The following is a 66839-nucleotide window of genomic DNA, read 5'->3' as shown; positions in this document are numbered from 1 at the left end:
TCTCGTGTTTCTGCTGCTCTTCTCACCATTAAATGACCAGCACTATGGCATGCAAGTGTTTAAATCCACGTACTTTGCTTTTGTTTAGTCCATTCGTTTGTCAAGTCTGACGTCATGTAGCAGCGCTTACGTGTCCAAATGCTCTATCAGTTACCACAAGAAAACAACAAAAGGTGCTAATAAAATCTCACAATGTGATAGAATACTAGCGAAAAGTTATAATCTTAACCTTTAACTCCATCCAAAGTCCCAGATAGCCAGACAATGAAAATATTAATATTAAAAAAATATATAAAAATTATTTGTGTTTGGGATACTGTGAGCACGGAGACTGTAGTGTATATCGTAAGTTTGAAAGCGTTTAGCTTAAATTATCAATATAACAGTGCTCATAAACGGCTGCTGAGGTCGTATTCTCAAGTGAAGCGAGTTGAGGCCTGGACCCGGAAACAGCGCTTCTTCCGTCATCTCTTAACAATTGAATACTTTCACCACCATTAAAAGGCAGCAGGTACATAAATACACTTTTGTTTACTCCATGTAGTTCTGAGAGCTGAGGTATACATTTAGATTTTCTGAAATACATCAAGGAAAGTGCACAAAGGTCTCTATCACACTCTCTCTCTCTCTCTCTCTCTCTCTCTCTTTCTCACACACACATACACACACAATATAACATGCTGTTATACTCCATATAGCTTCATATACAAGTCAGAAACTAAGCTTTTTTTGCACAGGCCTATCTAAAAGGTTAATGGTCCAACCTAGTGATCAACTATAGAAATAACAAATGTTACCTCTTCCCAACAGGAAAACCACCAACAATCAAGAATACATGATTATATGGTGTCATGGCTTTGCAATCAAAAAATGTCATGATAAAGGAAGTCAATAGGGCAAAAAACAGCCACCAACAACAAATTAGGGAGGAAAAAAATTTAATCTAATGCTGCACAAAAACTAAAAATGCATCAAAGCCAATGTTGCTACTAATCTTTGACATGCCCAAGACTGTTATAAAAAGTAAAAAAATCCAGCCACAATTACTTTTATATTGAAAATAAGTCATTTTGTGTGTTTTTCCCCCAAATCAGTGACATCATTTATGAACTTGGCAATTAAAGAGTTAAAATCTTGGATTTTTTTTAAACATTTGGTAGTTTTGATCAGGACTGAAGTTGATTAACAGATTTATGCAAAAATAAATATATGAATCTGATACATTTTTACAGCAGTTTAATTGAGTGGATGTTTTCATCCCGAACATACCGAAAGGGTAGTGAATTTGAACAATCCACAAGGGTTATCTAAAATTCGTATGGCTTTTCCGTAAACAAGAACAACATTTTGCTAATGGTGTGATAAAAATAAAATTAACTTAATACTTATCTAAAAGAAAATCTTAATAGCTTATGCAGTTTTAAGTAAACTGAACTTATTTTCAGAATATTTAGATATTTCTATGTAACAAGTCTCATAATAAAGCACCTTCATAAGAAAACAATTTCTATTAAGCCACTGAATGAGTAGATCGAAAATCAGCAAGGCAGCTGCCTTTAGTTTGAGGTAAAGTCTTTCCACCTGGGGACATCTGAAGGACAAATGACTGGAGTCATTTGAAAAGAAAAATGAAAAGGTTTATAAAGTCTCTCAATGTCAGCGCAGTATTTGTCTATGAAAACCTGCCCAGCCTCCACCTTACCTTTCTAGGCAACTATGAAGAGCAGCAGGGCACTCCATCACAGAGCAATCATGCAAAGTCTCCTGATTCCACAGAAGAAGAGATCTAGAGTGTCGCTGTCAGCAGTGGGAGAGTGAAAGAGAGAAAAAGACATGTAAAAAGACTATGGCATACTGTATATGCATCAGTTCTGCTTCTCTTTGAGACAAGCACTTTATGGCACATCTCTTACCCTCACATAAAAGGGTCTATCCTGAACTATTTTTGTTTGTTCTTTCCATCTTCTCTCTAAGACCATGGTCAATTTTTCATGAAGATGCATCTAAGAGCAACTCTATTTACAGCCGCACATGAACACAATTTTTTTTCTTTCCTGGAAGACATGATGCTTTAGAGGTGTTTATACTCTTAACAAAACCTGTGCAAATAGGGCCTGATTAACTGTGCTAATAAGAAGGTATTTTCTGTTCTGAATTTTTACAGGTGTTTCTCACAGTATTTTCAATTACGTATTGTGTTGTATTGTGTTTTAAGTTTAAAAGAAATATCTGTACACTTAATGAAAAATGTCATTTCAGAATGACCAGGGGCCTCTTTTATAACCATTGCATACACACAAAAAATCTGAAAATCTGAAATTGCGCACCTGCACGCAAACTGACCCATGCTTACGGACTATTTTTCCTGGAGATAGGAAATTAATGATGGTACCAACGATTTTAAATGAAACGGTTTTCATTTCATCGTATACATTTACAAGAAATATTCCACTCTCAGTATTGGAGATAAGCAGTGCTTTAAGTGGGCCGGTACGCACCGTTACTCAGAACTGCCATTTACAAATATAGCTCTTTAGCGTACCGCCACCTCTACGTGCGGCCAGAACGCGCTGCCGCTTTTCAGAGCGCCTTTCACAATGCAAGTTTCCTAATTCGTCCCACCGAGAGCAGAGGCTACATTACCCATACACCCTTCAGTTTAGCAAGTGAAAAGCGCATGCGTCGCTTTTGTCGCTGTCAGTAACAACTCAACGTGGCCGGAGAGAGTGTGTGAAGCGCGCACACTCGGTTCAGTAAAAATTCAAATACAGTGAACAACACTTCATATGCTTTCCTGGCTTCAGACTCTGAGTACTAAAACAACACGATCAGAATCAGATGACTCGCTGGCTAACACCCCACCATGCCTGAATGATATCGCTGCAGGTCAGACGCAAGCTAATGAAGTAATGACCAGACGGGACAGTCCCAAAATCGAAACTGTTGTCCCGAATCACAAATCTGGCCCTAATTATCCCAAAAATTATACTAAAGCAAAATCCTAAGATTAGAGTTAGTGCACATGTGCATTATATATATAGAGTAAACTAAGCTATCAGGCTAATCAGGTATGCTATTTAATCTAGTGCTGAAGAGAGTAATTTGAGCCAAAAGGACTTCTTGGGGTGCTAATGGAGACCTGTTTTTGAGGGAAGGACTGACTTGTCAGCATATAAAACACAACATATACCATTGAGCATGACCAGTCTGCTCAGCAGAATGGCCACATATTTGGAAGGGCAACCTACATCTATTTCACAAACAAATGCCATAGCTTCAGCTTCCTCCCTCTGCCACCTCGGACAGCTTCTAGTGATTAGTAGTCCAGCTGCATTGCTGTTCAAGGACTAAGACAGGAAGAGCCCCAGTTATTTTAGAATGACATGCTTGGTAAATTACATCAGAGAAATGGAGGCACTTTCATTTCAAACACGCCGTAAATAACACTAAACCCCAGAAAACATCTCAACACACTTGGCTTTCAATACCTAGTGACCTTCAGAGGTCAATAATATTCAGTTAAACTATTTTAAATCGGAGTCAAATCAGATGTTTTCTTTTGATAAGACAAAAGAAGTGGAAAGAAGAGGAGAACGGAGGACAGACGAGAGAGAACAAGGGCAGAAACACGCCTGATTCAATAACCCAAACATCATTCTCCATTAACTCATTTGCTCGCTCGTTCTAGTGTAAGACTGTTTTGCTGCAGCTGTCCTCCGCAATGCACATCCTCTGCAGTGTTATACTAATGATAAATACAGCAGCACACAGGTCGAGACGAGAAAGTGGGCGAGTGTCTGTCTATTTAGTTAGCCTTGTACCGGCAGTCTCAATGAGTGTGATATTGATCTGTCAGACTACACTCCTAAAGTCAGCTGACGTCCTCCTTACTGGAATCTTCAGATTTCTACCCTTACAAAAAGTACTGAGGTGGTAGCATGGGACAGTGATGGTATCAGATGGTAATACACTGAAATCTACATACAGTATATTGAATGATTAAAATATTTATAGACTTTATACTATCTAAATTTACATTGAAAAGAACTGGAGGCCAAAAAATGAAGGTTTGCAAGAAGTTTTGATAGACCTGGTATTGCGTGACTCCTAGTTGAGGGTTCCCATTTGTTTTTTTTTATTTCCTGAAAGAAATTAAAAATAACATGACTTGGCTTGGAGATGTAAAATAACCTTAGTATTAGAAACGAATTGCTGGTTTACCTGGCTTCCAAAAGTAAATGCATCTGTCAGACTTCTAAAATAGACATCCTTCATCCTCACTGTGCCTGTTTAATTTGATTAAAAGTAGACTGCGCCCTTCCCCTGGAGGAGGGCACTGAAAGGGCATCACGATTTGTATTCACAAACATGCATGGCATTGAAATAATGGGCAAATACACACACACTTCTTACTAACAGGAACACATTGAGGAAAGTCGAAAGGTGAGTCTGGACACGTTTTTGTACAATCATATATTCCATGTCATTAAGTTTTAGATGCTTTTTTTTTTTTCAATAAATATGAGACATCCTGGAATATAATTAGGTTGGTTATATTAGATATGTCTCATTTCTCCTTGTCTAGATAATGACACTGCATATTTCAGCTTGGCACAAATCAATGGCATCGCTGACGTCAAATGTGGCATGACATATGTATCTGAATATGCAGAAGGGCAAATTAAGAGTTTTTGTCAATAATTGACAAAAATAAGGGAATATAACATCCAATATCAACTGTGTCCTCACTGATTAAAAATAAATATACATAATATAATCAGAAAACTTATAAGATAGTGATTTATGTGTGTTTCATTAATTTTTCTAACTGTATTTACAGTTTTTTAACTGTCTTTGATGGTATCACCCTATCCCAGTGTTCTCACCCTCCTGTATGATGCATAAAATTGAAGTGTTGTTTTGTTATTGTTTTTTTATTTGTTTTTGTTATTGGTTATTTATTTTAAATTAGTTTTTATTTTATTATTTTCAGTCCATTTTATTATTATTTATTTTGTCATTTTATTAGTTTTTATATATATATATATATATATATATATATATATATATATATATATATATATATGTTCATAAACAGCTTTTTGACAGATGTTTGTATTTGGACAGATTTTGGAGAAAGTCTGACCAAACAGTGAATTTCAAATTCAAATTAAATCTACAAATATTAACCACCAGCAATTTACACAGTGGCCTACATGAAAAGCCATCAATATAATTTATAACAGACAGCACGCATCTGACAAAACAAATGATGCAAATGATAATTGCACATAATAATAATAATGTGGCCCACAATCATGACAGTGATAATGGGTTGAAAATGACAGAGGTATTGTGCATTTGACATATTTGTGTTTGTGTGCTTTTAGCATGTAATCACTTTATTTATTAGACACAGAAAAATACAGAGTGATGGACAGACAGAGAGAGACAGAGCTTCAGCAAATGCATGGATAAAAGAAACAAACAAGCAGCTGTGTGTAACTAGGTGTCATGTTAATTGCCAATGTAATTGCAATGTAATTGTTGGCAATACTGCTTGTATACCATCATTCATATGCAAGACACACATATAAAGAGGTAGGTGGTGGAATAAAATCATTGTCAACTGTGTGCACTGAACAACAGAATGGAATTCCATTAAGAGTGATGAATCTCAGTATGTCAAATCCCACGATGCATAGCACCTATAACTCCCACGTGTGCCTCTGCTAATGCTGCATACTGTACCTGTGTGACATAATCATGTGGTGCATTAACACGCTAACAACACACATTTGTATTCCCAGCTAACATGGATCTTTGATACTGCATGAGAGCTAAACTAAACATATACTGTACCTTACTATTAATAAGCAGCAAATTAGGAGTCTATTGAGGCAAAAGTTGTAGTTAATTGCTACTTTATAGTAATAATTGTACCTTAAAATAAAATGGGTCCTCAAAACACAAAGTAAAAAATATATATATATTTATGTATTCTAGTAGGGTTCTTTGGCAAACAACTTTTTTCATTTAGTAAAGCTGACAATAGAAGCAAATATAAGTTGGAAAAGAAACAAACCATTATAATCAGTCCAGCTTTGATATTTCTTTGTTTCAGTAAACTTGCACTATTGAACTACGGCTGTAATTTAATGTGGTGTTTAAAAATGGAGCACAATCCAATCATCCCGGCTACAGATGCTGTTTCTATCGGCAGTTCTGAAATAATGATTTGATTGCAAGCGGTCCTCTTGCCTCAAATCCCCCGATCCACCAAATGCTAAGCCTGGATGAAGCTTCTTGCTGACTACCGAGATGAACAAACCCTAAATGCACATATATGCACATTTTCGGTCAATGCACACATGTATTTGTGCATGGGTGAACGTTTCGGTATGTTCCGCTGGACTAAAGATTTTATTTTAATTACAAAGGTCCAAAACATGGTGCATGGCTATGGTCAGGGATCAGGGGTTAAGGTTTCCCATCATGCCTTGCCCATATAGCCTCTGGCATTCACAGAAAGCGTGGCTTGTTTGCTGTAGTGGATAATCAAAGTCGCCAAATGTTGATTATATCCTCCAATCCCTCCATAATAATCTCATGATGGCAGATGTGCAGATATAGCTGGATATATTAGAATGCCTTAAAGGAAACAAGATTCAGATTCATGAAAATCCATGGGATCAACGAGCATTCATTCCTGGCTTACAGCGTACAATAAAGGATTTGTAAGGAATTTTTCTGTTGAATTGATGAGGAATTAAAAGATGGGGTTTTAAACTACATTTTTATATACAGTAAAAAAATATATATATATCCTAGGAAAACCTTGCAACCACAATACTTTTTCAAAAACCTTATAGTACTAATAAACAGCCAATATGCTAGTAATATTCATGCTAATAAGCAGCTAGCTCACAATGACAATTGGCCCCTAAACTAAAGTGTTACTCATTGTATTTAAATGTTTTTTCTAATATTTTTTTTTTGTTTGTTTTTAGGATTTGAAGTACTCTAAAAAGTGATGCCCGGGGAGCAGTGCCTTGCTCAAGGGCACCTCAGTCGTGATATTGCCGGCCCAAGACTCAACCCCACAACCTTAGGGTTAGGAGTCAAACTCTCTTACCACTAGGCCACAACTTCCCCAACTAATGCCAATTCAACACAATCAAGCACACTTATTATTTTTAACAAGGATTAGACCTGACATACTAACAACCCATGTGGTTTTATCTTATTCAGCCTACAAACAGACTGAACAGAGTTGAGTTGAGTAGGCAAAAAAATTCTGTTCTATTCCACTTTTTTATTGTCCACCAGGAAAAAATTCCGGTCCAAAGACTTATGAAACCAACAGCACATCCCGACCTCAACAAGCCAGACGATTTATCATTCATGTCCATAACACAAACAGCTTTGGTCAAGTTAATACAAATTTAATACTCAGAGTTTGTTCCATGATTGAGTTCATTATTGGGTCAGATCATGGTAAAATTTAAACCTCAAGTCTTCCATCACTTTTACGAACTATCGGTTTTCCCATTTCCAACCACTCCCCGTTGATCGTTTGCAGGCAGTACACATAATCCACCTCTGACCATAGGAATGGTCACTTTTTATTTCTACACTGGGTTCTGGTGAGTGCTGGCAAACAGAGATAGGTTTGTCCTCATAAACTGATGAGCTCTTCACCCCTCAATACCTTTTAAAAATGTTTCCGTCCAGCCCTCTATGAACCTGAGCCAAGCGCTAATGGATCTGAGACTTCTCCTTAATAAACCTCTCATGACCAATGACCTGACAAAGCTACAAATTAGGTGATTCAGCTAAGATGTAAAACAACTCTTAAAGCATTTAAAAGGCTTCCCCGCTGGAGCTTCTGACTGTTTATTTAATTGTGGGCCGAAACAAAGACAAGACGTCTTATTGAAGCCTCAGCCTGCCAACAGACCAACACCACAACAACTACGACAACAAAACTTCTAAAAGAAACTTAATTTGCTCTCTGAACTTTCCACACCATTCATCAATACAGAGACAGGGGATTAAATTGAGTTTGTCCGGGACCAGGGCAGCCAGACATGGGTCTTTTACTGGAGTGTTAAACACAAGCTCCGGGGCTGCTCTCTCTCTGACTGTCAGGTAAAGGTCTCGGCAGAAAGCGCAGCTGAGATACTGATGAAGACTGGCACAGTAATAGCTGTCGCTGGGCAGATGCGGGATGTGTGTCTTCGCACAAGTTGGTAAGGGAAGACTGGTGTGCCTCAACAAATATGTGTGAAGGTACAAACTAGGGCCAGTTTACACCTGAAATTAACATCTGTCTGATCCAGCCATGTAAATTAGGGCTGGGGATTGACACAAATTTCACGATTCAATAACAATTCACAAGATTGTTATTCAATTCAGTTTCAAACTCTACTGGTTTCAATTCAATATTGATACATGCGGAAATATGTCAGGTACAGAACTAGCTTAGTTTAAATGTCACCTGAAAATAGCATAGACTTATAGCATAGACTTTTTTAAGAACTGATATCAGCTCATCAGAATGTAAATTGAATAAAATTGAGAAATCTATATTGTCAACCCAGCCCTAAAGTAAATGGTGTCCAAAATATTTTGTGAAATGATCAAAGGTAGTCACATGTGACCACATCACATTTGTAGTCCAGACATTAATATTGACGTATCTTGGACAATGGTGAAGGACTATCTACTCAAAAAACTATTATCTATAGCAGTAGTTTTCATGTGACGAGTCATGTGAGATCAAAATTTAAAAAGAGTGGATTTTTCATTCTGGAATCCTAAATTTTTCATTTCAGTTATAATTGTTTGTTTTCTTCTATTAAAATATGTACTTTTTTATCTGAGAGTACATTATTAGGAAAGGTGATTTGCAAAGATTAATTTGAAAAAAACTTTAACTCACTTCTTCTCTTGGTGAAGGTGGATCAAGAATGATTCACGCAAACATAGACACATTTATGTAGATTGCAGGCACATGCCCTTCAAAAACAAACGTAATCCCCTGCGTATTCAGCGGCTCAGATGTCGGGAGTAAATAACGACTGCTATATTCATTATTACATCCAACAACAGAACACCACAGTCACTTAGAAGACATTCTTGTTTACATCTGCTCCGGCGGTGAAACAATGGTGGACTGATGACAGCCACTCAGGGCGGGCCTAAGATAAGATGCCAGTCCAGTCTATGAAGAAACGCTACTGTCAATCAAAGCATGTCTTTGTGCCATCAAAGCTGAGATTGGCTCAATTTGAGAAAGGGGTATAAAAGTTATTAAATTAAAAGAAACAATTGGTGGACTTTTATCGTTATAGGGTGATTGTGTACACAACCTGCCAACACACATTTTCAGCACAAACTACTTTTAAAAGTGAATGCAGCATCCGATGACCACTCTAAGGGAAAACTCTTAGTAAGTAAAAATGTGTTCCTTATTCTAAAGTGTTACCAAAAATATTAATTAATAAATATACCAAATTATGGTAACACTTTATTTTAGTGGCCAATTCTCACTGTTACCTAGTTGCTTATTAGCATGTGTATTATTAACATTTAGGTTGTTTATTAGTACTTGTAAAGCACTTATTCTCCATGCCCATATTCTACATTCCTAATCCTACCCCAAACCTAAACTTAACAACTAACTTACTAACTATTAATAAGCAGCAAATTGGGAGTTTATTGAGGCACAATCATAGTTAATTGTTTGTTAATAGCGAGAATTGGACCATAAAATAAAGTGTGACCCAAATTATATTGCAGTGTGTTAGCTTTGAGATCATCTTTATGCTGTTTACAATATTTCTGCTCTCTTCGTGTTTAATACATCAACACATATCAAACCATATAACTGAAATGAAATAATAAACAACTGTTCCTTTATTTGTCGACTGCTGTGACATTTTGCTCAATTATTTTGCTCATTATTCTGTTTGGTTTCCATACACCAGTGTTTTTTTGGGCTTGCTTCCAAAAGTGCAGTGCTAATAGATAAAGCAAGTTCTAATGTAGAAAAACTATTTAAGAAAACATTTCACCTTGTAAAAAAGCACTTCTCCTCAGCCAGGTTTCTTCCAACAGTAGCTCAGATGGCTCCTGAAATCCTGGCGTGACTATGAGTGAGCAGGAGGTAAATACAGCCTGCAGCCCTGAAAACAGTCGAGGGGAAGAGGTCCCTTGGTAGCATTCACGCAAGAACAGCTTGACCCAGCACAAGTCTGTTTATAGAGCTTTGAGTTACAGCAATGCAAGTACTCGACAATGTTTTGGCACAAATGCATCTGTCACTTGGTAGAAGATGGATGAATTAACCAGACACCAACATGGAAAGTTTACATGACATACTCTGAATATGGCTTAATTTTCAGAGTTGAGAAATATGGTTTCATACAGATGCATAACAACACAGCAAGCTCATTTCTATAAAGGTATGCATATGACATTTTCATTAAAACATGACTCCAAAAAAACAACTATGAAAAATTAACTCTGTTCTGCTGTTCTGACAAGGTGAATGAAATCAAAACACACACACACACGATATGAAACATTTTTACAGTTTAAAATGAATGTTTTCTATTTGAATTTTTTTGTAATTCAATTTATTCCTGCTATGGCAAATCTGAATTTTTAGCATCATTACTCCAGTTTTCAGTGTCACATGTTCCTTCAGAAATCATTCTGATTTGCCGCTCAAGAAACATTTCTTATTATTTGATAGATAGATCTATAGTACATCTTAAAAGTTAAAATAACCAAAAAGAGTGGAGCCTGTGAGGCCAAGCTGGGTTTTTTTTTTTTTTTTTTTTTTTTTTGGACACTTGAAAAACAGGACAAATGAATCGAAGCAATCAGAGATACACTTAAAATCCAGCCATTTATTCCGAAGATTTGGTAAAGACTAGAGAATTTCAAAACAGATCCTGCTCAATGCCCTGAGAGCAGCAACCAATCAAAATCAGACTAAGCCCTCAATGGGACCCAATCCAAAAGCCCCAGAGAAGGAACAATGACAAATCGAACTCAACCTAGATTAATATCAGAGGCCCAATCACCCAGAATGCCACTGCAAGAGAGCGGCATCAGCTGGAACGCTTTAACCAGGGTCAGCCTTAGAATACAAGATGCAGGCAAAGCAAAAACATCAGGACTGTCACACATCAAAACAGTCAACACACAAGCCCATTTCAGGCAATTCTGCCAAATGAGAGCACATCAGACCTGAGAGGGAAAAGAAGATTTAACCTGACAGATGTGGATGTGTTGAACTGTGTGGATGGTGATTAGGACAGAAGGAAGATGGATTGCAGACAGGAAGAGGAAATCAGAACACAGGCAATCTTCTTTCTGCAGTGCAAATTGCCCACTTTACAAAACAGACTTTTTTTAATATCAAACAAGCTAAAAAAGAATATGTCTTGCACACAGTTTTTAGTTTGGTCGAAAAACAATCAGAAACTAATCTTCAGCACCAACCTGGCCTCAGAATCATATACATATACACTATAGTGTCATGACATTTCTCTTTATATATATATATATATATATGTTACAACTTTGTTCTCATAAAGCCCTATTATGAGATTATTCACAAAACATCAATATGCAAATTTTATTCTTGTATATTATATATTCTAGTGTGACACTAAAATGCCTTCATTTCAAATGTAATTGCAAAATAATGATTCCAGGTTGTGGAATTAAAAATCCCATTAATTTTCTCCATAGGGCAATTGGTTTTTAATGATTACTCATAAGCCTTTTTTTTTTTTTTTCAAGATTTGGTGAAAAATGACATTACACATGAATCTGCAGAGAAATCTCTTCCAGTCTGAGAAAGAAAACAAGTAAACATCCCTTAAAAGAGGTCTTCAGCACCCATTCACACCCATGAAACTAACAGTTTTACATTTATCCATCATTTTTATTCTGATTGTGTCATTCGCAATGCTTCATGAACTGTTAAGTGCATACTCTTGTACTTTTGTCATTATATCCAATTCTCAAATACCTTTTTGCTTTAAATCACAGTTATGTAATGTTGTGATTCACCTCGTGGCTTGTTGTTTTGGTTCATGACCTATAACTCTGAAACAAAGACTTTTTTAAAGTCCCTATGGGAAAAATCTGCTTCTAAAACTAATACCATGGCTGCTGAAAAAGCAGACAGTCACTGTTCCTATTGGTTGTGGTTTAACAACTTCTTAGTAGAGTTAAAATGATCTAGTTATTTGTGTGGGTGGGAGCCAAGAACCAATTATTTATTTTATTATTTTCATTAAATGATTCTCTGGGTAAGTGGAACCATAGAGGGAAATCTTAATGAGAATCAATATTTTCAATACAACCTCCAGCGATAATTATCTAAGAGTGAAGATAGTGAGAATGATAATAAACAACCGTCATAAAACTAGTGCTGCTGTGTGGGTTAAAGTTTAGCATCAATATACAACAATATCTGGCCATAGAACGCCATGCAGATTCAATAACTCCTGAGAAACAACATACATGACAATAAGATCAAAAACATTGCTGGATCATTCCTATCCTGAGGAGCTGGATGGCCTTAAAGAAGAAGCTGTCGTGATGACAACCTTCGTGGTTCTCTGAATCTATACAGGCTTTAATGATATTATAAAAGGCATGTGTGTTTAAGCTCTGTGCCAATCTCTATTCAACCAAGACAGCAGCAACATCTAACCTGTTGATTGAGGGGGCTGGAATCATCATCTCAATGAGATTGTTTGTAGAAGATGAGGTGAGCCTTAGCGTCTACAATACAAGCTTTAGTGAACACTGGAAAATTGGCATCAAACCTTATCAATGGTATCAAATGACCACTTTAACTAAATTCCACCTATCATTTCTCCTCAGATGGTCCTTGATGGGACTCACATTCTTCAAGGTTGACCTCTAGTTCCTCTGCGTTCATCACACAAATGTAAATATCCCATCAGTCCACTAATGCCATTTTCTACTTTGACTTTTTCAATGAGATGAAAGGAATAATAAGAAAGAGTAAAATAAAATAGGCCCTTGGTTCTCTCAATGGGACTATTAAATGTGTGTATTCTGCTGAGTATTTCCCCTGAAGCAGGCAATGATGTTCTACAATGTCTGTTTAAAGTCCCTAAGTCTCTCTGCAGCCCAGGAGCTCAACATCAGTTCTAACGAGGCCTGATCTGCTGTGAGTTTCCCAGGCCGACTTCATTACCACCCAACTAAAGCATTTAACCACACGCTGTGTTGATAACAGAACCCTCCAGAAGCAGGGAAGCATCCACTACTCGAATCGATGTGTGGCATTGTTGACTTAAAACTTCCCGACACTTGGGATTGACTGAAAGAGTCTTATAAAAATCTGTGCACATTCGAGAGTTTATGCCAGAACTGCAAATGAAGATGGGACGTTCTCTACAGACCGGCTCTGGGATTTCTCTGGAGATGCAGAGCAATGAAGAAAATTAGCACAGATGTTATGCATCTTCCTAGTTAGGATTTCTTTTCCCCTATTTAAATCTCCTCCAGATTCTGGCATCTGGAAAAACAGGTGGTCATGCCGTCTTCAAGTCCTCGTGGGAAGTTCTTACTTAAGAGTTCAGAAGTCATGATTATGATGTGATATGCATTCCAAATTTCATATGCATATGCACTTCAAGTGTGTAATTTAAGCCTAAATTCATATATTAGAGCTTGAAGATGGTAGTTTCCTGTTTTCTTATAAACTGTCTAAATGAGTAGTGTTTTCTGGGAAGTTTCATCACTATTCAACAGTTCATAAATATATGCAAAATAAATGTCACAGGACACACTGACAATGACAACTTAATTATGACTAATTTTCTTCCACTATGATTCTTTAATATACACTTTTATCTCCCACTGGTAATTAGACTGTGCTGTTATTCATGTGTTCAGCTCATAAATATGATCATTTATGCTTCCTCAGTCTCATGTATCTAGACTTTTGACTAAAGTGGGGTCCATATTGAAGATTACAGCAACTGATAGTTTTCACGTGACATCACACCCTTATAGGAATGGCCACCTGGAGGCCACCAGTTATTTTTATGTGGTTTGCAATGCAAAGTAGTAATGTAGTAAAGCGCTGATATTAAAAGGCAAAATTCAGAACATGTTTAAAGAATGAAATATTGTGGCAGGTGCATATATTATGAGTTGCAAATGGCCAAAACTTGCATTATGTTCACATATCTTTGTTTTATTCTTTGAGAGCTGGTGATCTAAATATTTGCAGTTTGGAAACAGATTAAAAAATTGACAGTCTTGTGCTGTAGTTCTATGGATGTTTTGCCCTCCAGATCTTCGAGCCGGTCACATGACTGAAAGCTATAAATAAATAAAAAAACTGGCCAAAAATCACTCACCCAGACAAGAACAGATTATCTGAGACAAATGAAGCAACCAATCACAGTTTGTGTTATTTTTGGATGTCACATTTAGATTGACATGAAATAGATTATACTACAGCAATGGAGAAATCTTTAATTCAAATATGCAGCTCCTGCCAAATAATGAATCTTTTAATCATTTATTGCCTCATGTTATTCAAAATCTATACAACTTTTTTTGTTCTGTGGAACACAAAAGAAGAGATTTTGAACAATGTTGGGAACCAAACAGTTTTGGTGACCATTGACTTGATATTTGTACATTGATATTTCTTGATATTTAATTTATATTTCTTCTTTTGTGTTCCATAGAAGGAAATTAGTCAGGTTTGGAACAGCATATGGGTTGATTAAAAATATAATAAAAATAATAATAATAATAATAATAATCAGTTTTAGGTAAAAGTCCTTAAACATTTAAAAAAAGTTATTGTTATTATTTTACTTGAAACAAAATAAATCTTGACTGAAATAAAAAGAAATATATAACAATGTTAACTTATTTTGTTTCAGATTTCATTTAGTTTAACTTGTCAATTAATTAAAATTAAATAACCAGATAATTAAAGTAACTAAACCTAAGACTGAAAATAAATTATTTAAAACCTACATACATTATGTATTTAATAAAACAAAACAATTTTTTTTTTACTAAAGCTTTGAAAACTAAATGTAAAATCTAAATAATTGTTTTAATGTTTAAAAAATATGTACATTTTTTTTTTTTTTTACAATATAATAATACCCCTTTTTAACAAATTTTACAAAAGCAAACCAAATATTTAAACAAACAATTTAAACATTGATTTAAACAAGCATCGTCAATTAACATGTGAAACTGGTCAGTGCAACAAATAAAGTTTGGTAACAAACGATTTGTCAGTAAATTTGTTTACATTTGTTATCAAGATTAACACTCGTAACAACCCAGTGCCTTTTAAACATGGCTTTGCTTCTAGAATCTGCTTCCCCCAGCAACAACCAGAAGCTGCCAGCCAATCACATGACTATTTTAGCCAGTGCTTGCTAATTTTGTACACAATATGCATTAGACAGTCAGAGAACAGACTGAGAGCCACTCATATGAGATTACATTTACTCTAGGGATGGAAGTGTTGTCCGTTTACATCGAGGCTAATTAGGGATCACAGTCTTGCACCTGTGAGGATGTTGATGAGGTTGTAGCAGTTCAGATTCAACACAAAAATCTAAAGCGAAATCAGGTGTTTTAAAACGACCTTTAAATGTGATACCCATATCTCTACTGCTCTCTATTCACTGACTGAAGATGAAACACTTGACGTGCCACGGGCGGCCCTACGGTCCCAGAGCAGCGGCCTGAAGTGAGAAGGGAATTCCCTGTGCTGTGCTCAGAATTGCTGACAGATGGAGAGCCACGCTGACAGTGCCGGTGTGAGAAAGGCCAGGCACTCCGAGGGCTCTCCGCCGTGTCACAGAAGTTTTTACTCAAGTGACTCGTTCCTAAAATAAATTTGCTGAGGAATACAGTTCGGCCAGAGATGTATTATTTGTCTCTGTCTTTTCTATTGTTAGTCGTGTACTAAACCCAAAACTAAAGCCCTTTACAACATGGACTCAGCCGGTGGGGAAGTGCATGGGAGCTTTAGTTAAGCATTACCTCAGTGCAGCCTACGGGGTGCTTCACACTTCTCCAGTATTTACAGTCCATCCGAGAGCTGTTTTACAGCTTCTGTAATACACCCGCATTGATTCATGGACACCCTCCCAAAAGAGGTGTATTAGCCAATTACAGTGGTCAGCAGCTCATCAATCTCCCTTCTCCAATGACAGCGGGTCAGAGAAGGAGAGCTGCCTTTATAATTCACATCGCTGCGATAGGTTACACTTCGCAGGATTAGTACTGACCCTTTCTGAGGTCATGGCTTGTATAGCTCCAACAGAGGACAAAAGCAGGCTGGTGTAAATGGACCAGCAAATGAATGCAAACCAATGGCTTATCGTATTTAAGGCCCTATGATAGAGGTCTTTTTCCTCTAGGGCAGAAAAAGAAAAGGTTGTGATGTTTGGTTACTATCTGATTTGGATTTACATCATCTATCTATCTAGCTATCTATCTATCTATGATTCGATTTATCCATCTTTTTATCCATCCATCCTTATATCTATCTATTAAAAAAATGACCAGCTCATTGAGAACGAATGACTTTCGGGAGCTTCAAACCACTGTGAGAGCCCTTAAGTAATACAATGCATTTTTATGAAACCCTTGCTGAGTCCTTGCATGGCTAGTTATGACATTTCCTCTGACAACACAGAAATCAGCTATTTTCAAATGTATGTAAATAGAAAGGCCCAAAATGACACTTTCCTTACCCAAGAGATGAGAATATGACTAAATCATGACAGTTTGCAGCCACCTGAAGAATAGAAACTATGGAGCTTATAATATGACAAAACAAACTGAATTTGTAATGTGTAAATTTGAACTATTTGTCAAATTTTGTAATTAAAAAAAGATATACATATATATATATATGTATATCTTGGACGCTTTGTCGCTTCAAGCAGTTGTGTCCGTTTAATGTTGTGCCGTGCCGGATCCAGATGCTAATCACTTTCACACCAAATATACTTTAAAACAAACACCAGAGACCGCTTAGACAAATGTTTCACATGCTGAGAATGCTAACCTAACATATAAGTATATAAATCATAAATGTTTAAGAATCACTTCTCGAACCACACGCTCACACCAGACAGCTACTAATTGGCCAAATTTCTTTGTTTGACTTTTCAGAGATCATCTACTCTTCCCAGTGGATTTCCTCTGACCTACTTTCTCTACGATCTGAATTTCTGCTTATTTAACTTTAGAATATTGAATTTAATGTTTCGAATTTCATCTTCATCTTGAAAACTTGAAGCTGTATTTTTTTTTTAAATTGGATATTTGCAATCTAACATTTCAGAGCTAAAAAAAATTGCTGTTTGAAATAATGTCTATAAAACTCAATATTCAGTTTGTGTTAAATTACAAAAATGACATATTCAAGTTAAAAAAAATAATAATTCAGAACTATGTCAAATGCCACATAATATTCAGTTTTTTTAAATGACACTTGTCAATAATTCAAATATACACAGTAGAAGTTAAATTCGTTTTGTCATATTATTAGCTCCATTAGAATCAGAAGGTCTTATGCTCTGTACAAAGGAGACAAAAAGAGACATTGTCACGCAGCATGATGGACGCCAAAAACCTAGACAACAGTTCAGTTTGCTTCCATCCCTTTGAAAGAGAGAACAAAACAACCTGAAGACAAACAGAGCAACCCTGTCATTTACTGGATTGAGTCAAGGTGCTGGGTGAAGTTTGTGATTTATGAAATCATGTTCACAGTTTCTGTCAGAAAACAAATGCCTGACAAACACTGTAGCACACAAACACTAAGATGCAAAACCTGCCACAAACATACAAAAAATCCATCCGTCCCATGTCTCAATGCCCTGTGTAACTATGGGATTTTATTACAAATGATGTAATAATACACTTCTCACACAGCTTGATGTCAATTCTCTTTTTACATTTCCCCACAATTCATGAATAAAGCAAACTCCTTAATCAGACGTTCTTCCACCTATACCCTTGATTACTGTTTTTCTCACTTCTACTGAGTATAGGCCAGAGTAGATTGTCAGCTTTAATACCTTAATCTCTGTCACACTATGGAACAAGCGGACAGTCAACGGAGTGATTTGCCCAGATCTTAAAAGTACAGCACTTTTAAATTAACTGTAATCCCTTCAGTTTATTCTTACACCTGGGACGAGTTCATGGCCTGGACAATGGGTTGAAAGAGTGGTTTTGTCAAATTAAAAAGGATATATTTCCAGTTATATTACTGCAGTTGATCTTAATATATATATTTTTTATATGAATGGGCAAATTCTTTATTAGGAAATGGAGTACAGTCATTAACATTTTTTAAAGACCAATTACCTAACTCTCTGGCGCTGTTCTGTTTATTTTATTTTATTTTATTCATTTATTTGCTTTATTTTATTTTTTTTTTATTTTTTTATAATAAAAATTGTCACAAAAAAAAAATCTGTCACGATACTGTGTCAATGAACACGAACGAAGATGAAGATGAAGATGAAGAAGAACAGTGTTTAATCAATCCACACAAAGGTAAATCCACAAAAGGGAAGGCTAGTAACACAATGATGATTGGATCGTAAAAGCGACATTTTTCACAAAGAGGTAAAAGAATCAGAAAGTTAGTGCATCAAAAGTTTTATTAATTAAGCACTAACACACATAACTAATCTAAAAAATAAAATAAGAACATACAATCACTCTGGGGGAAGGGCAACTGAGACTTGAGACTGAAAGAAGCCGTTATAGAGAAATAGGGAATGAAGCTTTGAAAAGGAGTCAGTTAAAGGGATACTCCACCCCAAAATGAACATTTTGTGATTAATGTGATTAATACCCTCATGTTGTTTCCAAACCCGTAAAAGTTTTGTTTGTCTTTGGAACATAATTTATGATATTTTGGATGAAAACCAGGAGGATTGAGACTTGAGTCTCATAGACTTCCAAGTAAGTTACACTGTCAAGGTCCAGAAAAGTATGAAAGATGTGGTCAGAATAGTCCATCTGCCATCAGTGATTTAACCATAACGTTATGAAACGACGAGAATGATTTTTGTAAATCGAAGAAAACAAAAATAACGACTTTATTCAACAATTCCTTTGTCAACAGTCTCCTCTGTGTCTCTCCATATCACCATATACTGCCTGAGCTCTTCTGTGTCAGACGCGCCACAAGGATGCGCTGTTTCTACGTGTATTTAGCTTTGATTTGAAAGAAAACAGCGCATCCTTGTGGGGATTCTCTCTAAATACTTTTAGGTCATAAAGTTTATCTCATCTGTTCTGCCTTTTTGAGTTGTAATGCTTTGTTTCCACCGAAATTACCCGGAACAATTGTACCAAGAACTTTTTTCCCCAGGAACAATTTGTCCCCCAGACCTGTTGCTTTCTGTATTTCCACCGCAGTCTAAAGTACTGGGAAGATTAGTCAAATGGTATGGTGACACAGGTCTGCACGCGCTACTCAATACAAATTACACAAATTTCAGACTTACATCCTCGGTATTGTGCATTCGACTCGGGAATGTGATTTCCGTGACGATGCAAATCCGGTAATTCTGTAAACAGCAGCGTACTTGATAACATCAGTCAGCTCGCCTTGGCTTCTGCAATTTTCCTCACTGTATACGTATGTACAATAAAACGAAATAGGATATCAAATACCACTGCCTCCTTTTGTTTTTCATTTTAAAATAATAATAGCCGCAGAAATTTACTTAGTTCAGGGAAATGTGTATGTATACAGCCATTACACTGAAACAAATTATTATATCAATTGCTTCATTTTATTTTCAGTTTAACATATTGACAAGTTGAATACAGATCAAAGATAACCTGTTAGATTTACCCAAAACTAATTATATTTTATGTTTAACCACTAAAGAGACATCAGAGCCAGCGGCACATAACAGAAGGTCTAACCGAGGTGAGGTTGCTCTCAGCGGATACATGATCACTGAGATCCCACTGATTGTGTGGAGCTCACCGTCTAAAAATTATTAGAACATTAGTTTCTTGAAGCATCTTGGAAACGTTGCCACAGTTCTTCTGGATTTAGTCTGTCTCAGTTTGTTCTGTTTCTTCATCTCAATCCAGACAGACTGGATGATCATCAGAAACACATCTCATCCATCTTTAGTTGACCCTCTTACACTAACACTCTCTATTCTAAATCTATTCTTTAAAAAAACTTGCCCCTTTTAGACTTGCACTGTATTAATTTACTAACTGCATGTTTTCTTAAAAAAAAACTTACTATTCTTTTTGTATTTCATCAATTTATTTTCTTTTATTATACAATAAACAAGAGCAATAAGTTATAATAAAAAAACCTTGCTACGTGTACTCCATTAAGCTAACTGAAACTTGTTATAGCACTTCCTTATCATCACTCTTTTGTTGATTTTGATTGCTTCCATTGTCCTCTTTTGTAAGTCGCTTTGGATAAAAGCATCTGACTAAATGTAAATGTAAATACATGTAGAAATATACACTTATCAATATTTTCCAAGGCAATAACACATTTATACCAAATATTGTGTGTTGGCATGCACAATGGAATAATGAGCCAATTGTCTCAAGACATAAATTTGATTTAGACAAATTACAGCTCAAAAAATGAGCATTTTTAATTGTTTTTTTTTTTTTTTACCGAAAACACAAGCTCTTCTTTTCTGCATATAAGCTGACCAGTACAATTGGCAGAGACTACAATCGTAACTGCATTACAGAAAAAAACTGACAATCTGAGAGAAGAGTTTAAATTATCTTCATTAACCATGAAGGCCCAACTCTTCAAAAAAGGTAAATGTTGCTGATTTGGACTTGAATCTTGTAAATTAACTCTGAAAATACTCTGAAAAGTTTGTGTTATAAAACAAATGGAGATACTGGAGAAATGAGGGCACTGTGGTTTCAATAATGGCAGAACAGCAGCATCAACAGGTTGTTGTAATTTTCAGAAAAGGTTGTTTCATCACTCTGAAGTATCTGTGCACTGAAGTAGTTTCTATAATGCAGAGGCCATACTAGCTGTTATCTTCCCGCGGTAATTATCCCAAAGGTAATAATGTTATCAAGGTGTGTGAGAGCCACATGTCAAAATGATTTATATGGGCCACCTTTCTTATTCTTCCTCCACTCATTTTATCACACACTTCAGAAATCACACACACGCACACACACACACACACAGAGAGAGAGACTCACATACACTCACACATAAAGGCTTTTACAGACTATTCTGCCTTGCTGGACACTTAAATTCATCAAATTGCTGAGATGGGCCATTTTCCTTCTGAGGCCCGTTGTTAATCTTCCAAACATTGCAGTCACAGACATGAAGATGCTGCAAGGTTGGCCTTCACATCACAGACTAGCTCTCATGTTTGTTTCATACACTTTTCCACATCAAAGACTGTATATATATATATATATATATATATGTGTGTGTGTGTGTGTGTGTGTGTACGTGTGTACGTGTGTGAAGATTAGCGTGGATTTTAACATGTGCACACTCATGTACACAGATTTTTCTAAATGAGTAGTTTCTACTGGTCTTGCTTCAAGTATGCAGCTATTCAGAATTCTACCATTATGCTGATGGACTGTGGAAAAAGTCCATAATTTTCCAAGATTTTAATGTTTAATGAATACTTTTATAAAATGCAATTTCCCTCCTTTGAGTACAAATTAAATTCCAACCTTTTTTTAAAAAGTCTACAACTCTGTAAAATTCTGCAGTGCCGGGACTTGCTTTCAACAAAGTCCTGAAAGCATTCCTCTGAGATTTTAGTCTAAATTGGCATCATGCACTTGTTGCAGATTTGTCGTCAGCACATCTATTGATCCAAATCTCCAGTTCCACCACATCCCAAGTGTGTTCTATTGGATTGAGATCTGGGGACTGTGGAGAGCATGCTTGTATAGTGATTTCATTGTCATGTTCAACAAACCAGTTTGAGATTATTTAAGCTTTATGACATGATATGTTCTCCTCCTGGAAGTAGCCATCGCAAGATTGGTACACTGTGGTCATCAACAACACTCAGTTGATCACACAGGTAGACTGATTGATGCTCATTTGGTACTAATAAACATCCCACCAGCATTACACCACCAGCAGCTTAAACCATTGATACAAGACAGGATGGATCCATGCTTTCATGTTTCTTGAGCCCAGTTTTGACCCAACTATTCAAATTTCACAGCAGAAATCTAGAGTGTTCAGAATAGGAAACCTTTTCCAATCTGCTATTGTCCAATTTTGGTGAACCGTCAGTTTCCTGTTCTTCTGCTGCTGTAGCCCATCTGCTTCCAGGATTGATGTCTCAAAGATGCTCTTATAATTAATGAGTGCTTATTTTGAGCTATTGTGGTCTTTTTATCAGCTCAGACCAAGTATGGACCTTCTCTTCTGACCTCTGGCTGGATGTATTGGGTTGCTTCATTGGGACTGTAACTAATTGCTATTGAAAAGCATTTGCTAAAGTTGCTGTTTTCTAATTATAAATCTGAGACTGAACTTGGTATTGAACATTGTCTGTATGAAGTTATATAAAGAAATATGTACAGTACAATCATACATTTAATATTATTTAAAAATAATTTTCAAAATAAGTATTTTTTAATAAAAATAAAGCCTAATTATTGAGGAAAAATTAAATGATTTCCAGCACAGCTGATGGCTTATAGTTCAATTTAATGGCTATGCTTTTATTAAACACTGCAGTCTGCTAGAATCCCTCCTGTCAGCCAATCAGCTGATTGGCCAGAACAGGCGTCTCTGTCTTCATTTAAATTAAACAGACACCTGCGGGGGAAAGTTGTGCCTTGCATCAGCTCCTCTCTGGTCTGCCAACATCGTGGTGTCCGGGCCCATCTCCATCCTCCTTGGCCCAGGTGTGTGTGCGAGCAGCCTTCATTACATCTAGATTGGCCAGGTGCATGTGTGTGCGCATGATTTCATTACTGTGAGATTGCTTTCTGAGACCCACACACACACATGGCAGACAGTAAAGGGATAAAAAGGGAAGCGCGCAGCTGTGGTTGCCCCCACGATCCGACGTGCTTTTCCATCTCTATTTCTATTGCGAAAGAGATGCCGGAGAGAACTAACACAGACTACTATCTGCATGAGTAATGAGACAGTGAGGAGAGAAAGGGGAATCAACCGCTAACAAAGACCCTGAGATCGGGGGGGCAGTTAGTATTGAACTAACCTAAGCGCAGATGCTTTGAAATTGATTTTGAAATGCATACTTTACCTTGTGTTTGTCTTACACTGCCCTAATATACTGCTGGGTTTTTCTCAAGAAACGGTTTGTATTTCCATGACTTGCAAGAGATATGATTACATATATTAATCAAAAGAGATTAAACTGTAACATAAAATATGATACTTTTTAAATAATAATTCAAACAATATAATAATAATTTTTGAATAAAAAACATGTAGCCATTGCCCTATAGTTATAATACTAGAGCAGACTCACTGTCTCTGTTTGGGCCTGAGGTGAAAAAGAGAATTAAATGAAAATACTGAAAATTTCAGACACAAATCACACCATTTCTTCACAATGACCCTATTACAGAGAAAGAGAACACAGTTTCATTGCAGATACACATATTCTGTGTTGTTTACCCCCTAAACATTGATTCTGCTGTCCAGCAGTGCTTTTAAATATAGACCAAAATAGTGTGTTTTATGGTTAATATTTAATCACTCCACTTACTTAGACTTGTTTGATTAATTATTCACAAAAGAGGTGTATACAAATTAAGTATTGTGTCCTGTCAATCAGTTGGCTCCCTGGTGGGATGGGTGGCATCCTCTTTAAAGTCAAGCTACAAAACAATCTGTAGTCAGCGGTAGATCACATGTAAACAATATGGCTGTCACCCTGTGGATGGTTCTAGAAATGTACACACCACCATAGTCATGTATTATGAGAGCTTTATTGCACAATTCCTCTGAGAGTGATGTTTCAATTTGTTTTATTTTTTTTTTATAATCCACTGGATATTTATACATCCAAAATGATTCATATGAACCTCCCTCTACAGTAGTTTATCTAGGCTAGGGTACATGCACCTTGACTCTGTCACAGCTTACAATTAAAAACCACCACACACTGGAAGTGTATAACTTTGAAAATCAGTGACTGAAGACGTCTCATAGAGATGATGGTGTAGGTACAATACAGAACTGCAGCTACAAACAATGTCACTTTTCACAACTCTTCTTCAGGACAGTAGCTCAGGGTCAGAAATTAACTTTTATATTAAGTGGTGATATCTGGATAATATTTTTTTACCTTTATAATGGCAATTTTTTTATAATTAACTAATTAAATGCATCTGTGTTGTCTTTTGTTAACTACAATCAGAATACTTTAGACTGTTACCAATTAATTTTGATCTACATCGACAAAAGCCATCTTTATACTGCAAAGGAGGAACAGAAATGGCATCTGACATTTAGGTGGCATTTACATAACAACTGCATAATGTAAATAGCCTTAAAGAATATAAATTATAAAAAATAAAATAAAGTAAAAAACTGTATACACTGCAGAATTAATCTCTGCACTTTATTGTTTATGATGAGAGGATTTGTGAGGATTCACATTCAGAATTCATTCAGTAAGCATTTGCAGTAAACAAAACTAATCTAAGCGCCTCTGATTGAGTATTACATTTATAAGCTTAAAGAAAATGTGACTGGTTATAATGTTAAATACTGTAAAATACACATGAAATCAAATCTGATGCAACATGAGCTGATCTAAATGTAATGCCACAGTCACTTTTCATTCACTTTCACATTTCGCTTCAATTGCAAACAGACATAGTAGATTGTTGAATTTTACAGAGGTATTTTTAGCACTCTTGTCTTGAATTTGGGGTGCAGTTTTATTAATTTTCACTGCATTTTTCTGAACTTCTGGCACTGCTCTGGCTTTATATGGCTAGTTCCCTTTTAGTCAGTCACTCTCTACGAGCTCACTTAGAGAGACAAATCCACTTTGAGTGTAAACTAAATGAGCCAATCCACATTGGCATATGATGATTGCATCCAGCTGTCGCTGATCACAGCTCTTGGTGTTGGTGGTATGGCCCTTCCGCGGTGGTGGTTTCCTGTATTGAGTGGGTTGCACACATCAAGCTGCACTATCCCCTGTTTGTGTTGCAGGCAGCCATCTAACCCTGTGGATGCAGGATGCTTAAAGAGCTTTTTCCCTAAAAGTCCATTCTCATGTGCATCTTTTTAAAGCAAACTCAACATTACCTCAAAAGGGGCGGAGCTCTGTTGCCTCCGCCTTTATCTGGTTCTCGTTCTGACTGCTGAGTTGCCAATGGAACGTGCTGGGCACTCTAAAAGGAGCATACCAGCAGTATCCTTGGCGCTCCTCCTGACAACTGGATGTCGATCACTGCATTGGAGGGTGAGCTGGAGCTTTCTGGAGAGGAAATCAGAATCAGAATCAGAATCAGAATCAGAATGAGCTTTATTGCCAGGTATGTTTACACATACAAGGAATTTGTTTTCGTGACAGAAGCTCTGCATTACAACAGAATGACAGCGACAGAACATAAAACACATAATAAAAGAATAAAAATACAAATAAGTAGATAGTGAATGACAATATACAAATGACAATTGTAGGCAGGTATATTACAAAATGAAGTTATGTATGTACATATATATTGTGGGCAAAATTTAAGTGTATACTAAGTATGTGTGTTAGATAAATAAAGTGTGTGTGTATATAAAATAAAGTGTAGTGTGTTCGCCGTTATTATCAGCTGTTCATAAGATGGATTGCCTGAGGGAAGAAACTGGTCCTGTGTCTGGTCGTTCTAGTGCTCAGTGCTCTGTAGCGTCGACCAGATGGCAACAGTTCAAAGAGGGAGTGTGCTGGATGTGAGGGGTCCAGAGTGATTTTGACAGCCCTTTTTCTCACTCTGGATAAGTACAGTTCTTGAATAGAAGGGAGGGTTGTACCGATGATTCGCTCAGCAGTCCGGACTACCCTCTGTAGTCTTCTGAGGTCAGATTTAGAAGCTGAGCTGAACCAGACAGTTACTGAAGTGCAGAGGATGGATTCGATGATGGTGGAGTAGAACTGTTTCAGCAGCTCCTGTGGCAGGTTAAACTTCCTCAGCTGGCGGAGAAAGTACAACCTCTGCTGGGCCTTTTTTACGATGGAGTCAATGTGAATGTCCCACTTCAGGTCCTGAGAGATGGTGGTTCCCAGGAACCTGAATGACTCCACTGCAGTCACAGGGCTGTTCATGATGGTGAGTGGGGGGAGTGCAGAGGGGTCTCTCCTGAAGTCCACGATCATCTCCACTGTTTTGAGCGTGTTAAGCTCCAGGTTGTTGAGACTGCACCAGACAGCCAGCTCTTTTACCTCCTGTCTGTAAGCAGACTCGTCACCGTCCTGAATGAGGCCAATGAGTGTGGTGTCATCTGCAAACTTCAGGAGCTTGACAGAGGGGTCCTTAGATGTGCAATCGTTGGTGTACAGGGAGAAGAGCAGTGGGGAGAGAACGCAGCCCTGGGGAGCTCCGGTGCTGATTGTACGGGTGCTGGATGTGTATTTTCCCAGCCTCACTAGCTGCTGCCTGTCTGTCAGGAAGCTGTTCCCTTACGAAAAATAACCATGGTTTTATTATAGTAAAACTGTAGTAACCAATGGTTTTTTGGCGTATTGACTGCCATTTGTAAAACCACAGATTTACTACAAATACCATGGTTAAACTATGGTTAATATAGCAAAACCATGCTTAATTTGTGGTTACCATGGTTTAACTACAGTAACCATGGTTTTTTGGTTTTATCTGTAGTAAAACCATGGCTAATTTTCGTAAGGGTTGATCCACTGACAGATGGAGGTGGGCACGGAGAGCTGATTTAGTTTGGGCAGGAGGAGGTTTGGGATGATCGTGTTGAAGGCCGAGCTGAAGTCCACAAACAGGATCCTCACATAAGTCCCCGGTCTGTCTAGGTGTTGCAGAACATAATGCAGTCCAATGTTTACTGCATCGTCCACAGACCTGTTTGCTCTGTAGGCAAACTGAAGAGGATCCAGCAAGGGTCCAGTGATGTCCTTCAGGTGGGCCAGCACCAGTTTTTCAAATGACTTCATGACTACAGACGTTAGAGCCACAGGCCTGTAGTCATTTAGTCCTGTAATTTTGGGTTTCTTAGGGATGGGGATGATGTTGGAACGTTTGAAGCATGAAGGGACTTCGCACAGCTCCAGCGATCTGTTGAAGATCTGTGTGAAGATGGGGGCCAGCTGGTCAGCACAGGATTTCAGACAGGCTGGTGTAACACAATCTGGGCCTGGTGCTTTTTTCCTTTTCTGCTTCCGGAAGACCTGGCGCACCAAATCCTCGCTGATCTGAATTGCAGGTGCCCCACCTGAGAGGGGGGATGCAGGAGGTGTGAATGGTGAGAGTGCTTGATTGGAGAGGTGTTCAGGATGGATTGCAGGAGCTGTTAATGGTGTGAACGGTTGTTTGGAGAGGCATTTGGGGCTGGTTGCAGGAGTTGTGAAGGGTGTGAATGGTTTTGTGGGGAGGCGTTCAGGGCAGGTGATGGGTTTTCTATTAAACCTGCAGTAAAACTCGTTCAGATCGTCTGCCAGTCGTTGATTCTCTACAGTGCTGGGGGGTGGTGTCTTGTAATTGGTGATCTTCTTTAGACTTTTCCACACTGATGCGGAGTCGTTGGAAGTGAACTGAGTCCTTATTTTTTCAGAATAATTCCTCTTTGCCACTTTGATCTCCTTTTCCAATGTGTATTTAGCCTGTTTATACAAGACATTGTCCCCCTTCACGTAAGCATCTTCTTTGGCCTGACGGAGCTGTCTGAGTTTTGCAGTGAACCACGGTTTGTCATTATTGTAAATTAGTTGAGTCTTTGTAGGAATACACATATCCTCACAGAAACTGATATATGATGTTACGGTCTCTGTGAGTTCATCCAGATCGGTGGCAGCAGCTTCAAAAACACTCCAATCAGTGAGGTCAAAACAAGATTGTAAATCCTGCTCTGCTTCATTAGTCCATCTTTTTACAGTCCTTGATACAGGTTTAGCTGATTTTAGTTTCTGCCTGTAGGACGGTATTAGATGAACCAGAATTAAGTACAGAATGTGTGGTAACAATTATGAATATGGGACTACTTGTACTTTATGTAAAATAATCAGAAAAATTGCAACATAAGAGCAGAAAAAAGTATAAGTTTAGAAAGCCTGAAGCTTGTGGTGTCAGAATGCCAGTATGTCAGTCAAGTCCAAAGCAAGACACAATCCATCTCGACATCTTCGATCAACAAGATGCAGCGCTGTATCGTTTAAATGAACTATGAGACTGAGATTACAGTACAGCTAACCTCTTCTCAATTTTACGCTTCTGTGTGTTTGTGTAGTCTCTCTCTCAACAGAGGCTGTTAACCTGGTTGTCTGTACTGGAATATGTGGAGGTTTTCACAGAGATGGGAGCCGCTAAGCTTTGGGGAGAAGCTGGACGCTGGCTAGTTATTGTTCTTATTCAGGTTGCCAAGTAAGGACCCTGTTTCAGTATACTTAAAGGGTAGTTTACTAAGAGGACATTATCATCATTTACAAACCCTCATGTTGTTTCAAACCTATATGACTTAGTTCTGTAAAACATGAAGGAAATGTTAAGCAGGATGTTTTGAGAGATCTTTTCTGTACAGTGAAAGTGACTGAGGGCAGGAACTCTGAAAGAAGAACACAAAAAGCTCTATTGCATTCGCATAAAAATAGTCCATGCAGTTTTTTGAAGCTATATGGCTTTTTTTGGCTATTTTTTCTGAAAATGATGACTACACAAGTGTCATGTTTAGTTGAGCTAATAGTCAATCTGATAATCATTGCTGTATTCTGGGATCTGGTGTCCCATTTCTCCATTCTCTCCTGTGTTTTTAGAGCGATCCTGCGTTGTCTCCTGCTTTTCTGGTACAGATCAGGCATCCAGACGTCACCACCTTTAATTCCTCTGGACAGGGATTCTCTGCTCTCTAGTCATGGTGAGATATCATAACCACAAGTGAAATAATATTTGAAAAGATAAACATGAAAAATAACTTTAATAAGAACAAATCCAAATATTTGTACAGAGACAGTATCTTTTACATTATTCTCTCTCCAACCTACGTAGAGCAGACTGCCTTAGAAGAAAATTAATTAGTTGTAGTTATTAAAAATGATTTAGTTAATAATAAAGTAATACTACTACAGGTCCTTCTAAAAAATAAATAGCATATTGTGATAAGTTCATTATTTTCCATAATGTTATGATAAAAATTAAACTTTCATTTATTTTAGATTCATTGCACACCAACTGAAATATTGCAGGTCTTTTATTGTTTTAATACTGATGATTTTGGCGTACAGCTCATGAAAACCCAAAATTCCTATCTCAAAAAATTAGCATATTTCATCCGACCAATAAAAGAAAAGTGATTTTAATACAAAAAAGTCAACCTTCAAATAATTATGTTCAGTTATGCACTCAACACTTGGTCGGGAATCTTTTTGCAGAAATGACCGATTCTCTATGGGGTTCAGGTCAGGAGAGTTGGCAGGCCAATTGAGCACAGTAATACCATGGTCAGTAAACCATTTACCAGTGGTTTTGGCACTGTGAGCAGGTGCCAGGTCGTGCTGAAAAACGAAATCTTCATCTCCATAAAGCTTTTCAGCAGATGGAAGCATGAAGTGCTCTAAAATCTCCTGATAGCTAGCTGCATTGACCCTGCCCTTGATAAAACACAGTGGACCAACACCAGCAGCTGACATGGCACCCCAGACCATCACTGATTGTGGGTACTTGACACTGGACTTCAGGCATTTTGGCATTTCCTTCTCCCCAGTCTTCCTCCAGACTCTGGCACCTTGATTTCCGAATGACATGCAAAATTTGCTTTCATCCGAAAAAAGTACTTTGGACCACTGATCAACAGTCCAATGCTGGTTCTCTGTAGCCCATTTCCTGCACACGCCTCTGCACGGTGGCTCTGGATGTTTCTACTCCAGACTCAGTCCACTGCTTCCGCACGTCCCCCAAGGTCTGGAATCGGTCCTTCTCCACAATCTTCCTCAGGGTCCGGTCACCTCTTCTTGTTGTGCAGCGTTTTTTGCCACACTTTTTCCTTCCCACAGACTTCCCACTGAGGTGCCTTGATACAGCACTCTGGGAACAGCCTATTCGTTCAGAAATGTATTTCTGTGTCTTACCCTCTCGCTTGAAGGTGTCAATGATGGCCTTCTGGACAGCAGTCAGGTCGGCAGTCTTACCCATGATTGTGGTTTTGAGTAATGAACCAGGCTGGGAGTTTTTAAAAGCCTCAGGAATCTTTTGCAGGTGTTTAGAGTTAATTAGTTGATTCAGATGATTAGGTTAATAGCTCATTTAGAGAACCTTTTCATGATATGCTAATTTTTTGAGATAGGATTTTGGGTTTTCATGAGCTGTATGCCAAAATCATCAGTATTAAAACAATAAAAGACCTGAAATATTTCAGTTGGGGTGCAATGAATCTAAAATATATGAAAGTTTAATTTTATCATTACATTATGGAAAATAATTAACTTTTATCACAATATGCTATTTTTTAGAAGGACCTGTAATCTAATTAAGAATGTAATAAATAAATAACCGATATAAAATATATGTATATTAAGTTTGACCATGGTAAACTTCCAAGGGGGCCACAGGATGACTTGAAATATTTAGATTAAAATGCTAGAATGCTATTTTGTAACTGTTGTTATTATTAACATACAGAACTTCAGTTAATTATTTTAATATATCAGCATCCGGTTTCTGTTATGAAAATGTTGAAAACAAGCAGAATTATCATAATTACAGCAGAAATGTCTGGGAACCTATGCTTCAGGTCATTGTAGTCATTTTTATTAATGATATTGCTGGGAATAAAAAAACAAATTAAGCCACACTGTGTATTTTTCAGTTAACAAGACCTACAGAAATACAGCACGGTGCTCTATGTATTAGTAACTGTTGTTATTTTGATGCTCACTAATTTATACAGTAAACATATAAATGGTGCCTATACATATTAAGTTATTAAGTAAAAACAGTCCAAATATGTGTGTTTGTTTAGTAATAAACTGTGTAAGTACATGTCTTCATGTGCTATCAACGGCAAGGTAATGGCTTTGATTCGCAAAGAATGCAAGTGATTAAATGTATACCTTCACTGCAATGCAAGTCGCTTTCAGTAGTCTGCCAAATGCATAAAGGTAACTATACTAACACAGAGCTTTCAAACTTAGAAGCCAAAGTTAATTTTCTTTTTTCACTCCATGACTGGAAATGAAACAAACCGAAGCGTTTCTGGAAACTGCCACACAGGACATTTAGCACAGTCGCACAGAAATAAGCAGAAAAACACTCCAGCTGATGACAATAAATAAACGGCGTGAGACAATAAGTACAGTGTATGGCCTGTGCAGATAAACTGTGATTGTGTAGTTTCGGTTGAGCCAGAGCCCGTGGAGTTTCGGAGAAGTGCCCTTGAGCGTAACAACGGGAGACTCGAAAGGAACGGTCTGTTCCTGCAGTCAATGTGCTGTGGGTTCTTTATGTTGAAAAATGATCTGTTGTGCACCGCTCATACTGTGATCTCTCGACACAGATAACAGTGCTGAAGAAGACGATGAGGACACTTCTGTCGTGGGCCAGCGTTCAGGAAGAGTGGTGAGACCACTGGGAAGCGGTAAGACCTGACAATACAACCCAGTGTGTCACAAACTTCTGCGTCAATGGAAAGCTGTATCGTGTCTTTTTTTCTTTTTCTCCATAGCACCGTCATTGCAGTCTCTTCTTTGGGGTCTCCCTCGGAAAAACAAAAGAAGTAGGGATGGAGAAGAGGAGCTCCAGTCAAGCCCCACACCTCTGGGTCTGCAGGAAACCATCGCAGAGTCTCTGTACATCGCTAGACCGCTTGTGCATTGTATCCTTTCTGATAGTTTCTTTTTTATTACAACTTTCAAAGTTATATCAGTGTAATATTATGCCAGGATAGCTGAAATAGTTTCTTTATTCCCAAGGGTGTAGGAACGATCAGTGTTCAGTCCGCTGCTCATGCTTGGTTTTTAAGAGTCATTTTATGTGACTGACTACATATTTTTGTTTTCTTCACAACATGGTCAACTCTTAAAATAAAATAAAATACAATGATTATTTATATAAAAAAAAACAAATGCTCCAATACAGTGATTCTCACTTATTTTGTCTCCAAGGCCCTCTATTGTCCAAATCAATATTCGAAGGTCACCGCTTCTGGTTTCTGAAAATACATTTCAGGGCTCCTGAAGTTTTAAGAGCTGAATGATTTTCAAGCCTCCCTCTCTTTTATCAAGTGAATTTACATGGCTTCTTCAATCGTGATTTTCTGGAGAAGGATTAAGGATAAGGAGTTTTAATTTCTACCTAATGAAATATTTATTTTTTGTAATTATGCCAAAGTGAATGTTCATTATAAAATGCCCTTGAAGTTTTATTAAAGATTTCATTCATTTATATGGCCTTTCCCGGTCTATAAATCACAGATATTGGGTTTCCTCATATATCCAGGTTTTCCGAGTTGTTAAGGGGGTGAATTAATACAAGACATATTTTTAGTTTTAGTTTAAGCTCATTTCAGGCACAGCGCCAGAATTTTTTCTCTACTGGTGCTTAGAAAATAAATTATATTGATGACGTCAGAGTTACTTCATGAAGACATGGGGCTAAACGGGGCAATAAAAAATTCTGACGGGGCTTTAGCACTAAACTTTTTTTTTGTCTTAACATTATTCAAACAAAATATATAATACTGTCTGTCTGTCTGTCTGTGGACCACAAGTCACTCGTAAGGCTCAATTTTTTAAAATTGAGATTTAGACATCATTTGAAAGCTGAATAAACAAACTTTCCATTGATGTATGATTTGTTAGGATAGGACAGTATTTGGAGATACAAATATTTGAAAATCTGGAATCTGAGGGTGCAAAAAAATCTAAATATTGAGAAAATCACCTTTAAAGTTGTCCAAATGAATCTTAGCAAACCATTCTTAGCTATGCGTACTACTAATCAAAAGTTGTTTATATTTATTTATTTATTTTTGCGGTGTGATGAAATTATTTGAACATTTTGACATCTATCATCCTTAACATTTGTAAGTGGCCAGTTTGGGGATTTGTGGAAAACGTTCCTGGAAACCTTGGATCATCTCTGGTCTCTTAGAGATTACCAGGTACAGAGTGCTTTACCTCGCTCTCGCTCTCTCTATCTCTCTCGCTCTCTCTCTCTATCTCTCTCGCTCTCTCTCTCTCTCTCTCTCGCTCTCTCTCTCTCTCTCTCTCTCAATTCAGTTAAGTTCAAATGAGCTTTATTGGCATGACACAATGTTGCCAAAGCAAAAAACAGTGAACAATTTATACAGGCATGTAGATAATTTAAGAGGAAAAAAATTATTCATGGCCATATTGTACATATATTAACACATAACACACACAACACAAAAAAAAAACAATAGTTAAATACAATGTAAATATTTACAGAGAGGGGGCACTAGGATACATACTGCGCTGCTAGGTGGATACACTTTTCTTTCTCTCCCAAAATATATCAGAGTTTGTCTATTTCGCTCACTTGCCTGAATTCAGGCACAATTTGAGCTATTTGGGAAAAATAAGTGTCTCTAATGTGTTTATATTTGCTGCAGTGTGTGAGGAAGTGCAGCTCGTCCTCCTTGAGTCCCTCTGTGCAGTGAGAACACAGTCAGAGCTCTCTCTCTCTCTCTCCAGCTCTGTTTGTGTCGGCTGTCTTCACACACACACACACACACACACTCTCTCTCCAGCTCTGTTTGTGTTGGCCCGTCTCCACACACAGACTGTGCTCACTCAGACGATACTCAGAAGCTTTCTTTGACCATAGTCTTTAATTTTGATCAAGGTGCCAATTGTCTTTAATCTATAGAAGTACTTTAATTTGTTTGTTTGTGCTACTTTGATCTGCCAATCATGGATGTATTCTTCCTGAGTTAGTTTTCCAATTTCTTCAACTTTTGCATGTCTTAATTGAATTGATGAACTGAGTTGGTGTTTTTCCACTAAATAGTGCATGGGTGTCTCTCTGGGTGTCCTGTCCTGTAAGTTAAAGCGCAGTAAGGTAATCATCTGTCAGCGTGTCTGATAGATGGAACCAGAACTTGGCTGTTCTCTTCTGGATTTCTGCTAGAAGGTAGATAATATGCAGTCTCAGTAGCCGAGACTAAGGGCGTTTCTCTGGAGTCCCAGGATGTTCTTGCAGAACTCCAGATGGAACATTTCAGTGGGGTTTTTTTATCCCAAGATGTATAGTTTAATTTAAATGTGGGCCCCCATATTTCACAAGAATGGGTTTGAAGATGTTGTCAAAGATTTGTAGCCATAATTTAATAGGTGGGTTGAATTTGAACAAATTTTATGATAGTGTAATAAGCCCTGTGTGCATTACCAGTCAGATGTTTTATTGCCAGATCAAATTGACCAGAAGCTGAGATAGTGAGACCCAAATAAGTATAACATGTGACATGATTAAGAAGTGTTCCCCCGATTGTAAAACTAAATTTTTTGTCAGTAAGGCGAGGCTTTTTCTGGAAGATCGTAATTTTGGATTTCTCCATGTTTATTGGTAAGGCCCTGTCTCTACTGTAATCTTTTATAATAAAGAGGCTTTGGTGTAACCCCCTCAAAAATGTTTTCCTTGTTTTGTTTGATGAACATATTTTTGTATGAGTGTGTGGAGTTTGTAAATGTGATTTGAAGTTCTCGGTTTTGGCATAAATCCAATTTGACAATTGTTTAAAATGCTGTGTTCTTTAAGAAACTGAATTAATCTGATGAAACAGAATAGTTTTCTGAGGTTACTGCTCACTGTGATGCCTCTATAATTATTTTGGTCGTACTTCTCACCTGTCCAGATTTTAATAAGAGATTGAATAATGTTAGGATAGATGGCAAGTCTCAGTTTGGGGCTGCTGTGTTTCAGCATTTCATTAGAAATTCCACTTGAAAGCCAGTTGATTTCTTATTTTTTTAGGGATTTCATGTTCTCTGTCAGTTCAGTTAATTATATGGGTTTGTCTAAATGATTTAGCCTGTCTTTTCTAGTGTATTCCAGGTTATTTAGTTGGGAGGTCAGATGTTTTTGGGAGAAGGTTGGTGCATTTAGTGAATATTATTATTATTTTTTTTATGTTCAGTCCAGATATTTGGGTCATAGATGGGAAGGTATTTGGCCTCTTTGGATTTGTCTAAATTATTCCATAAATCCCCAAAAGAATTTTGATCGATTGATTCTTCAATTTTGTTTATTTTTATCACATATCAGTTTTCTTCTGTATTAATAGTGACTTGTATAGTTTAAGGGTTTGTTGATATGTGGCTCATTTTTCTGAGGGTTTTCTGACCACTGTAGAAACGATATGAGTTAACTGTTCAGTTGCTAAATAGATACTTCTCTTCTCTTCACTAAATGTAGTCAAGAGAAATGAGTCTATCATGTTATCAGCACGGGTGCTGTGGAGCGCAGCTTCATACTGGACAGGACTATCTTTACTCCATATAAATGTGTGGGGGTGTGGGGGAGGGGGGTGGATATAATTGAACTTTCTGTTCTGAAGATGGCAGATGATTCCCTGACCTGTTGAGACTGAGGACTATGTGACTGTGGTCTGATAATGGCAGCTGTGGCATCACTGTGAAATAATTGTGTCTATATCTGTGATGGTGTAATCTACCGTGCTGCTGCCTAGATATGAGGAGTATGTACATCGGCCCAGAGAGTCACCTTTCATTCTGCCATTGACTATGTATAGGCCCAGGCTTTTGCAGAGCTGCAGGACTTGTTTTCCATGTCTGTTAATTACGTTGTCGTAATTCTAGCGTGTTTTGGTAAAACCTTTTTGTTGATGATGAAGTGAACAGTTTATATATTTGTCCCCAGTCAGAGCTGATGCAGTCCACTTCCTTCCCCGTTCTGGTGTTCAGATCCCCCATCAATAGAACTGAACCTATAGACTGGAAGTGATTGATCTCTTATTGTAGGGTTGAGAAGATGTCTTTGTTATAATAAGGCGACTCATTTGGGGTGATCTACTATATGTGGAGCACAGGTACAGGTCCTCATCTAAACACAAAATCTCTTTTTGAATTTTTATCCAAATATGTGTTTTATCCCTTTTTTGTGGGTTTAATATACTGCCACAGATGGTCTTTAAACCAGACTATGATTCCTTCATTAGGCTGTTTGACTGAGGGTATAAGCAGCTCTCCGTAGTTTGAAGGGGTGTAGGTTTTAGAGTCTAAACGACTCCATGTCTTAAATAAAATAATTATATTATTTTATTATTCTCTTTCTCTCTCTCTCTTTTTCTCTCTCTCTCTCTCTCTCTCTCTCTCTCTCTCTCTCTCTCTCTCTCTGTCTGTCTTCTCAGGCTGTCTCTGAAGAGTTATTGAAGTTCAGACTGATGCTGTTTTCTGTCCAGTTTCAGTTTGTTGAGCGACATCAAGACGCTGAACCGCAGAGAGAGGGCTGAGATGAGGAGACGGGCCTTCCTTCTCCTCTACTACCTGCTCCGCTCCCCCTTCTATGACCGATACTCTGAGTCAGTGTCTCCTTTACTGTATCCGTTGCATTTGTGTGCTCTTGATGCACTTCTGGTAGTGTTTTGTTCAAATCCTTAAGCTTAAAATAGTTCACCCAAAAAACGGAATATTTGCTAAAAATCAGAATTTGCCATCTAAGATTAAGCATTGCACCATCGGATCCTTTGTGGTGAATGGGTGCCGTCAGAATGAGAGCCCAAGCAGCTGATAAAAGCATCACAGTATTCCTCACGAGTCCATAAATGAATGACTTGTGAACTGAAAAGCTGCATATCAGTAAGAACTTTAAACCATTGTTTCTGGGGAAAATGCGTAATCCATAATATTGCTTTCTCCAGTAAAAAAAAAAAAGTTATCTAGTTTGAGCAGGAGAGAAATACACACTGGTCAAACTCCAGAACAGTTCAAAATGAATATGTGATTGGATTTTGATGTGAAAGCAACAATGGATGGACCTTTTCACTGTAGGAAGGGGTATTACTTGTTTTTATCAGCTGTTTGGACTTTCATTCTGATGGCACCCATTCACTGCAGAGCATCCTTCGGTGAGCAAGTGATGGAATGCTAAAGTTCTCCAAATCTGAGATTGCACAAAGAAACATTCTCAACCCATCAAAGTTACAATCTTCACCTGCCAGATAATAAAGTTAGTAAGACTGTGCAACCAATCAGAACACCCTACCAACTGCTTATCCACTTGGCAGCATCACAGAAATATTTTCTCACGAAAATATCAAAAAAGAGTTTTACGATTGCACTATTTAGGTTTCCAAATGCACAAGTTTACTGCATAAAAATGCTTTTTGTTCCCAGTTCTAATGTCTCTTTTACACTCACAGGATGAAGATCCTCTTCCTTCTTCGCTTCTTGGCAGATTATGTTCCCGGGGTCGGTTTGGTTGCGCGTAAGTAGCGTATCCATCTCACCCAATGGATGTTCAGTGCCGTCACACTAAAAGCTTTAAAAAAGCTCAGAGATATGTGCTGACTGGTTTTCTTTTTCTGTCCTCTCAGGTCCACTGATGGAGTACTTGCCCATTTGGCAGAAGATCTACTTTTATAACTGGGGCTGACATCAAAGTGAATCTTTCACAGGTCAGCGCTGCCAAAATGTTTGCAGAATGAGAGGAAGCTATTTAGAGGATGCGAGAGCGACACTCGAGGACTCACATCACACCTGTGCCAGAACATTACCACATTTATTGAGGAGTTACAGGTACACTGCTGGCGTTTGAGAATATGCATTTGGATAATGATTCTCCGAATGCTGTTTTTGTTTATCTTTTAGCTTTCGCAATTTTATGCATCTGAGCCACATTTTTTTTGCACTTATAAACATCTGTTATTGAATGAATTTGGGCCAGACTTCAAGCTCTCCTGTCCCATAATCTATCCCTCAACACGAATGCCTTCCTTTTAATTTAGATGTTTATTTCCAAGGAGGATAGTTTTATTGAATGCATTACTTGACTGGCTGAAATGAAGTCAATTAGACGGATGTTTGGTTTTTTGTTCGTTCTGATTTCTGCCAAAGATGAAATGAAGCTGAATGTGATGCTTTTAATTGTAGCTACTGTACAATGAAATGATTCATCAAATAGGTATAAAGGTCCCTGTGGTTTATTATTATTATTATTATTATTATTATTATTATTATTATTATTATTTTGTGAAGGCCTGCCCCATCTAACTATTAGTAAAATTAATGAATAATAATTTAGCTGTAAATAAAATTATCCACATGATGACCTTTCACCTGATGATTATTAAATTATTATTAATTTACAAGAACGATATGAAGAGTGCATGTACAGCTGTTGTTTATATTGCTGTGTGTAGCCTGTGGAAGTAACATTTCAATTCAATATTTTCCTAATGACAATTTAAATTGGTTTATAACAACCTTTTCCCATTTTTATCACAGAATAAGTCAGAAAAAATATCTTCTAGTATCTATACTAAATAATACGTCAATCAGTAGTGCATTATTCAGATAGTTTATTTATTTATTACCTGGAGATCATTTGGAAAAACACGCATAAACCATATATTTTCACAATCGTGTTTTTATTGTCTTAACGTTTCATCCGTAACGTTTCTGCTTTTCATTCAGCTCAGCTACAGCGATAGCCTGTTGCTTAAGTCCATTGTAGGGATTTCCTGCACATTATAAGTTATTACTTTTATGAGTCTGTTTTGGACGTTTTGCGTGAGAGCGCCCTCTGGCTTTGAGTATGAATAAAACATGCACTGCATGAGAGAGTTCTGCGCTCCTGATATTCACATCTCCGCATTTTGGATACAAATAAAATGTCAGGTAACGCAAAGACTATCGATACTGTCTCTTAGAATTTAAATCTAAAAATCCTCTATGTGAACACACCTGTCCAAATAAAGTGAAGGGGACAAATTTACATTTTATTAAAATGAAATATTTATTAAATATTAAACATGCAGCTATCGTTGTTCTACACACAGCAATATAAACAAAGGTGCCTGTTCTCTTCTGTTCTTGCTGTTTGATTGAGAAAAGTTTGAAATGGCGTCGAGGGATCTAGTCTAAAAACTCTCCATACTTTCAACTTATTATTACAGTATTTTTTAATTGAAATACAATGTTTAATTAATGTAATTATCACAGCACTGACTAAACAGTCTTATACTGATTTTCTCATCCTCCGAATTATACTTATCAATCCTGTTTTTAGTGTCATTATCATTCAAAAAAATGAATAAAACCAGAACAGGATTAGAAGAGAATTCTATTTTAAATAGGACGGAAATATTTTTCTGCAACAACAACAGTACTGTTTACAACAGCAAAACCACCATAAACTCTAATAATAATATAATTCAGTTACGAATTCCAGAGTAATTAAGATGTGCAAAGAAAAAATTATTTAACTTTTAACCTTAAAATGGTCTTTTCTGTTCTTTTTATTTTTTTAAAAATGCATCACAGCATTTGCTGCCGTATCAATACAGGATCATCGGTTTCAATACACATAGCAGCAAGGAGCACAGCCCTAGTGAAAGCCATGCTCCTTTTATACTTTGAGCACCTGCCCCTCCAAATGTCTCTGCACGGCCCTGATTATGTGTGAAATAAACTCATCTGAGTTTCTGTTTTAAAACCCATCGTTATTTTGATTGAAAGACCCGAAGCAAAAATGTTTTGAAATGCTGCAAGTGTGGATAATTGGTTTTGTATATACCTCTATGCATTTAATAAATCTTTAAATAATAAGAGTCCTCATGCCTCAAGTGTTTTCCATCAGAGAGGGGAATTTATAATGCTGCTAAGAGCTGCTCGTACACATATGAGCCATATCTCAAGGTCTGATCTCACAATGTTTTCGTTCAGCTTTTCAAATCAATGTTTGAATTAAACATAACTGTGATGTATGTCTTCCAGATTCAGAGTCCCAGCAGCCCCCTCGCTGTGCTGTAGTGTATATGCTCATGAAAAAAAAGCTGAACTACAGTATCAGCAATGCTGAAAATGATAAACTGCTTCCTAAAGGAAGGCAAAAAAATATCCTCTTGGACCTCAGAGTTAGGGACAGCCAAGCTATCCGTTATACATCCCTGTGGGGTTAAAAGATATCTCTCTTGAATTGTGCCCCTAGATATTCACTAGCTCCCCATTGCAATCCATCGATCACTTTTGATCTCTTTTCATGCTGAGTTCACATATTGTGGGAACCTCAGTGGGGTATTTTTAAGATTATTGCACGTAACATAGACCTGTAATCTGTCTAAGCATGATATAATTCAATTAGTTTAATAAATTCGAAAGCTTTTTCACCACCAGCAAATTACCTTCCGTGTTTGGAAGGGATCAATATCTAAATCAATTTAAAAACAATTAATCCTTTATAGAGTCCCTTAATCACGCCTAGCATTGATTTCCTGATAAAATGCATTTGCTTTTGTGATGTTCTTTAAAATATTTTATTGACAAATGAATACATGTAAAGTAACACATAGGCTTTGTCAGGTATATATAGATACATTACTGAATGGGCCAAAACAAAAATATCTTATTTTAGAAATGTGTAATAGATTGCATAGTTTTAAATAAGGCTTTTCCACCACTGTCAAACGATTAATCGTGATTAATCACATCCGAAATAATAGTTGTTGTTTTTTTACATGATAAATGTGTGTATTCATTAAGTATATATAAATACACACACATGCATGTATATATGTGTGAATTTTTTTTAATATATTTTAAATATATTTATATATAATATAATTTATATGAATATAAATATATACATGTTCTGTTCATACTATCAATACTACCGTATGTAAGATTAGAATGAGTGTGTCCCAGAACATAGCATGTTGAACAGGGTATGCCATTGGAAAGAGGAATTAAAGCCTTTGTGAATGTTCATAGTTCTTTTAATAGCTTTAAATGATGATCTTTTACGGGACCATCCCTCACGTTCACCTAAGCTTTAAAGCTTGAACGTATTTGAAAAATAACCTATTTATCTAATAATCGTAGAATTTCAAATATAGTGGATTTCATCAACATCACTCAAATTAACAAAAATGAAGTGTGTCATTTTAATGTATATTTCACTAACTTTAATGTTGACACATTATTTTTGTTATTATAGGTCCATGTCACTTTCCAGTTAATATTCTCAAAATGGTTACGCCAAGTGTTTAATATGAAAAAATAAAGGACAATGAATCAAAGGTCTAAAATCTTTCTTTTTGAATTATTGCTATCTTTTAGCAAATAAAAGACAGTAGTATTGATTATTTGAACATAATATATTTATTTTTCTAATTTTGAACAGTTGAAACCAATGAACCCAAGAAACCCATGAACATTGAAAGAGGAGGTATAAAATATGAATCACCAGAAGATCAATAAATGTCTAATCTGATTTTTCAGTTACAATTCAGTTGCCATATATATGTAAATAGTATAGTAAAGAAACACATTTGAGCAAATAATTGTCTATCTAACATTCTAATGTTAATCAATATGGAATATCTCAGAATGAAGAAGGGAAGGAAGCTGGCGATTATAGATTGACCAGAATGTCAGCGATAAAAGAGAAGCACAGCTGCCTCGGTTATCTCTTTGGAAGCACTCCATCCCTTATTAGTACCATATCCATCCCAGTCAAAGCTCGTAAAGTCCCCACACTGTCTAGGGGTGGCTTCAGGAAAGTGTCCACCTCCACCAATACAGAACTGTGACAATATGAGTATATTACAAACAACAAAACACATCTACAGACACTTTATCTCCAATGTAAATGAATAACTATTAATGCATTATGTGGTGATTAACGGCATGTCACAAACGCTGTCCATAGACATCGATTTAAATCCAGAATATTCTGTCAACTCACATGTTCAGTGTGACAGGCGGTTGGTTTGACACCTGAACAAAGAGCCATGGCTGCCCCTTCGGTATTAAAGACTCTGAATGCGATGAATCCAGGTGTTAATATTTCTAAGGAAATGCAGAGAATGTAACACATACAGTATGACATGGCTTTCATTCATTAAACTGATTCAAAATGTAAACATTTCAAAAATGTGAATCATACAGGCTAAAGAGAATTTGACATACGTCTTGAATTGGGACCGTACAAGTTTTTGTTGTAATCCACATTTCCGGTATCATACACTATTGGAATAGCAGGTCCATTATCAGTGAGGCATGCACCTAATGCAAACCTCACAGGGAATTTCTAGGAAAATAAGAGATAACATTTTTATAATTGTACAAAATTGTAATCTTTGACTATTTTTTTTGTGTGTTTCAAACTCTATAAACTAGTATCCAAGTTCATCTCACCTTGAATAAATAGAAAAGGTTTCCTCCGTAGAGGTTTAAGAAGTGATTTTCCGTGTGGTATCGCAGGATGGAGGAAGCGGACCACTGTTCCAAATCAATATTATTAGGAACATGCCACACAGACACATCTTGTGCCGCAATGTCATAGTATCCAGGGTTCTGTGACATGAAGGAAACAGACTGTCATTTCAAATTCTACATCAACATCTTTTGATTGTCTGTCTAGTGTCTCAGTGTCCTTTATGTGAAACCATTAATGTAATAAAAATACCTTATAATCATCACTTGTAGAGGACTCTGCTGTTCCGAATGTGACTGTGTCGGCCCATGTGCCCTCTCCATCAGGCCGGTTTGGGTCACTGCCCTGCTGATTAGACCAGCGATCACCAAGAGTACACTTTCCATACATGTTGTTTTCATGAACACTGGCAACCAGCGTCCAGCCGCCGCCAGCAGTGGTCATATCACAGAACATCTGGTAAAGGACTCCTCTTGATGAGTTCAGATAATAAAGATCTGCATGAACAGAAGCATTCCTAAAACACAGTTGTTACTTAAGATCAAATATTATCATAAAATGAGCGTACCATCATAAACCTGATATTTTTCATGAAGTTCCTTGCAGTTTCGAGCAACTCTTCTCTGAAGCATTGCATCCTCAAGTTTGACCTTGGTATCACCGGTTTTGACATATGGTACTTCTTGATCCACTACAATGTGAGACATAAAGGTTTAGTGGAACGTATTGGGATACAAAATGTAATTTTCAATGCTTTAAAATAAATACATTACAATCCAAACAAATGATTACATAGATTACTTACAAATGATCACACTTCCAGCCTCACAGAGCCATAGATTCAGTGAGAGACTGAAAAGGATCGCTAAAAACATTGGTGGAAGAACCATAGTCTGCAAACACATGGGGAAAAAGTTCTTCACAATTAAACTCAAAGCTGAAATTAATGTTATTGGTTCCATGTTTCTCTAAAAGACTGCTTACTAAAAGCATATAGGCTATGTATATTTGAAAATATCATTTTTATGTTACAACAACTCTTACGTTTGTTTCTGGTCTTCTCTCAGAGGAGTTGGCAAGCACTGTTGAGGTTTTTGTCTGAGAATAAAGCTCAAATCCAGTCCATTCGGTCCACATTACCCACACTGAATGTTTTGGTGGGGTCAAGGACTTGAACAGAAACCAATGACAATATATGTACCGATTTTGAGATAGGATGCTACAAATATGATATTTTGAAGAATGTTTGTAACAGAACCATTTTGGTTATCATTGACATATTGTAGAGACAAAACAAACAAACAGACATTTACCTTTTTAATTTTATACAGGATTCAATATATTCCATTCAAAATAGTTAGGGACCACTTTGTATACTGTATCTCAGACTGATAATTAAAGACCAAGGGTCCTATAATACACCTGGCACAATGCGACGCAAGGTGCTGCGCAAGTGTGTTTGTTAGTTTCAGGCCGGCGCCGTTCGCATTTTCAAGTCCAGCGCCACGTCCTTTAATTAACAAATGCATTTGCGCTCATTTGTGCGCCCATGGGTGTGCTGGTCTAAAAAAGAGGAGTGTTAAGGCAAATTGCTGGTGCAAAATAGACTGTGCCATAGACTAACTCAAAGCTGGTCTAAAGTCTGGGGCAATGTTTTTTCTTTGTTATTTAAAGAGCGTATTAGTATAGGTGGGTCCGCAACGCACGTATGTAACCCCTCTCTCCCAGGTCCTCTCCGACGCTCTGTGGGTGGTCTGGGTCTGCTGGTATTTAAACACTATTACTGGGCTACCAATGTTAAGGCTTTAATGATCTGGGAGAAGAGAGCACCAGGAAATCTGACCCCAGATGTTCTTCTTAAGGGTGCAAATGGAGACGAGCCTGGCTGGGACCTTGTTACCTATCATTAGTGAATAAACTATGTTTGTGTTGAAAAATTCAGTCAAAAACCAAGTAAAAGAAAAGTCCAGTCACTGCCAGAGACCTCAGTGTATACACTACAGTCATTATTTTTAACCCCCATGGTCTGACAGACCCCTTTTTTGTTTGAAAGGAGAAGGGTTTAAGTTCTATTAAAGGTGCTGTAGGGAACTTTTGTAAAAAAATATTTTTTACATATTTATTAAACCTGTCATTATGTCCTGACAGTAGAATATGAGACAGATAATCTGTGTAAAAAATCAAGCTCCTCTGGCTCCTCCCATTGCTCCTATTGCCATTTGCAGAAAGTCATGCGCTCCCGGTAAAAAACAACCAATCAGAGCTGCGGTCCGTAACTTTATTTGTGTTCAAAATGTAGAAAAATGTATATAATAAGCGAGTACACCATGAATCCATTTTCCAAACCGTGTTTTTGGCTTGTCCTGAATCACTAGGGTGCACCTGTAATAAGTGTTTATATTCGGACTATTTTAGATTGTTTCGGAGGCACCGCGGCGGAGTAACCCAGTACCTTTGTGATTCTTCATAGACATAAACAGAGAGAAGTAGTTCCGGCTACGATGTTCTTCCGCAAGACGCAAGCAGTTCTGTTTATTAACCGCTAGAGCATCAAAAGTTACCTACCGCAGCTTTAAGGATCTTTATGTTGAGCGAAGGTTTACATCATTTAATCAGACTGAAGGTTGATCTGTCCCATTCACACTTTTTTCATTGTTTACAAATTGGGCATTGTGAAGTCCAAAATGTATCATCTGAATGCAGTACCATCTGCTCAGTCAAAAGCAGACATCAGTTGATACAATTCAAGGTCATTCATTTCTTACTTTATACAAAAATCAAACTCCATGAAATGTTCTCTTCTGTTTCACCATTGTGTGACAAGTGCAAAGTCACTGATGCAACTGATCATGCTTTTTTGCCCTTCACTGCCATTCATTGTCAGGATTTTGGACTTATATATTTGAGTGGTACTCTAAGGCCTATAATAGGCTTATTCTGCTGGCAATGGAACTTCTCACAACACACCCCTAGCCTTCCAAAAGCCTTACACTGGGTCTGATCGTGGCCAAGAGACTGGAAGTCATCCTCACCTCCCTCTTTTTGAATTTCGATTATCTATAAGATCTCTGTCATACAAGTGGATAGACTCCGATTTCTGAGGTCTAACTCCTTCGAAAAGTTTTGGGGATCGTTACTTGGATATTTAAACAGATTAGCTGCTTAACCGACCACTAATGTTTCCTATGAGTGTTGAGTTGTACATTACCTTTGGGTATTCCAGACGATCGACTGTTTACTGAACCTGTAAGTATTATAATTTATGTCAAGGATGTTATGTGTTTTTTTTTTTATGGGTGCATGTGCAGTCTGATACAATGTTGTTTGTTTGTTCTGTGCTTTACTTTGAAAAATCCTTAAAACACACATATACATACATGTACACACACACACACACACACATATATATATACAGTATTGTTCAAAATAATAGCAGTACAATGTGACTAACCAGAATAATCAAGGTTTTTCGTATATTTTTTTATTGCTACGTGGCAAACAAGTTACCAGTAGGTTCAGTAGATTCTCAGAAAACAAATGAGACCCAGCATTCATGATATGCACGCTCTTAAGGCTGTGCAATTGGGCAATTAGTTGAATTAGTTGAAAGGGGTGTGTTAAAAAAAAATAGCAGTGTGGCATTCAATCACTGAGGTCATCAATTTTGTGAAGAAACAGGTGTGAATCAGGTGGCCCCTATTTAAGGATGAAGCCAACACTTGTTGAACATGCATTTGAAAGCTGAGGAAAATGGGTCGTTCAAGACATTGTTCAGAAGAACAGCGTACTTTGATTAAAAAGTTGATTAGAGAGGGGAAAACCTATAAAGAGGTGCAAAAAATGATAGGCTGTTCAGCTAAAATGATCTCCAATGCCTTAAAATGGAGAGCAAAACCAGAGAGACGTGGAAGAAAACGGAAGACAACCATCAAAATGGATAGAAGAATAACCAGAATGGCAAAGGCTCAGCCAATGATCACCTCCAGGATGATCAAAGACAGTCTGGAGTTACCTGTAAGTACTGTGACAGTTAGAAGACGTCTGTGTGAAGCTAATCTATTTTCAAGAATCCCCCGCAAAGTCCCTCTGTTAAAAAAAAGGCATGTGCAGAAGAGGTTACAATTTGCCAAAGAACACATCAACTGGCCTAAAGAGAAATGGAGGAACATTTTGTGGACTGATGAGAGTAAAATTGTTATTTTTGGGTCCAAGGGCCACAGGCAGTTTGTGAGACGACCCCCAAACTCTGAATTCAAGCCACAGTACACAGTGAAGACAGTGAAGCATGGAGGTGCAAGCATCATGATATGGGCATGTTTCTCCTACTATGGTGTTGGGCCTATTTATCGCATACCAGGGATCATGGATCAGTTTGCATATGTTAAAATACTTGAAGAGGTCATGTTGCCCTATACTGAAGAGGACATGCCCTTGAAATGGTTGTTTCAACAAGACAATGACCCAAAACACACTAGTAAACGGGCAAAGTCTTGGTTCCAAACCAACAAAATTAATGTTATGGAGTGGCCAGCCCAATCTCCAGACCTTAATCCAATTGAGAACTTGTGGGGTGATACCAAAAATGCTGTTTCTGAAGCAAAACCAAGAAATGTGAATGAATTGTGGAATGTTGTTAAAGAATCATGGAGTGGAATAACAGCTGAGAGGTGCCACAAGTTGGTTGACTCCATGCCACACAGATGTCAAGCAGTTTTAAAAAACTGTGGTCATACAACTAAATATTAGTTTAGTGATTCACAGGATTGCTAAATCCCAGAAAAAAAAAAATGTTTGTACAAAATAGTTTTGAGTTTGTACAGTCAAAGGTAGACACTGCTATTTTTTTGAACACACCCCTTTCAACTAATTGCCCAATTGCACAGCCTTAAGAGCGTGCATATCATGAATGCTGGGTCTTGCTTGTTTTCTGACAATCTACTGAACCTACTGGTAACTTGTTTGCCACGTAGCAATAAAAAATATACTAAAAACCTTGATTATTCTGGTTAGTCACATTGTACTGCTATTATTTTGAACAATACTGTGTATATATATATATATAATACAGACCAAAAGTTTGGACACATCTTCTCATTCAAAGAGTTTTCTTTATTTTCATGACTATGAAAATTGTAGAGTCACACTGAAGGCATCAAGGGCTATTTGAGCAAGAAGGAGAGTGATGGGGTGCTGCTCCAGATGACCTGGCCTCCACAGTCACCGGACCTGAACCCAATCCAGATGGTTTAGGGGTGAGCTGGACCACAGACAGAAGGCAAAAGGCCAACAAGTGCTAAGCATCTCTCGGGGAACTCCTTCAAGACTGTTGAAGACCATTTCAGGTGACTACCTCTTGAAGCTCATCAAGAGAAGGCCAAGAGTGTGCAAAGCAGTCATCAAAGCAAAAGGTGGCTACTTTGAAGAACCTAGAATATGACTAGTTTCTTACAACTTGTGTGCGACTGTTTTGTGTCTTGGAGTTTTGTATTTAGAGTGTGCACAGATACACACTTCAAAAATCTGAAATGACCATATGTGGATTTTGGCATACTCTTTTCAACATGCTTTGCTTTGGGACACACTTATTCTCATCTCACATACTATTTAGGATGGATAGTATGTATGGACATTGGGACGCAGGGGTAGAATTTGATAAAATGTCTTTACCAACTAATTTTTGCTTTTGTCCTGTGTATGACATATTATTTATTCTACACTGCCCGGACATAAGAAGTGAGCAGCCGCGCTCACGTGCGGCTCAGAGGGAACATTTCAGTCATCACTGCATGAATTAAATACACAATTATTCTTATTAAAGCTACAAAAGCTTATTCATTCAAGAATAGTGTGCTGTTTGATTCACATTAATGGCACAGACAGCAGCAGGTATATTATGCTGCTGTCACTTTAGGATCTAATGAACAGGTGCAATATTATTTTATCAGACATTTATCTAATTTTCTATCAACTGGACACGTTAACTCATGACATTTTGTGTGTATTTGACAATTTAGATGCAGAGACACAGACAAGATTTAAAGGGGAAAACATAAAAGATACCATAGCCATGGATTAAGAATTTGTTCCCATGACTAATTCATTCATTCCCTCGCAGGCTCGCAAGACAAAGTGACTGACTGTGTTAAGTTTATCAAGAAAAAAAAGTTTAATAGCAAGCAAATCATGGAGAATAAACAAAGCACTACCTATGGACCGAAATGTTCATTTGCAGTGTTTTACACACCCATATCTGGAAACATTTGCTAAACATGTTTTATAATCACATTTGCTATAAATTTGCACCAACATTTTTGTTTGCTGTGCCTCTGCAATGCTATAACCTGTAATGCTGTTTACATGGCCAGCAAAATACATTTGCATTTGCATTGAAACATTTCCTTGTGAAAAAGATGTATATATAATATAATTTATATAATTTAAAAAAGAGTACATACTCTGGAAAAATGTACTTTAATATGTTGATAATGTAATATATTTATAAGTAATATATATATATATATATATATATATATATATATATATATATATATATATATATATATATATATATATATATATATATATATAACTTTGAAGCATCTAAGAATATATGTAAGTGTGAACTGAATGTGAGGTTTTTAGACACTTAATTACATGTTATTAACAAATGAAAAATGTGTGATAGTTTAAATTTCTATTATGCAGTTGAACTATTTTGACTCATTTAAGGCTTAAATACATTTTTATATGTAATTTCATAATTGCGTCTATTGATTTCGAAATATGGTTAAATTGTACTGCTGAATGTACTGACACAAATTTATGATAAACATAAATGATACTTTAATGTAATTTGTACTGAAACTTGTATGTCATGTATTTAAATATATTTACACATTTACAATGATGCAGTTGAACACAGGACATTTAAACTATGTACTTGTATTATGTAAATGTATTATCACTTTAATAAAAATGAAAATGAATTACATGTGCTTGAGTATGTTAGTAAACACATAAAATAAATTTGGTTTAAATGCAATAGATTTGGTATTATTTGATTTATTTTTATCCTTATTACATGTTCTTACTATTATAATAACAATTAATTAGACATATTAACATGCAAGTGACACTAAACAAGCCAAACCCTGAACCTAACCAATGACCATGTAGTAAATACAAGTAGTTGATTAATATTACTCAGTACCTAAAGGTACAATTACAATGTGACAAGGACACCAAAACAAAAAAAACGTTTTTAAAAATGATAAAAAAAAAAAAAACTTTTATTTTTACATTATTATAAAGTGCACTTTTTAAAAGTGTTCTTAAATGTGTTAAGAAACATAGTCGTGAAATTGAACACTCTTTAAGCACACCTAAGTCTTGTTCAGACTGTCAGTCCAAATCCGGTTTTTGTACATATATGCGATTGGAATCCAATCATATTTCACAAGTGTGAATGGCAAAAAAAACCCATGAAAACTTATTCAAATTGCATTTCAGTCAGTCTGTCTGCCCAGATCGGATTTTACATAACTTATTTGCCTGTGTCAGTTCCTTATGCCACGTAAAATGCAAACATGTCAGACATTGTTTGTAGAAAACACTGAATGTATTTGTAGAAAAAGGTTGTGTTGTTGGGAAGTGCGAGACAGCACAGAAGACATTATATAATCCAGCACGATGTTGTAAGACAACATCTCTATTGCAAACTGTTCTGCTGTTAGTGTAGGCATACCAATACAACGTCGTTGAGTAAAACGAAAGCGCACCACGGGACACACAAATCCCATCTGAACAGTTGCGATACACAGTAAAATATTTCAATCAGATTCCAGTCAGATACACAAATAATCGGATTTGGACTGAAAGTCTGAACAAGGCTTTAGGTGGCCTTTACCTCATTAATATCATAACATATAGTCTGGATGTACTAAAAGTGCCATTCAATATAATTAAGCACACTTGTAATGCACACTAGGGTTATTCTTGCTATTGTATATTAAGCATTTCTCTCCCTGTGTGATCATAAGAAGGAACTTAGGTTTGGACTTTGATTATGTCTCCAGGACACGAGCGGCTCGTATGTGTATAATGCTTCCCTGAAGTCAGCAGAAAAAGACAACTTCAAATTCCTGAGGAGAACTGGCTGCAAGAACGGCATCTGCCTCAGAGGACTACACATCGCTCAAGTCCTTCAGGTGAGAAATTTATGGCCGAGCCTGTAACCTTCCAGAGCGAGGCAGCAGCAGAGTCACGGCTGGCTAACAGCAGCCTCAACCTATTGGCCCATTCGTGCGAAAACTCTCTTTGATAAATCATCAAACCTCGACCGGCTGCCAGATCTCGCCCAATGCTCAATGAATTCCCAATGAAAATCTGCCAATGAGGTTTAATTTCTCTAAATGGTAGTCATATATCAGAAATGGGCCTGTGGTTGAATTAATGTCAGTGATTTGTATCTGACTCAGGCAATCTGTGACAGCATTACCCAGCATGGGCAGCCGATGAATTAAGCCATCTTCCAGTCAAAGTTGTTTTTCTTGGCCCATTTGCAATAATTGACAAATATGTTCTCAAAGCTCCTCCGTTGGAGACCTGGGAGAAGGGTAGAGATTGAACCTATAACAACATCCTTTTTGTGGTTAGAACAACCGAACAGGAGACTGATTTTAGGGAACCTGCTTTGTTCTTTTTTTTTTTTTTTTTTTTTTTTGGGGTTGTAAAATAAAAACTCTGTCAGGATTGTGTGCCTACAGAACTGAATTGAGAATCTATTAAAGTTCATGAATTTGAATTGAATTGGCAATTTTCATTTGGATTTGAATTCAATGATTTTTCCTAAAAAATATTATAATGAACACCATGTGGATTGTTTGTAGAAACGTATGATTATGATCATTGTTTGAAATGTCACCTATATAAATGTGTATTTAATTTAATTATTTTTTTGTTTCCTAATAATATCTTGAACTCAAAATGTTGAAATGTATGATATACAGTGGGGAAAATATTTATTTGATCCCCTGCTGATTTTGTAAGTTTGCCCACATACAAAGAAATGAAGTGTCTGTAATTCTTATGGTAGGTTTATTTTAACGAATTAAGACTGAATACCAACGAAACAATCCAGAAAAAAAAAAACAGTATGTGAAGGTTAAAAATTGATTTGCATTTCAGTGAGTGAAATATGTATTTGATCCCCAACGAAAACATGACTTAGTACACAGAGGTAAGATGTAGTTGGTGACCGGGTTTGTACACATCCCAGGAAGGTTTTTGATCCCCTTCTTTGTTGCCTTGGTGGTATGTTTCGGGTCATTGTCATTCTGGAAGACCCATCCATGACCCATCTTCAGTGTTCTGGCTCAGGTCAGGAGGTTCTCATCTAAGACTGTACAGTCCATTTGTCCCTCGATACAGTGAAGTAATCCTGTATCCTTAGCAGAAAAACAGCCCCAAAGCATAATGTTTTCACCTCTGGGCTTGACTCAAGGGATGGTGCTCTTGGGGTAATTTCTCTCCCTCTAAACATGGTGAATCAACTTAATGCCAAAGAGCTCAATTTTGGTCTCATCTGACCACAGCACTTTCTCCCAAGCCTTCTCTGAATCATTTTGATGTTCTTTAGCAAATTTTTTACGTTCCTGTACATGTGCATGGTGACCTTACAGGCTCTGCAGGATTTCAGTCTATTGATGCGTGGTGTATTACCAATGGTTTGCTTGGTGACTGTGGTCCCAACTGCCTTAAGATCATTAACAAACTCCTCCCGCGTAGTTCGAGGATGATCCCTAACCTTTTCCTGATCATCCTTACCCCATGAGGCAAGTTCTTGCACAGAGCTCCAGACAGAAGCCAATTGTTTTGTATTTCTTTCATTTCTGAAGTTGTCTCCTTGTCACCAAGCTTCTCGCTGATGGTCTTGTAGCCCATTCTAGCCTTGTGCAGATCTACAGTCTTGTCTCTGACATCCTTTGACAGCTCTTTGGTCTTGCAAGGTGGTGGGAGATGTTTGAATGGAAGATACCGATTATGAGTCTTATACACCTAATGAGATGACAAGGGATACTCCACCCCAAAATGAAAATTGTGTCATTGATCACTTACCCCATGTCGTTCCAAAACCCAGAAAAGCATTGTTCATCTTCATAACACAATTTAAGATATTTTAAATGAAAACCGGGACCCTTCTCACTGTACCATAGAATGCCAAGTAAATAACAGTGTCAAGGTCCATAAAAGATATGAAAGTCATCATCATAATACACCATCTGCCATCAGACGTGCAATCTGGGTTAAATAAAGCGACGGGAACACCTTTTGTGTGAAAAAAACAAACAAAATATCGACTTTATTCAACTTTTCTTTCGTCAACAGTCTCGTCTGTGTCTCTCCCTACTACCGTATGCTGCGTACGCTCTTCTGTATCAGCCACGCTACAAGGATCCACTGTTTTCTTTCAACCCGTGTAGATCAGAGAAATGCCTATCCAGACCCGACCCGGACCCGTCTATTATTTGAAAGCTGGACCCGAACACACCAGGAAGACACAGCGACTGGACCCGATTGTCACATATTCCACCTTAAATTGCTATTACAAGTCAATAAACCTGTTGCAAAAAATACAGCTTTCTGTCTTACCTCATTTAAGGAGCCATAGTCTCTCTTCCTTGTACCTGACTGTCTGTGATGCATTACAATCCTCTGACAAGAAAGTTATCCATGTTATTCCTCTCGTTATTCCAAGTCCATGCTTAATCCACTCATTATTTCAGCTTCAAGAGTCGACTTGATGTCACGGTGACGGATGATAAATGCAACTGTGCACATGTACATTCTGACTAGAGTTAACTTGCATAACAACTCAGACTGTTTGCCCTTTTGAACTATAAAAATGCCACTGATGTTATTTATTTGCTATCATCTCTGTGCTCTCTGCTCTGCGTTGAGTGTGAATCTGACCAATAAAACTGTGATGAGTGGGGCAGGGCCGAGAGACATTGGAACAGGAGCGAGGAGGAGATGGAGGGATATAAAACCGGAGCGACGACAGTGACGGACGAGAGAGGCCTGTGTTTTAGTTTGTTTTGATTTTGATCTGTGCGCGTCAGTCGTCCGTGAGGGGCTGACGCGCTGTTTTGTGTTTATTTTGTTATTAAAGTTTGATTGGATTCCCGCCTCCTTCTTCCCGATGATTATGAAAGTTTGTTACAAAAACTTTTAAGATTAAACGGTTAATTTATATTATTATAAAAATGGGGAAAATGTAAAGCGCGGTTTGGCGGCCGAAGTGTCCCTCACTGGTTGCCATAGAAACATGTTGCTGATTTGAAATATATTAAATATAAGTGTGTCAAGTCTGCAAGGATTATTACCGTGCGGGCACTTGCATTAACTCTGCTTCTAACGGCAGAGAGAGAGAGCGAGAGAGATCACTCTTCTTTTCTTAATTTTACGAGTTGCAAGTTACAAAAAACACAAGCAGTATCTGATCACGGCCAGGTGTTCTCCGAGTCCGATGACTCCGATCGCACGGGTTTTGCACACAATGTTAAACAGACCCGGAACCTGAGGTAATAGATTCGGACCTGACCCGGACCTGGCTGATCATTTAAAATATAGACCCGAACCCGTGCGGCCGGTACGGGTCCCGGGTCGACGGTTCTCGGGTGCACTGTGAAGACCTCTATACAGAAGAGCATGTGCAGATGATATGGAGAGACACAGAGGAGACTGTTGACAAAGGAAAAGTTTAATAAATCATTATTTTTGTTTTCTTCACTTACAAAAAGTATTCTTGTCGCTTCATAACGTTACGGTTGAACCACTGATGGCAGATGGACTATTCTGACAATGTCTTTCATACTTTTCTGGACCTTGACTGTGTAATTTACTTGGCAGTCAATGGGACAGTCTCAAGCCACCTGGTTTTCATCCAAAATATCTTAAATTGTGTTCTGAAGACAAACAAAGCTTTTATGAGTTTGGAACGAACATGAGGGTTAGTGATTAATTTTTATTTTGGGGTTGGGTATCCCTTTAAAGTGTCAGGACTAATCTCTGTTCCACATGGGCACACAACCAATCTGCGGGAGCCAGCATTCTTTCTCGTTGATTGGGGATCAAATACTTATTTCACTCACTGTCAATGTGAAGTCAATTTCTTATCTATAATGTTTTTTTCTGGAATTTTTGGTTGATATTCTGTCTCTATCTGTTAAAATAAACCTACCATCAAAATTACAGAACCTTAATTTCTTGTGTGTAGAAAAAGTGTGCAAACTTATAAAATCAGCAGGGGATCAAATAAATATTTCTCCTACTGTAAGTGGACTTTTTTTCTTCTTTTTCTCACAACATCTCTGTTGATCGGAGAGGCCTTGATCAGTCAGGCGTTGAGGTTGTACAATAGCTTAGCCCCATGCCCAACCTCTGACCGGTGCCCAGAGAGGCTCTTCACCTTCATGGCCTCTGACATGAGGGCCACCAGCCCCAGGAGCATCTTGGCTAAGAGAGCTGCTGGGCCAAATGAAATTTTCATTGCACAATTCACAATAAAAGCAATTGCGCTTTATCAGCACTCTGAATATTTTATCATTTGTGAGCTCCAATAAATATTTCATTGTAAATGGTTGTATAATAAGCAGGATAATGAACAGCGAGCTGGTCATTATCTCAAAATAAACCCATTCAGCATGATACACGACCACTCTACTCTTGATTGTCCATTATGCTTAAATTTGTGATCCATAGTCAGCTCTTTAAAACTAAATCTTTGCATTGATGTCTCATGTATTCCAGGATTCTTAAAGAGCCTTAAATCCAATATGCTTATTATACTTTTATTATAATGACTTGTAGTTAAATGTTTTATAACATGCTGTTATTTCTGATTCATTTGTCATTCGGAATGCATCATGGGACGACTAGCAAAACACCACGATGCCCCTGCCAAGACCAGGAATGTTGGATCATATCACAATAGAAGATTTTGACTGATATCCAAAACTAGTCAACAGCTGGTTTTCTCAGTTAAAAGGATTGTTCACCCCAAAAATTACTGCACAATTTCCCAACCCTCAAGCCATCCTAGGTGTATGACTTTCTTCTTCCAACAAATCCAATTGGAGTTATGCTGAAAAATGTCCTGGCTCCACCAACCCTTACAGTGACAGTGAATGGTTGAGAATTTAAAGTCCAAAAAAGTGCATCCATCCATCATTAAAAGTGATCCACATGGCTAAAGGGGGTTAATACTTCTTGTAGTGCTGGGCGATAAAACAGTAATGATAATTAACATCAATAAAACCTCAAATGAAGACTGCTCTTTCTAATGGGGAAGATCTATAAAGTTAGACAGCACAATATTTATTTTTTCCAAGACCAAATTTTTTCCATCCATCCATTTATCATTCTTTTGTTCTGTCATTCTTTCATTTTATCTGTCAGTCTTCAATCACTTTTGTTCCGTCATATCAGCTGAGCTGTGAACGAGCAACTTCTGCGTTTAATTGAACTTTTAATTGAAGCTGAGAAGGGAATTGTATTTACTCAGTGAGTCTTCATGTGCGTTTGAATGAGTGAATTCAGGGGATGTTTTAAGCCATAAATCCCCATTTTTCAGTTTTTTTCTTGTTTGTTTGTTACACTAATCGGCTCCATTTATATTTACCGAATACAGCCAGTCTGCTGTTTCTAAACCTGTTATTCTTTGATTGTGTGACTAAGCAAATCCAAAGCTTTGACATGGATGAGAAGCCAGGGACACAGAGGGCCTACAAAGGGATAATGCGGCTTTCTGATCACCCTATTAATTTAACTGCTATGCAAATAAGACTGGAAGAGGACTTATGCTTACATTGATCTTTTGTTTGTATGTAGATGCCGTAGATCCTCGTTATTGATGCAATAACAGACGGTGACATTTATGTGTGTTTTTGTACCTGTGATCAAAGGGTCCTTTACCGCTCCTGGAACAGACTTTAGAATCAAGGCCTTGGGAATCAGGAACATCGTAGAGCATGGCGTGCTATCAAACTAAATCTGATCCAGGAACAGATGTTTTATAAGACAACCCATTTCTCTAGCAGAGCTGAATAAATGGAGAGGTCAGAGGCCAGTCTGGGAGCCCCTGCGCAACAGGATGAAAGATATCCATTGAGTAAGAGCACATCAAAGCCCTGACCCACATTCAGACTCCTTTTTAACCCTATAAAGCCTGACACATTAACTAATAGTGCAAAAATAAAGGCATGTATCAGATTGCGTACAGGTTGTTTGATCATGTTGATAATTTAGATGCAAATGTGACCGTATGCTTTACAGGGTTAACATCACCCAGGTCAATACTCTGCTGACCTTTTTTAATTAAGAGTTTAAAGGGTCATCACTTACTTTGTGTGCATTACTTATTCCATTGCCACTCATTTGTTCCACAATCCTTCGGTCATAAAATGTTTGTTGGATTTATTGAATGAAGGTCTTAAACAGCTGTTTGTGGGGATTTCAATCTTTATTCACACAAATCTCAATAGATTCTTCTCAACAGGCTACAATAAATAGCTTTTATTCCAGACGACTGTTGGACTGTTCTTTATTTCCAAATTTAGCATTGGGATACAAACGGACAGGCAGAGAAATACCATTCGCCAGCTCCCGGTCTGGCATTAACCCAATAGAGGAGTAAAGAAAGGCTGTAATGCATGTACTAGGAAACAGAACTGCACATGCACGTTACCAGAAAACAGACGACAGTGGGTGAACTTTAAATATAAAATAACTAAGCTGTCATTTTATCATCATCTAAACTGAGGGCGTCTTGTTAAATAGCTGTTGATTAAATCACATCGCTGCAAACCTCCTCAAACCGCTTTTCTTCTTGAGCATTTTCTTTGTAAATATGAGTGAATGCTGGAAATCGGATCCAGCACCAGTGTCTTCGGCTTATGCTGGCATGCAAAAACAAACAGGGTTCAGTTTAAAATCATCGGTCAGCTCAAACATCCACAAAAAGCTTTAAGAACTCGTCCTTAACATGCCTGGACATATTGCACAATAGTACTGTTATTTCATCACGTAGTCACTCAAATTGTCATAATGTCAAATCATGATAATGCATCAAAATCTAATAGGTCGCATTTAGGAAAAGGGCTCAAAATATTCCAAATGTATAAATATACCATATGGGGTTCCCTTTCCTTGTTCACCGAATGAACCAAGGTCTTCGGATACCGTTAAAATACAAAAAGAAAGCCATGAGAACATATTAGCGCATATAGGTTAAGTTATACATTTAATTCCGGACAGAATACATTTCAAATCCATACCTATTTGAAATCAAAGACCGGTTCATTGCAGAGAAAACAGGATTGTTAGTTCAAACAGAAAGCACTGCGATTCTGAAAATAAACTTTACACTCTTCCCAGGGCTTCTGATGTTATCTGAAAATAAAACGAGAGTCCTCAAAAAAGAAATTAAAATACTGTCAGCAAGAGTGTCTACAGTGGTCTGGGGAGAGACTGAGAGCACCCAGGTCTAGGTCTTTCTCTCTCTCTCTCTCTCTCTCTCAAAGACAGACCAGAGCCAATCAGCAGTGAGGTGTGTCCTGTAATGCAGCTTCTGTTTCATTCAAATGCAGTCCTTTCAGTAAGATCCATAGCGATCCTGAACACACACACGATCAGATGGAGTTAATACAGCTTCTGTGGACGTATTACATGTAGATAGTCAAGACTGAAATGTGTGCGTTCACCTGAATGGTGTTCATAACTCCGTTAGCCAGCACTGCCATCTTCCCTGCAACAGTCTTCACACCTTGCTTGAACTGAGCGATGTCCGGACCGGAGGGAAGCACGTTTTCAAATCCTGATGAGCCTACAGCGTTCATGTCCATGAACAAAACAGAGCGCCACAGTCATGTTATATAATACGCCAACAAATCTAGGACTTTTTTCCATTTTATAATCTAATTAGCATGATGTAAACAGTACTGAAGAAGTCTTTAAAGTGTTTACCAGAGGAACGGACACTGCCATCACCAAACAGGTCAGCAGAGCTGATGGAGGTGCTTCCAGACATGCCTTCTAGACGAGTCTTTGCTTCATACTAGTGGGGGGAAATAATATATTTAAATAAACAATACAAATGTATATTTAACCCAAAAAAAAAAAAAAGAAAAAAAGTGTCAAATCAAGCTCTGGTGGGCTCACTGTACCTCTGGGTTGCTCTCACGGCCGAAGAACATGTCTGATGAGATGGCTTTAGCATTGGCAAACTTCTGTTGTGCTTCGCTGGACTCTGTGACTGGCACAGACGCCTCATGCTTCCGTCGGCTGGGCAACCTGAGACACATGGTGTCATAGGGTCATAAAAACGGCCACAAATCAGATCACAGTCTACTGCATCAGGACGTTATTCAACAAACCGTTCTCCGATTGGCTGGATGCTTGAGATGGTGACCTCGCTGTCTTTAGGCTCCTCCTTCTCCAGAGCCCAGGAAGAGAACGAGGATCCTCCATCATTGTCCCACCGTGAGCCAAAACTGTCTCCTGAAGTGAAGGGGTTGTCCTTGTACCTGAGATCACAATGATTGATACAAATCACACACATGCTAACACGCACATTCACAAATGCTGTCTGAATCAGACATACTTGGGCGGTCCGGAGGCGAAGCCGGGCTCATCAAACATGTCCAGTTTAGAGCGAGAAGAGGATTTGACTCCGACCGGGGTCTCCTGCTCGATCACCTGCATCTCAGCCATCACAGAATGAGACACGGCACTGCAGACGATCAAAGTCACATCATATCAGCCTCATTAAACTGAGTGTACAATAAAATTAACAAACAGACACATCGCTGTGAGATGCAGACAGTGATGTCATGTTTGAGGGGAGTGATGTTATTAACATGACAGTGGTTAAATCGAGGCTGTCGCCGTGTCTTTACCTCCTGTTGCCGAATCCCATTCCCAGCCTCTCCGCCTGTTCCTTCTTCTTGCCCTCGAGGCTCTTTAGTTTCTTCTCCTCCATCTTCCTGTCAATCTCCAGCTCTTTGTAGGCCAGTCGCATCGAGGCCACTCTGTGAGAAATGTGGAGGGAAAAAACTAAGCTAGAGGTCTGACTGCACTGTTCGTGGAGCAATCATCTTACTCGACCACACGCTTGACCATTCAGTAGGTTCTGATCAAAATCTTTTAAGAAAAAGCATTTCAGTTTCCCAGCATCTGCAAATGTCCAAGAGATCTGGAGACTCACATGGACTCTTCGGCTTGTTTCTTGGCCTCAGTGACCTGTTCCTCTCTCATTTTCTCTGCCACCTGGGCTTGTTTTTCCACCTCAGTGAAGCTTTTGCTGCTCACCTTCTGGGCACCAAGACCCTTTTTAGCGCCAAGCTAAAATCAAAATGAAAAAAAAAAAAAAAATAGTGTAATGACATTTATTTATGAACAAAGTAGCACCTGCAAATGAGTTTTTAGACTGAACTATAGAAGCAGTATGTTTATGTATATTTATACATAAAATTACCTAATGAAACTCTAAACATATACATACATACTATAATATAAATACTAAACATATGCTAAAAATATTTTAAATACATACACACATGCATTTATACATTTAACCATTTATTATAATTGTTCTATTTATCAATCAGACACACGTGAACGTGTGTGTGACACAGATCAATAAAAAAAGTATACAAATACAATAAAATGAACATTTACACACACACACAAATAGTTAATACAATTTACAAATTACAGTACATATACAGTACCATTTTTATTAATTAAACAATAACCGTAACGTAAAGTACCGTAATGTAAAAAAAAAAAAAATCTAATTCTCATGATTGAGAACTGGGGAATTATAGAGTTATGAAAGCATGATAAATCTAAGTGAAATATAATTGGATTATCAGATGAATTATGACCCAGACACCCAGACGTGCTGTTGACAGCTTTTATGAAATTCAGTGAAAGTTTTAAGTGAAGAAACAACCCCATCAACAAAATGACAATCAATCACCAACAAAAGTCTACTAGCACACATTCGATGCATTTGTCTAACTACTATTATAAGATTTCACAATGCAGACATGTGTGAGTAAGGCAAAACCTATCTGTTCTATCCTCTGTATCGCGCTGCAAGGCTGACGCCTACTGACAAAAACTGAACACTGCAAGATCAGGAAGCACAATTCCCTTAACAGGAAGTGACTGAGAGCACCGATTGCTCACATACATACCCCTTTCTTTGCAGCGGCTGGCTTCTTCTTTCCAATAATGGAGGGTTTCACTTCTGAAAACAGACAGCATAGTCAGAGAAAAGTAGACAGGAAACAATTTCTTCCTAGATTACTCCAGACAAGGATTATTAGTGCATGGCGATAGAAGCCACAGCCCACAGTGAGTGCACTGAGGAATATCATGCCTCAGAGGAAAGAGAAGAGGTCACATCTCATACAATCACTTCACTTAATCAGAGAAAGAGTGTGTTTAAAGTGTACACATGAACACTGGGAACATCCATGCAGCGTTATTATTGAATACTGAACCAGCGAGTTACATAATTCGGTAGAAAATTAGGCCATCTGGAAGCTTTGTGCTGAGACAAATGCTGAAATTGGTTTTAAGATTTACACCAACTGTATCCTGATAAACCATGAAAAGCCGCTCTAATCTCATCCCAGACACAAGTCAATCCAGACTGGAAAACACATCAGAAATACCATGCTATGAGATCTGGGTCCAGAATGGAAAGTGCCTTGGAGCTCTTTATGAGATTAGAAAACTCTGTAACACTTTATTTTAGGGTCTCTTAACTAGTTGCTTATTAACATGCATATTACTAGAATATTAGCCATTTATTAGTAGAAATTAAGCACATATTAATGCCTTATTCTACATCCCTAATACTACCCAATACCTACATTTAACACGCTACTTTACAAACTATTAATAAGCAGCAAATTAGGACTGTATTGAGGGCAAAGTCATAGTTAATCATGATTAAGTGTTTCCTTATTCTAAAGTGTTACCGAAAACTCATTACATCACTTTTTTTTAGTGAGTGAGCAACTTTATCCACCAACTATGGGAAAGTAAGTAAAATATGCCAATTTTAAGTTGAAGGAATAGCTCTCTCTCTCACACACACACTGCTACAAACTTAGTCCAAACAGCTAATAAAAACATCAAAATCCACACAACTGTTTCTGCTTGTAAACTATGTTTAATCTCTATATATTTTTCTCCTGATTTAGAAAAGATGACTTTTTTTTCTGACAATTTAACATTTTTCTGTATCTGTTCAAATGAAGAGAAAAACTTGGGCCACACAATAAGAATTGGTAACTACTGCGTAAATAAGAATAATTATACAGTGCATAGGTTAGTTCTGCAATTCGTACAGATACTAGGGAGGTCAGTAATAGCAGAAATGCTTTTAGACATTAAACCAATCAAATTCAAGCAATGTTTCAGGCTCAACAGAAGTGCAGCCCAAAGTACACTTCAGTTTTTGTGTTTTAAAACTATAAGAATGGTATGAATATGTATAAAGTATAAGTTAAGTGTGCCCAGCTCACACATGTGAAACAACACTGGACCTGTTCCACATTTCTTGGATTCTTAGAAATGTGATAAAGTGCTGAATGGAAACGAATATAACTTTGGGGTTCCTATTTTCCCCAATAGCATAAGAAAAAAAAAATCCATGATAGCGTTTGTACATTACTAAAGAGAGAAAAAACCCTAAAAGATTGATTACGTCAGGCAGAACAGAGAAAGATGACAAATCTGCCGTCACTCTTCAGCCAAGTGTTAAAACACCCACACAGCAGCAGCCCACTACTCTTCTAACATTCATTCACAAGGTAAAAAAAAAAGTATAATGTAATAAATTTACATATTTTTTGATGATAAACTCTGGTTTAAGTGAGTACAAAGACATTTTATTGCGAATAAAAAATGAGCAATAGATTTCCCACACACTGGACAAGGATGAAACTATCCAGTGTGCATGCTATCAAATGGAGTCTGAATGCATGCATTTGTGTCAAAACTGAATTATACAATGGGCTTTAGGCTCTATTAACAGCATATGTTTCGTAAAGTTGATCTGCACTGAATTTCTCCATTTTAAATTAAATCAAATCCCAGTCAAACAACTGTGTAAGTGCAATATATACACAGTCCCTGATGACACCCTGAATAGATCTGAGTGCATTATTATTTAAAGCAGTAGATTATTTTTAAAGTAACACCAAGCTTATAAATTATGAGCAGCTTTGCAGGAATATTATGATAAAGAGGAAGGGGTGGAGCCAAAGCGGCGCACACACTCAAATGTAGTGTCAGTCAAGCGCAGAACCATGCTGCTTCATTCGGATCATCAGCCAATAGGCATCCTGCCATTTAAAAACCATTCAAATCACCTTCAGGAGACTCTCCAGACGTCAATCGCATCGAGTCATCTACATTAACAGAACAGGACAGCAGGCTTTCGATTCATTTGCAAAGAATGTTGCAGAACTACATTTACTGGCTTGTTATTGCACACAAAAAATATTCGAATGAGACTTAAGTATGCAGTTATGCGTTTTTGTCATATTTATAAAGTGTTTTTTTAAACCATGTAATTTTATTTCCTGTTGTCCATAAAAAGGTTGGTATATGGGATACTTCATTAGTCTTCCAAACAGGTCCTGGAGCTTGACTTACTTAAGTGATTCATCAATGTTTGGTGAGAAAGTACTTCCAAAATAATATGGGGAAATGGGTTGATGAAAGGAGAAACAGAAATATGGGGAAGTTGTGATGATAAAATCCATTCTGCCTGAGCGCTCAAACACACAATCTGGTAAACACTCACCTATTGTGGCTTTAGGACTTGTGCTCAGTCCTTCAATGCTCGGACCCTCTTCAGACTCTGCATCACACGGACCAGAAATAATTAAATGTAAAGTACTGACAATGAAATGCATGCATTATGATGTGTAATGCGGTCCACACACGAGTAATGGTCTCTGAACTCTTAGGATTGCTCTGCTCCAGTTGAGGGGTTAGGCTCCGTTCTCATCTGTTAGGGACGGGGACGCCATGTTCCAGCTGTTGGGCAGGCTGCAGGTAACAGAACAATTATCAAATTTCACACATCCAGTCATAATTATAACACCATATCTGCATGAGCACAATATTAATGAGATATTAGGTTACACTTCATTCAAGGTCCTATTCTTGCTATTAACTCGATAATCCTCAAACTACTAATTTGCTGCTTATTAATAGTTAGTATAGTACCGTATTTTTTCTGACTGTTTAGTCGCACCTGAGAATAAGTCGCATCAGTCCAAAAATACATCAAATCAAAAAACATATATAAGTCGCACTGGACTATAAGTCACATTTATTTAGATCCAAGCACCAAGAGAAAACATTACCGTCTACAGCCGCGAGAGGGCGCTCTGTCGTCAGTGTAGACTACAGGAGCACTGAGCACCATAGAGCGCCCTCTGGCGGCTGTAGACGATAATGTTTTCTCTTGGTTCATTTTTCTCAGTTCATGTAAAATTAATTTGATAAATAAGTCGCACCTGACTATAAGTCGCAGGACCAGCCAAACTTTGAAAAAAAAGTGCGACTTATAGCCCAGAAAATACGGTAGTTGTTAAGTTTAGGTATTGGGTAAGATTACGGATGTAAAATATGGTCATGCAGAATATGTGTTTTATAAGCACTAATATATGTTATTAATAGACATACTAATAAAAACTAATTAATAGTGAGAACTTGTGCCTATACTAAAGTGTTAACAGATCATTAACGTCATAAAAATCTCACTTGATTACTGATTTTATATTTTAGAGCTTAGGAGAACCAGAGAAAAAAATGCATTAACAGCATTACCACTACTTTCCAAAATTGGGGGGAAAACATACTGAGAGACTGATTACATTGGTCAGAAGAGATAAAGATGTAATCTGATGCAAAGTCTGTGTAAAGGGGTTCAATACATAATTCCCTGATATTTCTAGGTTTCTCTGACTGTGAAAAAAAAAAAAAAAAAAAGAACATTAAAGCTCATTTACAATTTAAAACACTGTGTCCTACCTGTGTGTGCTCGTCAAAGAAGTCGTTCTCTCTTCTCTACAGGTGATGGCTGAGCACAGCCTGAGTGGTCAATCCACAGCTGAATGACAAAAATCAAATAAATGCCCTGAATGCAGATCTCCACATATGCACTGGTTGTCTGTTGTGCTTTCATAACTAGTGAGTCTGGGAGGATAAAGCTAATGACTTCTGTGTAACGTGGAGTTTGTTCAGTGACTCAAGTTCAAAGTTTATTCAATATCACAAACACCACAGCTGCATACAGCAAGAGACGACATCCAAATATCTCACTGAGATACATTACATAACTAAAAACCGACATAATAAAATACATGAAAAATAAATGTTAGTTATAATAACATGTCAATCTCATATACAATAATCTATAGTGTCTGTTGTCAGCAGTTCAATCAAACTCATCCACAAAAACACTATTCAACATCAAAACACAAATGACCCAGACTAAATACAAGTTCATTTGCAACAAGAATAAACATGGTTTGTGATAACCACAGATTTGTAGTTCTTTAAATAACTGGGGTTCAGACACTAAACGGGTTTCTTATGAACACAGGCCTGTTGTAATAAAGTTACGCATCATGTCCAATGTAAAATCATAATGCAAAACCATTGTGAAAAACTCTGCTTTTAGTGCATGTTAATAGCATCACATTAAATATCTTTTAATAACCAATGCTGACAACAAATCCACAGGACATAGTTCATCTATGCAGCGAGAATGCTGGAACAGCATGAGACTGGAATACTCACATCAGTGCCATACTTGGAGAGTGCAGCGTTGGCAAGCTGTCGAATCTTCTCTCTGTACATCTGAGCCGCACGACTGTTATACTTCGCATTGGTGTCATTGGTGGTACAGCCATGCTGGCGGAAAAAACCCCATCTGTGCACAAAGAAAACATGGGAGGGATGTAACACGCACAGTTTCTGCAGTATAGGTTAATATTTAAAGGCACAACTGATGCAACTGCATGGATATTTTAGGGTAGGAAAAGAAGAACTAACCGCGTTTGCATTTCCTCCAACCTGCATACATCTCAGCTGAAACCAGCTCCAGTTGGAATCCAGCTCTGTGGATCTGAAAAGACAACATTCTACACTTTAACTCACCCTCGAACTCTTGCCTAACGAATGAATGCGACACTCTGTATCACCACGGATGAATAAAACACTGACAGACATTCACATGACAGCATCATTTAATAAGAGAGAAAACAACAGAGATCCAGACTGACCTGATAAAGCTTAAGTGCACTCCCAATGAGCGATGTATCCCAGAACAGTCAATGCACAGAAAACACGCCATACGAAATACTGGCCCAACTCGGGTTCTTAGCAGCACAGTCAAAGCAGGCCTGAAAATCAAACATACCCTTTCATTACGTATCCTACTCATTATATATAAACAGTTTTAAAAACACCACCAACTCATTTGAATGTACATTAATTCTAGATTTCATGTCCTAATATACATATTAACGAGTATTCATGAGTTCGCTCCATCTGTGGGACACTCCACCTAGAACTCCGTGGGTTTTGAGGTACATTATTACAGGATGAGTCATTTTCCGTCGCCACTGCGTCATTCCCGTCTGACACACAGAGCCGGTAACCCGCGATCAAGTAATTGCTTTCAAAAACAGCTACTTTAGTCCGATTAGTTTATTAATATTAAGTCACTAGTGTTGACAGCTGGAACAGGTGTTTCGGATGTGATGTTGACAGTAAACATGATGTGTTTGACGGGACCCAGGCCCCATCAGCACCGGCTTAGCGACACACAAATGAACCACGTAATCCCATAAGAAACAACACACGGATGTCTCACAACAGGCTAGACGATACTATAAACATTAACAGATACATTTCAACAAACTTGGTGCGTTACCTTGTTTGTGGGTATAGAGCGCAAACGTTTAAAAATGGTGAGGATTTCTGTCTTGTTCGGTTCCGACGCCATCTTGCCAACTGAGCAGCGCGAACACAGAAACCAAGAGGATAAACAGACCGACCGGAAGTGACGTTTGTGGAAAAACACA

At 37.6% G+C, this 66839-nt stretch overlaps 2 protein-coding genes and 1 pseudogene across 2 annotated transcripts; 1 reads left to right on the top strand and 2 right to left on the bottom strand.

Moving 5' to 3' along the window:
- Positions 1-28414: 28414 nt before the first annotated feature.
- Positions 28415-40071, top strand: LOC113073268 (peroxisomal membrane protein PEX16-like). The gene is made up of 8 exons (XM_026246159.1): positions 28415-28671; positions 29061-29161; positions 31796-31876; positions 31964-32113; positions 33328-33400; positions 36680-36799; positions 37640-37704; positions 37814-40071. The coding sequence occupies exons 1-8, from the start codon at positions 28604-28606 to the stop codon at positions 37870-37872; spliced, it is 717 nt and encodes a 238-aa protein (XP_026101944.1). The 5' UTR covers positions 28415-28603; the 3' UTR covers positions 37873-40071.
- Positions 40072-41778: 1707 nt separating this feature from the next.
- On the bottom strand, positions 41779-43529 carry LOC113073267 (intelectin-like). The gene is made up of 7 exons (XM_026246158.1): positions 43460-43529; positions 43223-43345; positions 42907-43151; positions 42636-42794; positions 42408-42528; positions 42184-42287; positions 41779-42022 (listed from the first exon to the last, which is right to left on the bottom strand). Exons 1-7 carry the CDS (start codon positions 43527-43529, stop codon positions 41870-41872), a joined length of 975 nt encoding a protein of 324 aa, XP_026101943.1. The 3' UTR covers positions 41779-41869.
- Positions 43530-57159: 13630 nt separating this feature from the next.
- On the bottom strand, positions 57160-66784 carry LOC113073270 (ADP-ribosylation factor GTPase-activating protein 2-like; annotated as a pseudogene).
- Positions 66785-66839: the final 55 nt, after the last annotated feature.

The sequence above is a fragment of the Carassius auratus genome, unplaced genomic scaffold (genome assembly GCF_003368295.1).
Source record: "Carassius auratus strain Wakin unplaced genomic scaffold, ASM336829v1 scaf_tig00011728, whole genome shotgun sequence".
NCBI lineage: Eukaryota > Metazoa > Chordata > Actinopteri > Cypriniformes > Cyprinidae > Carassius > Carassius auratus.
This window is presented reverse-complemented; position numbering and strand designations above follow the sequence as displayed.

Bases quoted from the DNA above. Each gene is read 5' to 3' on its own strand.
- LOC113073268 (XM_026246159.1), top strand. From the start codon at position 28,604: ATGGGAGCCGCTAAGCTTTGGGGAGAAGCTGGACGCTGGCTAGTTATT. The intron at 31,877-31,963 runs GTAAGACCTGAC...TTTTCTCCATAG, and splicing joins GGTGAGACCACTGGGAAGCG to CACCGTCATTGCAGTCTCTT. The intron at 32,114-33,327 runs GTATCCTTTCTG...AACATTTGTAAG, and splicing joins CGCTAGACCGCTTGTGCATT to TGGCCAGTTTGGGGATTTGT.
- LOC113073267 (XM_026246158.1), bottom strand. From the start codon at position 43,529: ATGTTTTTAGCGATCCTTTTCAGTCTCTCACTGAATCTATGGCTCTGT. The intron at 43,346-43,459 runs GTAAGTAATCTA...CTCACATTGTAG, and splicing joins GGCTGGAAGTGTGATCATTT to TGGATCAAGAAGTACCATAT. The intron at 42,529-42,635 runs GTGAGATGAACT...TTATTTTCCTAG, and splicing joins ACCTTTTCTATTTATTCAAG to AAATTCCCTGTGAGGTTTGC.